Source organism: Tamandua tetradactyla, chromosome 7, assembly GCF_023851605.1.
Source record: "Tamandua tetradactyla isolate mTamTet1 chromosome 7, mTamTet1.pri, whole genome shotgun sequence".
NCBI lineage: Eukaryota > Metazoa > Chordata > Mammalia > Pilosa > Myrmecophagidae > Tamandua > Tamandua tetradactyla.
The window spans coordinates 26286911-26358999 of NC_135333.1; the positions used below are offsets into that span (position 1 = coordinate 26286911).

The following is a 72089-nucleotide window of genomic DNA, read 5'->3' on the forward strand; positions in this document are numbered from 1 at the left end:
AATAGCAAATGAGATAGACACAGGCAGTGCTTTTGAAGAAGGAAGGTGCAGGAGGCAAGGGCAAGAGGGTGAGGGAACAGGAAGAAGGCAGCCTGATTGCACTGGGTGAAATTTCACACTCAGACATCTTCAGCTGGATGTGGAGAGAAGACTTGAAGAAGAGTCCTCTCCTGTGTGGTAATGGAAAGGCATTGTATTAGAAACCCTGATCAAACAGCAACCATCCTTTACTCCTTTCTTTTCCTCACCCTTGCCACCCAGGACACCAGCAGGTTCTATAGGTACCACCTCTGAAATAACTCCTGAATTGCCTCACCTTTCTCCATCACCACCAACACATCCTGGACCAGCCCCATCAACTCACCCCTGGACCAATTCAATGGTCTCCTAATGGGTTTTCCTGTATTTATTCCTAGAGCTATAATACCCCACTCTCCTCACTTCAACCAGAGTGATCTTCCAAATAGCATGTGGTTGAGCATGTCACTGTTTTGTTTAAAACCTTTTTCTATCCTTACTGTGGCCCATAAGGACTAAATAATTTGACCCTTGCAAGGTCTCAGAACTTATATTTCCAGCCTTTCTTCACTTCCACACCTCTGGATATCCTGGTCTACTTGCTCCGGCATTCTAAACCCGTCCCACTTGATCTGCTTCCTCTTGGGGTTCATTCTGCCTGGATCATCCTGGCTGGCTGCTCATCATCACCTGGCTCTTTCTGGCCATTCAGGTTTCAGCTTGAATGCCACCTCTTCAGAGAGGCCACACTGACCACCTTGTGTATCAGAGCCCCTCGGCGACTGTCCCTCACATCTCCCTGTGCTATTGTTTTCATAGCACTCCTCATGATCTCAGGTTTTTTGTTTCCTCATTTCTGTATTTGCTTTTTATTTCTCTTTTTGCATTAGAACATAAGCTCTGGGAGGGCAGGGAGCTTGTCTTTCTTGTTCAATGCTTTAGCCGCAGGGCCTCGAACTGTACCCAACTCAAAGAAGCCCTTAATTAGTGTGCTGGTTTGAAATAATGTATATTCCCCAGAAAAGCCATGTTTTAATCCTAATCCCATTTTGTAAAGGCAACCATTTCTTCTAATCCCTATTCAGTATTGAATGTTTGAAACTGTAATTAGACCATCTCCCTGGAGATGTGATTTAATCAAGAGTCATTGTTAAACTGGATTAGGTGGAGGCGTGTCTCCACCCATCTGGGTGGGTCTGTTTTATTTGGTTTCTTGATTTTTTAATTAATAAATAAATTTTTAAAAAATGATGACCCAATCTGAAAAAAAAAAAAAAAAAGAGGAAACATTTTGTAGAGAGATTCAGAGAGAGCAGAGCAGAACGACATAGCCATGAGAAGCAGAGCTCACCAGCCAGTGCCCTTTGGAGATGAAGAGGGAAAATGCTTCCCGGGGAGCTTCATGAAATAAGAAGCCAGGAGAGGAAGCTAGCAGATGATGCTGTGTTTGCCATGTGCCCTTCCAAATGAGAGAGAAACCCTGACCGTGTTCACCATGTGCCTTTCCAAATGAGAGAGAAACTCTGACTGTGTTCGCCATGTGCCCTTCCCCTTGAGAGAGAAACCCTGATTTTCATTGGCCTTCCTGAACCAAGGTATCTTCCCCTAGATGCCTTAGATTGGACATTTCTTTAGACTTGTTTTAATTGCGACATTTTCTCAGCCTTAGAACTGTAAACTAGCAACTTATTAAATTCTTCTTTTTAAAAGCCGTTCTGTTTCTGGTACATTGCATTCCAGCAGTTAGCAAACTAGAACAGTTAGGAAATAGCTATTGAATGACTGAATGCTACTTACTTTAAAGTGGTCAATCTGTTAAAGAACTGAGCACATTCTATTCATTCATTCAATATATTTCTTGAGTACCTGCTACCTGTCAGACAATGTGCTAGAAGCTGCAGAAGGAGATGGGGAGATACAGGCTTTGCCATTAAGTAATTTTTACTATGGAGAGGGGAGAAAATATACCACTTGCTGGCAGGCAGAGATTTCGGCCTGATCGGTACAGAAGCAGAGCTCTGAGCTAAAAAGTCCTGCAGGGACAGATGGGGCGGGGTTACTTATAGCCTCTGCAGGCATGGAACAGACTTGGCAGAGATAGTATATGAGTTGGATTTTGAAGGGCAAGTAGGAGATCATTAGCTGCAGAGAGGGATGAAGGAGATATGACACCTGGTCAAAAATAAACTTTCCAGAAGTAGAAACAACATAGGAAGGTTGAAGAAGGAAATATGGGTTTCATAAGGCTTTGGATCGAGAGGTATAGAAAGAAAGAAGAGGGAGAGAGAGAGAGAAGTTTGTTTGAAGGGGTGAGGAGGAGTGGATATGAACCACCATCCTTCGCTTTTATTCTCTTTCTTCAGCTGACATAGTCTGTTACTCTATTTTTCTTTCAACTAGTTAACTCTATGAACATTAAGCACCCTGATGTACCAGGCCCTAGGGATATACTAATGAATAAGACAGTTAATTCCTTACTCGTTGTGAGTTCCTAGTCCAGTGGAGGACCAATTTCTGAGCAGGCAGCCTTATGCTGGGGGATCCATTCAAGCCAATATTTGATCTGGGAGAGTGAGCTCTTTTGGGGACAGTAGCCATAGAATAGTGGTTAATTGCACAGGTTCTGGAATACAGCCAGACCTAAGTTCAAATCTGGCCTCTGAGGCTAACTAGACATGTGAAACCAGCTTTTCCTCATAGCTGTGTACCCTCAAGTGTTTATAATCTGATGGCACTGTATTGAGGGGATAAATTGAAGCAATGTAAACAAAACGCTTTGTGCAGTCCAGCATGTTGTAGCTGGTAGTACATGCCAGCTATTGTTTGGACCAGAGCCTCATTTGTTGAGCCCTTTCTATGGGCCAGGCCCTGTGCTAAGTGTTTTATTATTAATCTGCACAGCAGTCCATAACAGAAGTAATATCATTATTATCTATACTTTACAAGGATGCTGAACAGAGAAGTTATGTAACTTTCCCAAGGTCACACAGCTAGTAGGTCACTCCAGAGGTGAGTCACCCTAGAGTACTTCAGCCTGTACATTTCTCTCAAACAGTCACAAACACCTGCTACCCTCCTGAGTCAGGTCTACTTAACACCCAACTAACATGAACCACTCAAAGCAATGCCTCAGTCTCCTCACAAATTCCTGACCCCTTCTCCTAATTTTCCTACTGTTTAGTTGTGTTACTTTGGGCCTACTGCCTCTTCTGAGCCTATTTCTTTAGCTGTAAGGTGAAGGGGCTGGATGAAAGCCTCCCTGAGATTCTGTACCCCTGCATTGCAGGACAGGCTGTTTGAATGAGCAGTAGTGAGATGCCTGGGCATTTGAGATAGGTCCTCATAATCACCTTTGCAATTCATGGATTCATTGCTTGTTGTAGGGAAAGGGCTCTCTTTCAGCTCTTCTCTCCCCACTCCAACATCCAGCATCTGTGTATAGGAGCTGTTCCTAATGAGTTTAGGATTTCCTGGCAAAGTGGAAGTCACTGGGCTCCAAGGGGTCCTTGAGAACCAGCTTGAGGCAGAGGATGTACCATCTTGCATTCCAGAGAACAGCTAAAATTCCTTCTGGGCAGTGATGGAGAGAGAAATTTCCTCTCTGTGGCCTCTTTTACGAGCAAGGGGAGTGATGGAAGAAATGTCCTTTGCCCCCTTCTTGAATTAATCTCAGTTGGTGGGTCAGCTCTCTCTCACTCTGGGAATTCATCTCAGGGAGGTGGGATGTTCAAGAACCAACAACATGTGCTTGCCTGCCTTTGACTAGGTCGGAGGCTTGAGGTTCTAGGTCTGGCTCTTCTATTGCTGATTGTGTGGCTCTCACCAGCTACAGCTATCTGTCTATGTGATGGGGATAAACACTATTTATCATGAGGAATATAAATGCATAGGTGAAAGCTTCAGAGTAATAGCCCCGAAACTGAGTAGGTGCTCAATGCATGTGGGGCAAGTGAATGAGAAGACAGACATGGACATTTTCACGGAGTGGAGCCTTGTCCCAGGAAAGGCTGTTCTGACCCTGGACATCATGAAATCACATTGACCCATTCAAACTAAGGTAAGACAATCATTGAGCACTTGATTGTAAACTCCATGAAGGCAGCAAACTTTGCATGTTCTCATAGCCTGGCACAGAGCAGGTGCTCAAGAAATGTTTGCTGAATGAATGATTTGGCAGACTGGATTGAGGCATGGGATGGGGTGAGATGTGGGCGAGCTTATTGGTGTCTAAATTCACTTCCAGTTCTTCAACTTTTTGAGTCTTTAAATTTTTAGTCTGGAACTTTATATGGGGCCATAACTTTAACTTTTTTTTTTTTAGTCAGTGGTAGAAATCAGATTTTTTAAAGATAATTTCATTGGTCCATAGAGACAAGGAACTGACAAACAGAACCTTATCAAATATTAACTAAAAACTACCCCTTATCACTTATCCCTCCCCCTCCCCAATTAATTGCTCCTGGTAGTGCTGTTGATGTTTTCCTATTAATTATTGGCCATAGCATTCAGTTTAGTCCTCCCACCCCCATACTTCTCTATAATTGTCTCTTCTTCCAATATCAAATCTTTGAAATCATTCATTCAAGAACTTTTTTATAATTGTAGATATAACCCGTAGGATACATGGCACTATACATCTCTTTCAATCATATTCACCTTCAATATGGCAGTGTTACTTATAAACCCACTAATTAGTTACCATCACTTCTATCTGTTCCCTTGAGTTTAAATTCAACCTCATTGGGTAGCATTTCCTCTATCTCTAGCTTCTGTGTACCTCTAGGTCTGCTATATTTTACAGTGTAATCTCTGAGATTATAGAATTGTAATAGTGAAATCATACAGTATTTGTCCTTTTGTGTCTGATGTACTTCATTCAGCATTATATCCTCAAGGTTCAACCATGTGGTCATATGCATCAGGACATCTTCATCTTACTATTGCATAATATTCCATTGCATGTATGTATCACATTTTGTTTATCCACTCATCTGTTGATGGCCTCGTCTTTTGGCGATTGTGAACAGTGCCACTATGAGCATTGGTGTCCAAATGTCTGTTCATGTCACTGCTTTCAGCTTTTCTGGGTATATACTGAGTATTTCTAGGTCATAGGGCAACTCAATATTTAGTTTTCTGAGGAATAGCCAAACTGTTTTCCACAGTGTCTGCACCATTATGCATTCCCACCAACAGTGAATAAGTGTTCCAATTTCTTCAGAGTCTCTCCAACATTTGTAGTTTTCTGTTTAATAGCAACCGTTCTTATAAATGTGAAGTGATATCGCATTGTCTGCCTTAATTTGCATTTCCCTTATAGCTAAAGAAAATGAGCATCTCTTCATGTATTTTTTAGTCATTTGTATCTGCTCTTCAGAAAAGTGTCTATTCATATCCTCTACCCATTTTATAATTGAGTTGTTTGTTCCTTTGTTGTTGAGCTATAAAATTTCTTTATGTACTCAGGATATCAAGCCTTTATCCATATACGGTTTCCAAATATTTTCTCCCACTGAGTTGGCTACCTCTTCACCTTTTTGACAAAGTTTTTTGAGGCACAGATTTTAAGGGGTTCCCATTTATCTATTTTTTTTCTTTCACTGTTTGTGCTTTAGGTATAAAGTTTAAGAAGCTGCCTCCTATTACCAGATCTTGAAGATGTTCACCTATATTTTCATCTAGAAATTTTATAGTACTGGCTCTTACATTTAGCTATTTAATCCATTTTTAATTATTTTCTGTATAGGGGTTGAGGAAGGGGTCCTCTTTCATTCTTTTGGCTATTGTGATCCAATTCTCCCATACCCATTTATTGAAAAGACAATTCTGTCCCAGTTCAGTGGAATTGGGGGACTTATTGAAGATCAATTTTCCATATGTTTGGTGGTCTATCTCTGCAATCTCGATTTTTATTTCATTGATCAATACTTCTATCTCTGTGCCAGTACAATGCTGTTTGACCACTGTGGCTTTATAGTAAGCTTTAAAGTCAGGAAGAGTTAGTCCTCCTGCTTCTCTCTTCTTTTTGGGGATATCTTTAGTTCTTTGGGGTCTCTTTCCCTTCCATATAAATTTAATAACTAGCTTGTTCAAGTCTTCAAAGTAGGTTGTTGGAATTTTGACTGGGATTTCATTGAATCTGTAGATTCAATGGGTTGAATTGACATCTTAATGATATTTAACCTTCCTATGTATGAGCATGAAATGTTTTTCCATCTATTTAGGTCATTTTAAATTTCTTTTCGTAATGTTTTCTGTGTACAAGTCCTTGCCATCCCTGGTTAGACATATTCCTAGACACCTGATTCTTTTGGTTGCTATTTTGAATGGACTTTTTTCCTTAATTGTCTCCTCAGATAGGTCATGACTTATATATAGAAACATTACTGATTTTTGTACATTAATCTTGTTTCCCACCACTTTGCTGAATTTGTTTACTAACTCAAACAGCTTTGTCATAGATTTCTCAGGATTTTCCAAGTATAGGATCATGTCATCTGCAAATAATGAATGTTTCACTTCTTCCTTTCCTATTTGGATGCTTTTATTTCTTTCTCCTTTCTAATAACTCCTATTAGGACTTCTAGTACAATGTTGAATAATGGTTCTGACAATGGGCATCCTTGTCTCATTCCCGGTCTTAGGAGGTATGCTTTCAATTTCTCACCATAAAGTATGGTGCTGGCTATGGGTTTTTCATATATACCTTTTATGATATTGAGGAAATTTCTTTTGATTCATACATTTTGAAGTGTTTTTATTAGGAAAAAATGCTGCATTTCATTGAATGCTTTTTCAGAATCAATCACTATGATCATGTGATTTTTTCCTTTTGTTGTTAATGTGCTGTATTAAGTTGATTGATTCTCTTGTGTTGAACCACCACTGCATTTCTGGTATAAAGTCTACTTGGTCATGGTGTATAATTCTTTTAACGTGTCAGGATTCAGTTAGCTAGCATTTTGTTGAGAATTTTTGCATCAATGTTCACTGGGGAGATTGGTCTGTAGTTTTCCTTTCTTGTGGCATTTTTATCCGGTTTTGGTATGACAGTGATGTTAGTGTTGTAAAATGAGTAATGCGTTGTTCCTTTTCCTCAATTTTCTGGAACAGTTTGAGCAGGATCAGTGTTAGTTCTTTTTGGAATGTTTGATAAAATTCCCCTGTGAAGCCATCTGTTCTGGGTTTTTCTTGGTGGGAAGATTTTTGATGCTGATGGAATCTTTTTACTTGTAGTTGGTTTGTTGAGATCTTCTATTTCTTCTTGAGTTGGTATAGGTAATTTGTGTGTTTCTAGGAATTTGTTCAATACATCTAATTTTTCTAGTTTGTTGGCATATAATTGTTCATAGTATGTTCCTACGATTTTTAAAATTTCTTCATGATCTGTGGTAACAACCCCCCTCTCATTTCTGATTTTGTTTATTTACATCCTCTCTTTTTTCTTTGTTAGTCTAGCTAGGGGCCCATTGATTTTATTGTTTTTCTCAAAAAAACAGCTTTTGGTTTTGTTTGTTCTTTCTATTGTTTTATTGCTTTCCAGTTTGTTTATTTCTGTTTTAATCTTTGTTATTTCTCTTCTTTTGTTTGCTTTTGGGTTAGTTTCCTGTTCTTTCTCTAAATTCTCCAGGTGAGCAGTTAAGTCCTCCATTTTTGCTCCATCTCTCTCTCTTTTTTTAATATAGGTATTTTGGGCAATAGATTTCCCTCTCAGCGCTGCTTTTGCTGCATCCCATAAATTCTGATATGTTTTATTTTCATTATTATTTGTCTTCAGATATTTACCAATTTTCTCTGGCAATTTCTTGTTTCACTCATTGATTATTTAAGAGTGTGTTGTTTAGACTCCATATATTTGTGAAAGCTCTCATTCCTTGGTGATCATTAATTTCCAGCTTCATTCCATCATGGTCAGAGAAAGTGCTTTGGATAATTTCCATCTTACTAATTTTTTTTTTAGAATACAAATTATATGGTATATTTTAGATATTTACATTCATGCTTAACAAACTAACATTTAACACACTCATAATCTCATAGAACTTCCATATTCATAGCATGATTACATATAAATTTTTTAAAATATTAGTTTCTAGTACACAGTCTGGGCAGTGTGGTTCATAAGGGGATACAGGCTTGAAACGTGTGATAGATAACCTCTGGTTTCAATATTGTTGGTGTTTCTTGGTGGGTCTCTTCACTTTTGAAGACAGTATTTAAAAGGTAAATTTGTGGCCCCATGAGAAGAGTTAACAACCTACTAAGTCTCCTTGGTAGGACAGACCACTTTCTGTTGCTGTATAAGCCTTATTTCTTTTTTAAGAAACAGTGGTTTAATTTCAGCTTCCTTTTCTCTTTCTTTAAAGGCTATGAAGTTTTTGTCTTCCTGTTTTGGTTTGCTCAAGCTGCCAGAATACAGTATCTCAAAATGGACTGGCTTTCACAATGGGATTTTTGTTGTTATTGCTTTTGTTTTTCACTTGAGATTTTAATAATGTACATAAATAGCAACATAAGAACATGGAGTTCTAAGGCTTGTACTTTATCTCTAGGTTAAAAGGTTCCTGATTAGTCCACTTGTAACATGGCAACACCCAAGATAACAGAGAGGGCTAGTGTTCTAGTTTGCAGGCTGCTGGAAGGCAATATACCAGAAATGGAATGGCTTTTAAAAAGGGGAATTTAATAAGTTGCTAGTTTACAGTTCTAAGGCTGAGAAAATGTCCCAATTAAAAGAAGTCTATAGAAATGTCCAATCTAAGGCATCCAGGGAAAGATACCCAGGTTCAAGAAGGCTGATGGCATTCAGGGTTTCTCTCTCGGCTGGAAGGGCACATGGCTAAGTCTGCTAGCTTTCTCTTCTGGCGTCTAGTTTCATGAAGCTCCCCGGGAGATGTTTCCCTTCTTCATCTCCAAAAGTCGTTGGCTGGTGGACTTTTAAAGGATTAATGGGTAGAGACACAGCTCCGTGGAAGCTATCTAATCAAAGGTTAGATCCACAACTGGGTGGATCACATTTCCAGGGGAACAATCAAAATGCTCCCAGCCAGCAATATTGAGTGAGGATTAAAGGACATGGCTTTTCTAAAGTACATAAATCCTTTAAAACCAGCACAGCTAGTATAAGTTTTCATGAAGAAGAAAGCCAATGTATTACAGTTAGTACTGACTCCTCTGGCATTTTTTATGTAAAAATACTGATTTACTGTATGGTGTTTCCAATGTTTACCTATAACTGATTAAAATGGGTAAAGCAAGAAGTATCCTATTTATTTCCAGGTGAATTCCTTACATTTCCTGGCTTTGAAAGTTCTCCTTCCACAAATTTTTCATGACTACATATCCTCACAAACTCCAGTCATATAATTTTTCCCCACTGACCTGGGCAAATATGATAGCTTGTGGATAACAGATTGAGGCAGCTAATCCCATGAAACCAGGTGGATAGACCAGCTTCTTTATTTTTAAGCTTCTAGCTAAAAGGAGTCCAACAAGTCTAGCAAAACCAATTACACTGAGTCTTGGAAAAAAATCCAGAAGGTACATTTTGGAGATATTCATAATTGCCTACCCCCTGTTGAACAATACTCTGCATCCTGGGCTTAGTTTGGGAGTACATTTCTTCATCAATCATCACGGAACTTTTGTGAATTAAATCCTTTTTTGGTGATGCATAGACTTTGTAGGTGGACAGACTCAGACCAATAGGTCCCAGCAACCTCAGAATGACCTTGAACCCATTGCTGGCAGCAGTGAGTCCCGGTCCTGGTGGAAGGGTCACTCCGGACTTGGCTAAGCCCACTACAGCAAGGCAGCTACAGTGGCCAGTCAGAGCTGGCTTTCCCCAACTGCAGATGGGCTGGGTGTGGGTGACAGCAGTACAGCCAACTTGATCAGCCAGGACTTAGTCCTATAATGGGGGTTTGTTGACTTACAATTTACAGTTCTAAGGCTGTGAAAATGTCCAAGTTGGCATCATGAGGAAGATACCTTTTCTGAAGAAAGGCTGCTGGCATCCAGGGTTCCTCTGTCAGATAGCAAGGCACATGGCTGGTGTCTGCTGGTCCTTCACTCCTGGGTTTCCTTGATTTCAGCTCCTTGTCCCACTGGCCTCCTCTTTGAGCTTCTGTGAGTCCTTTCTTAGCATCTCTGGGGCTTTTCTTCCAATCATATTAATTTTATAAAGACTTATTTTGTGTCCCAACATATGATGTATCCTGGAGAACATTCCATGTGCACTAGAGAAGAATATATACCCTGGTGTTTGGGGGTGTAATGATCTATATATGTATATTAGGTCTAATTCATTTGTCATCTTATTTAGATTCCCTATTTCCTTGGTGACCCTCTGTATGGTTATTTTATCTATAGTGGGGGTGGTGTATTGGAGTCTTCCACTATTATTGCTTAAACGTCTACAGCTCCCTCCAGGTTTGTCAATGTTTATATATACTTTATAATACAGCTCATATACTTTGGAGCTCCTTGACTGGGAGCATAAATATTTATGATTGTTATTTCTTCTTGGTGAATTGTTACTTTTATTAATATGTTGTGTCCTTCTTTGTCTCTTACGATTTCTTTACATTTCAAGTCTATTTTATCTGATATCAGTATAGCTACTTCTGCTCTCTTTAGTTACTGTTTGCAAAGAACATCATTTTATATCTTTTCACTTTCAATGTATTTGTATTCTTCAGTCTAAGATGAGTCTCAGCATAGAGATGGATTATATTTTTAATCCCTTCTACCAATCTGTATCTTTTAATTGATTAATTTAGTCTATTAATATTCAAAGCTATTACTGTAAAAGCAGCTCTTGAATCTATCATCTTATGCTTTAGTTTTTATTTGTCAGATCTATATATTATTTTCCCTCAATCTCTTTTTGTCTTTTAAATTACCCTTACTAGTGCCCTTCAACTCTGTCCCCTCCTCCAGACCTCCCTTCTTATGAGTGTGTGTATGCATGTTTGTTAATATTTTTTTTAGCTGACAGGTCTCCCTTTAGTATTTCTTATAGAGCAGATCTCGTGTTGACTAATTCTCTCAGTCTTTGAAAATTTTAATCTCTCCCTCAATTTTAAAGGGCAACTTGGCTGGATAAAGAATTCTTGGCTGGAAGCCAAGATCTTAAAGGATCTTAAATATATTATACCACTGCCTGCTTACCTCCATAGTGCCTGTTGAGTAGTCTGAACTCAGTCGTACATATTTTTTCTTGTATGTAGCAGATTGCTTTTCTCATGCTGCTTTTAGGACTTTCTGCTTCTTTTCAGCATTTGACATTTTGATTAGTATGTGTCCTGGAGTTGGCCTATTTGGATTTATTCTACTTGGGGATCATTGGGCCTCTGATTTGCGTATTTATGTCCTTACAAAGGTTGGGAAGGTTTACCCCATTTTATCTTCAACTAACTTTTCCAGACCTTTACTCTTCTCTTTCCCTTCTGGGACACCAATGATTCTTATATTTGTGCACCTTTTGTTGTCCATCATTTCCTAAGATCCAGTTCCATTTTTTCCATCTTTCTTGCTATTTTTTTCTTTTGTGCCATCTAATTCAATTGTTCTATCCTCTAGCTCACTTATTTTTCCTTCTGTTTCTTCAAATCTGCATCATGTGTATCTAGTACATTCCTAATTTTGTATAGGAATTATATCTTTCCTCTCTGTGAGATCAGCTATTTTTCTATTTAATCTTTTGAATTTTTTCTTTATGCATTTCTAGTGTCTTACTAATATCCTTTATTTCTTTATAAATATCCTTGAGTAGTTGTTCTGTATTCTGTTTCTCCTCTAGTGTTTTGATTTGGTCCTTTGGATGAGCCATTTCTGTCTGGATCTTCACTTGCTGCATGATTTTCTGTTGTGTTTGGGGCATTTAATTATCTTAATAAGGTTATTTTGCAGGTTAGTTTCCTTCACTCATCTAAAGTTTTGTGTTTGCTTGATTCTGCATTGAAGTTTTGTACTTGGTTTTCAGTAATTCCTGCCAAACCAAGGCCCAGATCTGAATTCTAAGTTGAATTCAGTTGAGGGCCTATTAAAAACTAGGCTAGGGGTGGGCCATGGTGGCTCAGCAGGCAGACAGGTTCAATCCCCAGTGCCTGCCCATGCGGAAACAAAAAAAAAAGCCCTAGAGATCACTTTCTCCCTGGTGGAGGAACTGCACTAGACTGCACCTCCCATTCTTCAGTTATTTATTCTTTCTGGGTTCCACCGCATTGGCTCCCTATGAGTCCTCAACTCTATCCAGCCCCTTTGAACTTTTTTAACATGGGCAAGCACTGGGAATCAAACCCAGGTCTCCTGCATGGCAGGTGAGAAATCTGCCACTGAGTCACTGTGGCCCGCCCTGAAGGCTATTCATTTTCAAAATCACTCAAATTTAAGCAGCATTAAAAGCTTTTGATTTGTTTATTTATTAGTGCGTTATCATAATATACTAACATTGTAAAAAAATACAAAAATGCAGAATAACATAAATCAGTGAGAATCAGCCATCATCCCACCATCCAGAGACAGCATTATTAATATTTGTATGTATAATATTTACTGGCATTTACCATATGTTGTGTTTTATATGCATTATTTTATGCAATCCTGCAACCAATCTAGTAGCTAACTATTATTCTTATTCCCTTTTTACAAATCACAAAGTTGAGCCACAAAGAAATTAGATGAATTTCCTAAGGACACACAGCTAATAAGTGTTAAAGTTTTGGATTAAATTTAGGCAATCTGGCTTTAGGGTACATATTTTTAAAAAGGACACTATACTAGTGAGTTTATGCATGCATGCACATTTTATACATGGTTTGCTAGAGATTGCATTACCCACCCTAAGCACCAGTGCAATGGGAAGGCTTCTTGTTGAGTTTTCATGAAACGCACTAAAATACCCCATGAAATCCTTATATTTGGGGTAGTCCCATCTATTATTCTATTTCAATTGTATTCCCTCTTAGATTTCAACCTGAAGAACCAGACTCCATGTCGAGTTGACTCAAGGGGTTAAGACATGGGTAAGGCACTTATTTTCTCACTTTGCTGTTTTTTGTTGGTAATAAGAAGTTGATAATATTTTATTAATATAGAGAATCATAGGAAAGGAGTAAAGGAAAATTTGTTTATTTCAGAGCTATTATGTGACTGCCACTTGACATATGCTATTTCACAGTGCCTGATGCAGATGGGCATTATTATTCTTATTTTTCAGATTAGGAGAGGCGGAGTCACATGTTCAAGGGCACCCAGCTAGCAAATGGCAGGCTAGATTTGAATCCAGATGGGTCTACTTCAAAGTTCATTTTCCTCCACCTTACCATGCTATATTGGATAATTTCATTAATTATACTTGAAAGGGTAACTGTCACATAATTTTGTCAGAAGATTTATTAACCATCTGAAGAGAATGTTCTGTGCCCTTTCTTATGGCATCAGTGTGAGATATACATGTATAATGTAAGTTGATTGATATATGGGTCACTCACTTTGTATCACACAGCTGTCCTTGAAAAGCTAGTGCAAGTTAAAGTTTTGGAAACAGAATAACTTTGAGACACTTATCAGGAAATGCAATATAAAGCAGGAATCCTATTGTATTCCTTTGTAATTTGTAATATGGCCACTCTATCCACTTCTATTTTGTGAAAAATCTGTCTTTCTTAAAGGGAGTGCCCTACTGTGATGATATGTGATGCTACATAGATAATCACATGTAATTGATGTGCTAATCTGCTTTGATTTAAAAAAAACATTGCTCCCAATTTGTTAGAACATCATAATGGTACCATTTATAGATCTTCTATTATGTGATAGCTAATTTTGAAAGATATAAGACACCCAACATAGGTCTTTTGAATGAAGTTAGTGAATAAATACGATGTGACAGGCAATGTTTTAGACACTAAAGATGCCGGGATAATTAAGACCCAGTTCTTGTCTTTAAAAGTCTCAAGGTCTAGTGAGGGAGATGAACAGACATATGCAATAGTGTGACCAACACATCTAAGGAAATGTTCTTTTATTGTTTCTACTGTTTCTGGAGCTGCTTCTGACTCTCCATCTTCATAAGTGAGGGAGGCGTGGAACAAAGACTCACCCATACTCTCCAAGTGGCCAAGAATGGGGACCGGATTTGAAGATATTACTGTAGAAAAGGAGAGGAAATGAACAAATTTTATCTAGGGTATCTGGAGGAAGTGTCTGCGCTTATTTCAAAGGGTGAAATAGTAAGAGTTCACCAGTGGTGAAAATTCATTCTAAGCAGTAGGAAGAACATGCATATAGAGGCAGCCAACACATGTAATGTTTGGCTAAATATTGACATTTTGACTGTATTGGAATATAGCAGGTCGCTTGAAGATTTTCAAGAGCCAGGGTTGCATATGTAAGCAACCCAAGGGTCCTAAGGAGCTACTGGGTATCTTTAAAAGGATGAAAAGAATTAAAAATTCCGAGCGCATTCTGAAACAAATTTCTTCAAATAGAATTTTTTTTTTCATAATTCTGCAATAACCAGTCTGTAGAATCTGGCATTTAAAGACATAAATGTTTCTGAAATACCCTACCACAGTGAAGTATCTGAAAATGTTTCTTAATTGTTAGGAAAAACTATTTCTGTATGTGCTTGGAACAAGTTTTTTTAAACACCACCCTTCAAACAGACCATCTTGTCTGGCCCCAAGTGGCTGAGGATGGTGGTGTTAAGTGGTTTAAGCGAGACGCAGTTGTCTCTCTCTCTTGCACATCACGCCTCCACTTCAAGGCAGATTTTTTTCTTGTTTTTATTATTTTTTTTCTGTGAGTACCCTAAAAGATTACTATGGATGTACAGTCCAACACATTGGAAAATTCTCAGATGATCGGCCAAGCTGCCTCCATATAACCAGCCTGGCAAAGGTTATTGAAAATCCTTTGGCCAAAATGCATGTTAGTCCATCCAATTTAATTGGTTCCATGCACATTTACAGAAGACATGGCCTCTCCAGTCTGCCTCAAGCAAATACATGTACCGAAACAGTTTCCTGTACAAAGCAGACGTCTGCAAATGAGACGAGAAGAGACAGACAGGCCATGTTCATTTTACAATAGCTTGCAAAATGGAAATATATTGGATTCTGTCTGTGCTGTCACTTTCCCTCTATGCAATCCTCCTGCCCCCTTCCCCCAGCTTTCACTGAACTTGCCCTTCCTTGAATGCCCATATTAATTAGAGCTGGTAGTGTGCAATTTGGCTTTTGGGAATCTGTTGTTTTGAATGCCTCTCTAATTGTCATTGTCATTGTTCCAGCACTTGTAGCACCAGTAGTGCAGGAACGCTATAATTAAGGCATCCAGAACTGCTTATAGCTCCTAGGACATGACGTGCTCTCTCATTCTTCTGGGGCTCTGCCCCTGCTGCTCCTGCTACCTGGTATGCTCAATCCTTCCTTTTGTTACCAGCCTGACATCTTCTATCCTTCAAAACTTGGCTTAGATGCAAACTCCTCAAGAAATTCTTCCACTTCCCTCCATATCAGTTGAGTTCCCTTCCTGCAAACACCCCTTATCACAGCACACATCAATTGTAGCATGATGCAGTGTTTGCTTCTCATTAGACTGTGAGCAGCTTGAGGGTAAAGGCTGGTCCTTCTCTCTGTATCTTTAGTGTCCATAGGCTGTTGCAAGTGCTCAATAAATAATTTAATGAACTTAGGGGAAGATGCCTAACAGATGAGATAATTGCCCACTCCACAAATGTGAGTTGCCAGACAAATCTCAGCTTATACTACAGACCCCATGAAAGCACCTTTCGTTAGGCCTTCCTTATTAATCTAATCCTCTAACTAGGATAAGGTTAAAGTGCTAGCTGTTAGATCTGTCTAGAGGTAGCTAGACCCAAGGTATTCAATGTAGTCCTTGTTTTATCATATTTTTTTCATTCATAAATTTGTGTCAAAGCTTATCCCTGACCTCTAGGAAGACAGATCAGTGTTGGATAGGAGAATTCTTCCATTCATCTGTTCCATACAGTTGGCAGCTTTTTGTTTTTTTCACTCTTTCACCAACAATCCCACATCAGGAATGGTGACAGACAGGGAGGAAATTCATATATACTAGATGGGAAAAAGAAAAACACAAGCATGAATAGTTGTACTTTGTTCATTTCTTTGTCCTTGAACCAGGAGTGCTACCTGACATTTAGTAGCCTTTCAAATATTTGTTGAGTGGATGAATGAAGAAACATTTTCCACTGTATTTTATTCCTTAACTTTTGCATTTCCTCCTCCATAAATATTAAGATTTGCCTAGAAATACCTTTTACCCCATTCTAAATAAGGGAGGAGGATCAGTCACGGAGAAGAACCATGTCTTTTAAACCTGGAAGCATTTTGCTTTGTGGATGGCACATTTACAAAGCAAATAGCTTAGGCACCTCCTATATTTGGGACTAACTACTTGTTCACCCAGCTCTATACCATGGTCCTAACTCTTTTTGGGCCCTTAGATTTCTAGATTACTACCAATGTTCTCTCCCTCCATCCTTACACACCAGAAGGCTCCAAAGAGTCCATCCAAGAGGTGCGCTCCTAGAACCCCACTAGACAGACCACCACTCCCATCACTATGCTTTGACTCCCTCCCTCAGTGTTCTCTTAGGCTGTCCTTAGGAGGCAGCCTCTTCTCCTTAAGTCTCCTTAGGAGACTAACTAGTTAAGGAGAAGACTCCATCAGACTTCTTTTGTGTGAGAGTGCTCCATCTAGGGGAAGATGGCCACTCAGTAGAGTTCCTTGTCATGCACAATTGTCAACCTGCTCAAATTCACCAACTCTAGGGGTAGATTTTGAAGCCTGCCTAATGCAGGCAGTGCTTCAGCCAACTGGGAAGAAGAAATCCCCTCTACTATCCATCAGGGGACTCTCAGTCAGAGAGTAACACATCTGTGTTAATCTGTGCCTGTGTGAGTGTGTGTGTCTCCTCCTGTAAGTTCTCTATGAGGTATGCCAGTGCTTCCCTATGATCTGTACCAGTTCTTCTATAGGGTCTACCCAGGGCTTCTCTATGAGCTAACCCAGTGGTTGGAATCTCCTGGGAGCTCTTGCAAAGTATCAGTGATGCCTCAAACCACTTGAATCAGAATCTCTGGGGAAGTAGGCCAGGGATCGGTATATAAAACAAAAAAATCATCTAGTCTAGTGCTGCTCAAAGTGTGGTCCATGGTCCAGTGGTCAGTATCACCTGGAAGCTTAGAAAAGAAAATTCATGGACCCCAACCCATATCTACTGATTCAGGGTGAGGGGGTGGGGGGAGAAGGAAGTGAACCATTAAAGGTTTGTAGGCTACCTTAACCTGCCCAGTTCCACTCCGCTTTTACTCTTTGAACGTAAGGTAAGGTGCCAAGCTTCCTGTTGATGAGAAAGGGAGTAGGTTTCCTGTAGCTGACTATTTTTCTTATCTCAAATTCCTTAGAATGCAAGCCCTGCACCTTTGGTTCCTTTCTTAGAGGCCCTGCTACCTCCTTCTGGTATTACATGGTTGCTTATTCAAGTCTATTATATCACACAGTATCAACTAGTTTGGATCCTCCAATTTTTCTTTAAATTTCCCTGCATATTAAGCAACGTTCCCCAAAGCCTCACTACCTCCTTGCCCCCAATCTCAAAGCAGAGAATAATAGGTAGTTTAATTTCCCTCCTGAATGTGGAGAAATAAAGGGAAAAACCAGAAGCATCATTCATGCTGGCATTTTAGGCCTGCACTAGGGATTCCCAGTGATGATCCCACAGTTTCCTTCGCTGAGGGGAAAGTGAGCCCAAGTTGGGATCAGTTGGAACTCTCTGACTGAGAGTCCCCTGATGGATAGTAGAGGGGATTTCTTCATTCCAGTTGGCTGAAGCACTGCCTGCATTAGGCAGGCTTCAAAATCTACCCCTAGAGTTTGTGAATTTGAGCAGGTTGATAATTGTGCATGACAAGGAACTCTACTGAGTGGCCAGCACTTTCTTTACCTTGCCTTCCCTTCTTGCACAGGGTCTGTCTTTCAGCTTTGGGGGCAGTAGCTTCAGGCTGACTTGGTTCTAACTCTTGTCTGGAGAACTATAATCAGCTTGTGGGGCAGGTGCATGCTGTACAAGATTCTTAAGAATCCTGAAAAAGAGCCCATGGATAAAAGAGTTCCACATCTATTCATACCACATTTATTGTGAAACATAAAAGTAGCTTCTTTATTTCTCCAAAACAGTTCTGATTGTCCATTTGAATATCTACCAATGGATTGGGTCCAACCCAGTAATCAAAATCCAGTGTTTTAAACTCATTCTTTAGCATTCGTTCATTCATTCATTCATTTTTCAGAGTGCTGCCCTTCCCCTGTTTCTCTACAAGTTGGAATCTGAGTGAAAGGGAGAGAGTCTTATATGAGCTTAACGAGGTGGTGGGGTGGAGGGAGACAGGGTCTCTGACTTCATTTCAAATCCTCTGAATCTTTCTGACTATTGTGGTAGAGTGGCTTTTCAGAGTATTTCCTTGGACATGCACACCTTTGAAGCTCGCCTCGTTTGATACCATCTTTTTATTTATACGAACTTTAAAGTTTAGAACAATGTTAAATTCACAAAATTATTGTAAAGATAGTACAAAGAGTTCCTGTTTCCATATTCAGTTTTCCCTGCTACAAACATCTTACTGTGGTACATTTGACATAATTATTTAATCACTAGTGATACACTATTATTAACTAAAGTACATATTTTATTCAGATTGCTCAGTTTTTCCTAATGGGCTTTTTCTGTTCCAAGATCTCATCCAGGGTACTGCCTTGCATTTAGTTATTAGATCTCCTGAGGCTCCTTTTAGCTGTGACAGTGTCTCAGACTCCTTGTTATTTTTTTGACCTGGATGGTTTTGCAGAGTATGGTCAGGTGTTTTGTAAAAGGTTCCCAAATGGGTTTTGTCTGGTGTTTTTCCCAGGGGTAAACTGGGATGATGATTTGGGAAAGGAAGACCATGGAGGCAAAGTGCTATTCTTACCATATCAAAATTACTATCAGTATGACATCCTGTTGTTGTTGACCTTTGTCACCTGGCTCAAGACAGTGTTTGTCAAGTTTTTCCACCATAGTTACTTGCTTTCCTCCTTTTCTATTTTTTGGAAGAAAGTTATTATGTACTGCCTACACTTAAGGAGTGAAGAGTTATGTTCCACCTCCTTAAGGGTAGAATCTCTACATAACTTATTTGAAATTTTTCTGCACAGGAGATTTGTCTCTTCTTTGCCATTTATTTATTCAAACATTTCTTTATATTCATAGGGATTCATGGATATTTATTTTATACTTTGGGTTTTAATTGAATAGTATTTTCTTTTGTTCAAATTATTTCAGTTTTGGCCAATGGGAGGTCTTTCAATTGACTCCTGTGTTTTGACATACCCCATCATTGTGGGTTTCCTTTTTTCTTTTGGTGCCATCTGTTTTTATGGATTGCTATGTACGCTGACACTGCTAGAGTCTGTGGTCATGGTTATCATTTGCTTCTAAGACCACTTTGTTCCTCCCCTAGATATTTACTGTTCTGCCTATTCCCTTGGCATTTCCATGTCCCCTCACAGGAGCATCTAGGTGTTCCTGAGCCATTGACAGAGGTACAGACTCCATCACCTCCATCCACCCATTCCCTTGATCATGTTGGCACCTTGCCTCTAGACCACTGAAGGGTGACATTGAGCTGAAGATAGGAGTTTGGGGCAACTGTAGCATCTTCCACCACATTCTTCTTCCACTCTTTAGTGAAACTCCTCAAATAAGTTAGCATTTGTTTTCTCACTTCCCACACATTTCCCATCTTACTGTTATCTGTCTTCACCACTGTACGAAAATATCTCATGAGACGCTCTCCCAAGATCTGCATACTACTAAGTCCAATGAACACTTTTCAATATTGGCATCGCTCGGTTTCACAGCAGGGTTTTAAAATTTTCTTTTGCATGGGTAGGCACCAGGAATTGAACCTGGGTCTCTGGCATGGCAGGTAAGAACTCTGTCAGTGAGCCACCATTGCACTGTCCATGGCAGGTTTTTAACACTGTAGAAAACACTTTCCCTTTTCCCTTGCTCAGGAGGCTCCACACTAACTTGCTGTTTCTCCCACCCCTCAGGAAGCTCCACCTCAGTCCAATTCACTGTCACATCCTTTTGTACTCAGGCTTGAACTGTCCTCAAGGTATAATTCTAGATATTTCTTTTTTTTTTTTTATTAATTAAAAAAAGAATTAACAAAACAATTAGAAATCATTCCATTCTACATGTACAATCAGTAATTCTTAATAACATCACATAGTTGCATATTCATCATTTCTTAGTACATTTGCATCGATTTAGAAAAAGAAATAAAAAGACAACAGAATAAGAATTAAAACATTAATAGAAAGAAAAAAAAAAACAAAAAACCTATACCTCACATGCCGCTTCATTCAGTGTTTTAACATAATTGCATTACAATTGGGTAGTACTGTGCTGTCCATTTCTGAGTTTTTATATCCTGTCCCGTTGTACAGTCTGTATCCCTTCAGCTCCAATTACCCCTTCTCTTTTTTTTTTTTTTAATTAATGGAAAAAAAGAAATTAACCCAACATTTAGAAATCATACCATTCTACATATGCAATCAGTAATTCTTAACATCATCACATAGATGCATGATCATCATTTCTTAGTACATTTGCATCGGTTTAGAAAAACTAGCAACATAACCGAAAAAGATATAGAATGTTAATATAGAGACAAAAATAAAAGTAATAATAGTAAAGTCAAAACAAAACAAAACAAAAACCTATAGCTCAGATGCAGCTTCATTCAGTGTTTTAACAAGATTACTTTACAATTAGGCATTATTGTGCTGTCCATTTTTGAGTTTTTGTATCTAGTCCTGTTGCACAGTCTGTATCTCTTCAACTCCAATTGCCCATTATCTTACCCTGTTTCTACCTCCTGCTGGACTCTGTTACCAATGACATATTCCAAATTTATTCTCGAATGTCTGTTCACATCAGTGGGACCATACAGTATTTGTCCTTTAGTTTTTGGCTAGACTCACTCAGCATAATGTTCTCTAGGTCCATCCATGTTATTACATGCTTCATAAGTTTATCCTGTCTTAAAGCTGCATAGTATTCCATTGTATGTATATACCACAGTTTGTTTAGCCACTCTTCTGTTGATGGAGATTTCGGCTGTTTCCATCTCTTTGCAATTGTAAATAACACTGCTATAAACATTGGTGTGCAAATGTCCGTTTGTGTCTTTGCCCTTAAGTCCTTTGAGTAGATTCCCAGCAATGGTATTGCTGGGTCGTATGGCAATTCTATATTCAGCTTTTTTTTTTTTTTTTTTTTTTTTTTTAAAGGAAAGACAGAGAGAAGGAAGGAAGGATAGAAGGAAGGAAGGAAGGAAGAAAGGGAAACATTTTTAAACATTTTCTTGTTTTTATTGTATTCTGTTTCTCCGTTTTTGTTACATGGGCTGGGGCCGGGAATCGAACCGAGGTCCTCCGGCATAGCAGGCAAGCACTTTGCCCGCTGAGCCACCGCGGCCCGCCTATATTCAGCTTTTTGAGGAACCGCCAAACTGCTTTCCACAGTGGTTGCACCATTTGACATTCCCACCAACAGTGGATAAGTGTGCCTCTTTCTCCACATCCTCTCCAGCACTTGTCATTTTCTGTTTTGTTGATAATGGCCATTCTGGTGGGTGTGAGATGATATCTCATTGTGGTTTTGATTTGCATTTCTCTAATGGCCAGGGACATTGAGCATCTCTTCCTGTGCCTTTTGGCCATTTGTATTTCCTCTTCTGATAGGTGTCTGTTCAAGTCTTTTTCCCATTTTGTAATTGGGTTGGCTGTCTTTTTGTTGTTGAGTTGAACAATCTCTTTATAAATTCTGGATACTAGACCTTTATCTGATATATCATTTCCAAATATTGTCTCCCATTGTGTAGGCTGTCTTTCTACGTTCTTGATGAAGTTCTTTGATGCACAAAAGTGTTTAATTTTGAGGAGCTCCCATTTATTTATTTCCTTCTTCAGTGTTCTTGCTTTAGGTTTAAGGTCCATAAAACCGCCTCCAGTTGTAAGATCCATAAGATATCTCCCAACATTTTCCTCTAACTGTTTTATGGTCTTAGACCTAATGTTTAGATCTTTGATCCATTTTGAGTTAACTTTTGTGTAGGGTGTAAGAGATGGGTCTTCTTTCATTCTTTTGCATTCTCTAGGCACCATTTATTGAAGAGACTGTTCTGTCCCAGGTGAGTTGGCTTGACTGCCTTATCAAAGATCAAATGTCCATAGATGAGAGGGTCTACATCTGAGCACTCTATTCGATTCCATTGGTCGATATATCTATCTTTATGCCAATACCATGCTGTTTTGACCACTGTGGCTTCATAATATGCCTTAAAGTCCGGCATCGCTAGACCTCCAGCTTTGTTTTTTTTCCTCAAGATGTTTTTAGTAATTTGGGGCACCCTGCCCTTCCAGATAAATTTGCTTATTGGTTTTCTATTTCTGAAAAATAAGTTGTTGGGATTTTGATTGGTATTGCATTGAATCTGTAAATCAATTTAGGTAGGATTGACATCTTAACTATATTTAGTCTTCCAATCCATGAACACGGTATGCCCTTCCATCTATTTAGGTCTTCTGTGATTTCTTTTAACAGTTTTTTGTAGTTTTCTTTATATAGATTTTTTGTCTCTTTAGTTAAATTTATTCCTAGGTATTTTATTCTTTTAGTTGCAATTGTAAATGGGATTCGTTTCTTGATTTCCCCCTCATCTTGTTCATTACTAGTGTATAGAAATGCTACAGATTTTTGAATGTTGATCTTGTAACCTGCTACTTTGCTGTACTCATTTATTAGCTCTAGTAGTTTTGTTGTGGATTTTTCTGGGTTTTCGACGTATAGTATCATATCGTCTGCAAACAGTGATAGTTTTACTTCTTCCTTTCCAATTTTGATGCCTTGTATTTCTTTTTCTTGTCTAATTGCTCTGGCTAGAACCTCCAACACAATGTTGAATAACAGTGGTGATAGTGGACATCCTTGTCTTGTTCCTGATCTTAGGGGGAAAGTTTTTAATTTTTCCCCATTGAGGATGATATTAGCTGTGGGTTTTTCATATATTCCCTCTATCATTTTAAGGAAGTTCCCTTGTATTCCTATCTTTTGAAGTGTTTTCAACAGGAAAGGATGTTGAATCTTGTCAAATGCCTTCTCTGCCTCAATTGAGATGATCATGTGATTTTTCTGCTTTGATTTGTTGATATGGTGTATTACATTAATTGATTTTCTTATGTTGAACCATCCTTGCATACCTGGGATGAATCCTACTTGGTCATGATATATAATTCTTTTAATGTGTTGTTGGATACGATTTGCTAGAATTTTATTGAGGATTTTTGCATCTATATTCATTAGAGAGATTGGTCTGTAGTTTTCTTTTTTTGTAATATCTTTGCCTGATTTTGGTATGAGGGTGATGTTGGCTTCATAGAATGAATTAGGTAGTTTTCCCTCCACTTCGATTATGTTGAAGAGTTTGAGGAGAATTGGTACTAATTCTTTCTGGAACGTTTGGTAGAATTCACATGTGAAGCCATCTGGTCCTGGACTTTTCTTTTTAGGAAGCTTTTGAATGACTAATTCAATTTCTTTACTTGTGATTGGTTTGTTGAGGTCATCTATGTCTTCTTGAGTCAAAGTTGGTTGTTCATGTCTTTCCAGGAACCCGTCCATTTCATCTAAATTGTTGTATTTATTAGCATAAAGTTGTTCATAGTATCCTGTTATTACCTCCTTTATTTCTGTGAGGTCAGTAGTTATGTCTCCTCTTCCATTTCTGATCTTATTTATTTGCATCCTCTCTCTTCTTCTTTTTTTCAATCTTGATAAGGGCCCATCAATCTTATTGATTTTCTCATAGAACCAACTTCTGGTCTTATTGATTTTCTCTATTGTTTTCATGTTTTCAATTTCATTTATTTCTGCTCTGATCTTTGTTATTTCTTTCCTTTTGCTTGCTTTGGGATTAGTTTGCTGTTCTTTCTCCAGTTCTTCCAAGTGAACAGTTAATTCCTGCATTTTTGCCTTTTCTTCTTTTCTGATAAAGGCATTTAGGGCAATAAATTTCCCTCTTAGCACTGCCTTTGCTGCATCCCATAAGTTTTGATATGTTGTGTTTTCATTTTCATTTGCCTCGAGGTATTTACTAATTTCTCTTGCAATTTCTTCTTTGACCCACTCGTTGTTTAAGAGTGTGTTGTTGAGCCTCCACGTATTTGTGAATTTTCTGGCATTCTGCCTATCATTGATTTCCAACTTCATTCCTTTATGATCCGAGAAAGTGTTGTGTATGATTTCAATATTTTTAAATTTGTTAAGACTTGCTTTGTGACCCAGCATATGGTCTATCTTTGAGAATGATCCATGAGCACTTGAGAAAAAGGTGTATCCTTCTGTTGTGGGATTTAATGGCCTATAAATGTCTGTTAAGTCTAGCTCCTTTATTGCAATTATCAGATTCTCTATTTCTTTATTGATCCTCTGTCTAGATGTTCTGTCCATTGATGAGAGTGGGGAATTGAAGTCTCCAACTATTATGGTATTTGTGTCTATTTCCTTTTTCAGTGTTTGCAGTGTATTCCTCACGTATTTTGGGGCTCTGGTTCGGTGCGTAAATATTTATGATTGTTATGTCTTCTTGTTTAATTGTTCCTTTTATTAGTATATAGTGTCCTTCTTTGTCTCTTTTAACTGTTTTACATTTGAAGTCTAACTTGTTGGATATTAGTATAACCACTCCTGCTATTTTCTGGTTGTTATTTGCATGAAATATCTTTTCCCAACCTTTCACTTTCAACCTATATTTATCTTTGGGTCTAAGATGTGTTTCCTGTAGACAGCATATAGAAGGATCCTGTTTTTTAATCCATTCTGCCATTCTATGTCTTTTGATTGGGGAATTCAGTCCATTAACATTTAGTGTTATTATTGTTTGGATAATATTTTCCTCTACCATTTTGCCTTTTGTATTATATATATCATATCTGACTTTCTTTCTTTCTACAATCTTCTCCATACCTCTCTCTTCTGTCTTTTTGTATCTGACTCTAGTGCTCCCTTTAGTATTTCTTGCAGAGCTGGTCTCTTGGTCACAAATTCTCTCAGTGACTTTTTGTCTGAGAATGTTTTAATTTCTCCCTCATTTTTGAAGGACAATTTTGCTGGATATAGGAGTCTTGGTTGGCAGTTTTTCTCTTTTAGTAATTTAAATATATCATCCCACTGTCTTCTAGCCTCCATGGTTTCTGCTGAGAAATCTACACACAGTCTTATTGGGTTTCCCTTGTATGTGATGGATTGTTTTTCTCTTGCTGCTTTCAAGATCCTCTCTTTCTCTTTGACCTCTGACATTCTAACTAGTAAGTGTCTTGGAGAACGCCTATTTGGGTCTAATCTCTTTGGGGTGCGCTGCACTTCTTGGATCTGTAATTTTAGGTCTTTCATAAGAGTTGGGAAATTTTCAGTGAAAATTTCTTCCATTAGTTTTTCTCCTCCTTTTCCCTTCTCTTCTCCTTCTGGGACACCCACAACACGTATATTTGTGCAGTTCATATTGTCCTTGAGTTCCCTGATACCCTGTTCAAATTTTTCCATCCTTTTCCCGATAGTTTCTGTTTGTTTTTGGAATTCAGATGTTCCATCCTCCAAATTACTAATTCTATCTTCTGTCTCTTTGAATCTATCATTGTAGGTATCCATTGTTTTTTCTATCTTTTCTACTTTGTCCTTCACTTCCATAAGTTCTGCGATTTGTTTTTTCAGTTTTTCTATTTCTTCTTTATGTTCAGCCCATGTCTTCTTCATGTCTTCCCTCAATTTATCGATTTCGTTTTTGAAGAGGTTTTCCATTTCTGTTCGTATATTCAGCATTAGTTGTCTCAGCTCCTGTATCTCATTTGAACTATTGGTTTGTTCCTTTGACTGGGCCATATTTTCAATTATTTGAGTGTGATCCGTTATCTTCTGTTGACGTCTGCGCATTTAGACAGATTTCCCTGGGTATTGGATCCAAAAGTTTGGAAGATTTTCCTGTGAAATCTCTGGGTTCTGTTTTTCTTATCCTGCCCAGTAGGTGGCGCTCGTGGCACACGTTTGTCTGCGGGTCCCACCAGTAAAAGGTGCTGTGGGACCTTTAACTTTGGAAAACTCTCGCTGTCCAGGAGGTTCGCTAGCCGAAGCGGCTTGGAAGAGTTCGAGCCTGCCCGGCGTCCGAACGCGGGGAGGGTTGCTGGCCGCCGCAGCCCAGGAAAGTGCCCGTCCGAATTTCCTAGTCGCCGGGCGACAAGCGTGATGGGAGGGCACCAGCAGCAGCGGCCCGCCCGGGAGAGTGCACGTTCCTGAGGAGTCACGGGTTTGGAAGGGGCCTCCCCCACCCGTCACTGTTCTCCGCGGCCTTGGGATTTCCGATCCAATTCTCTCAGTTGGTCCGGGGGGGCCGCGCGTGGTGTGGGCGCCAGCCGCCGCGGTTTCAGGGGACCGCCTCTCCGATTCTCCCAGCCGGCCCGGGAAGGGGGAAGGGAGTGACTCCGGCCGCTTGCCGCCCCACCCGGTGAAGCCTGCGCGCCTCGGCGATCTCACCCGAGCGGCTTCTCTCAGCCAGCCAGCCGTTCCAGGATGGGTTACGCTGTCTTTTTTATCTCTGTTGTGGCTTTGGGCGCTGTTCTGTATCGTTTCTACTCCCCTAGTAGCTGTCCTAGAGAAGAAACTAAGATCCGCGCATCTTACTAAGCCGCCATCTTCTCCAGCATCGAGCGATATTTCTTTTTTATCACTCTACTCTCCCAGGCCAGCTTGTTCATATCCACATAATAATTCAGTCTTCGGTACAATTGTACAAAAAAATAGTTGGTGTGGATTTCTTTTGGAAACAGAGGGATAATGTGAGCTTTTTACCAAGGAAATTTGGGTTTAGAACAGACGTCATATGTGGGGAAGCAGGAACCCAAATGACAAGGAATTAGCAGAAATTCCCAGTTTTTTAGTGCTTTCCTAGACCATGACACTGGGAATTTGAGGCAATCATATCAAGATATAAAGAAGTGGGAATTTGACTGCTGCCACACCCTGCTCCACCCCAATTAAAATGTAAGCTCTAAGGGTTATGATGGTGTCTTTGCTGTTAACTGTTATAGTGTCAAGATCTAGAATAAAATCTTATACACATAGGTGCTCCGTAGATAATTGTTGAAAGAAAGAAGGTAAAATTCTTATAAAAGAAAATTTGGACTTAGTATAATCATGAATGAATACAATGAGAAAGAAAAATTATGGATATCTTCAGAAGCCCACTTGCATCCACTGGAAGATGTCTGAAGAATTCAGCTCAGATGAACTCCCAAAATGGAGAACAAGTTCAGAAGAAAAACATGCATGTGTAAAGTCCACAGGGATAGATATCTTACATATCCTAATATCTAAAATATCCAGATGCCCTGGACAAGATAAAAGCCATCACTGTTTTTTATTAACAACATCTGGAGCAAGATAAAGGAAAAAGAGAAGCCCATTACTTGAGAAAAAATGGTGCTAGTTTAAAATCTTAGAAACAAACTACAGAACCTTTTAATTCTGAGTTGGCTCCAACCCCAGCATGGAGAATAAGATTTATTACGGGCATCTAATGATTTCTCCTTTAAATTTGCATCTACTACCTCCCTCTTGTTTTGGTAATAGTATTTGATTTGCCTTTGGGGAACCATCCATCCCCACTCTCAGGCCATGAGGTTCTGAGGTGACCTCAGCTCAAATCTAACTCATCAGTCACAGTGAATGCTTTGGAATCAGATTTATGATACAGTTTAGGCCAATGAGAATCAGGCCTGGAGTTTTGCTGGAATGTCAGAGAAGAAAGGGCCTCTTTCTGCTAAAGCTGTGAAACTCATAGGATGAATTCTGGACTGCCTGGGGACTAACTTGCCACTATCAGACAGAGCCCATGTAAGACTGAAATCAGTAGAGGGTGAAACAGCCAAAAGATGGAGACAGATTTCTGACCCTGCTATTGAAATACCTTGGACTTTTAATTTTTTATTAATCAATAAAGCACTTTTTTTTTTTTTGCTAGTTTGGATTTTAATTTGGGTTTCTCTAACATTTAAATGAAAGTGGTTCTGCCTAATTCAGGATATGAACTGGTAAGGGGGAACAAGCAGCACGAAGGAAGAAATGCAGCCCCACACACAAAAGTCACAGCTGGAATTGGTGAGGACCAAGTATGACAGGAATTGCTCTAAAATGAGTTGACAACTGCTTCCTGGCAGAGTGGTTCCCAGGTGCTCGAGGGAGTATTAGCAGACTCAGAGCCAAAGTTGGTGATCTCAGGGAAAAGACCAAGAGTAGAAGAGGAAGGAAATAACAGACAGGGGCATTTTTCATCCCAGTTTATAATAAAGTGAATCCCTGAAACTATAAAGCATTAAATGTAACTTCAATTCCATCAAGCCTCAGGATTATGTTAAATACATGGTTTGTAAGCTTTTAGGAAAGACAAATAACTTAGTGCTAACATGAATTCAGGTTTGGTAAACTAACAGCTTTTTTTTTTCTGGGATTGGCTGTTAATGAAATATAACAGATCTAATAAAATAATGTTACTAGCATTGGAAATGTTGTGGGTGGAATTATGTCTCCCCAAAAGAGAGGTTGAAGTCCTCACCCCCAGTACCTCAGAATGTGACCTTATTTGGATACAGGGTTGTTGCAGAGGGATTCGATAAATTAAAATAGGTGAGCCCTTAATCTAATATGACTGATGTCCTGATAAGAAAGGGAAAAGAAAGGCAGACATGGGAGGACAGAAAGGTAGGTGACAGCAGAAGCAGAGATTGGAGTGATGCAGCTATAAGCCAAAGAACGCCAAGAATGCCACAGATTGCTGGCAGCCACCAGGAAGAGGCAAGAAAGGATTCTCCCGTGCAGGTTTCTGACACCTTGATTTCAGACTTCTAGCCTCGAGAACTGTGAGACAATGCATTTCTGTGCATTGGTAATTTGTTACAGCAGTCCTAGGAGGCTAGTACAAATGATGATGACCATGACGATAAAATATTCTATGAGGACAGGTTTCTAATCCATCTTACTCACAGCTCTGTCCTGATGCCTAGAGCAATGGCCAACATGTAAGTTGATCATTACATATTTCTTGAATAAATTAATAACAATAGCTCACATTTATTGAGCACCATGTATCAAATATATGGAAATAAAATTTACTAAAATTACAGATAATAATGTCACCACTTACAAAGTATTTCCTGTGTGCCAAATACCCTTCCAAAGCATTTTACATTTATCACATTTTCTATTGCAGTGATCAACTATTGGACTCCAGGGTCCATGTTCCTAAACACCACATTATTCCACATTGTATACCATAATAGTTAGCAATTACTGAAATGCATCAATAGCTCTTCAGTGATGAGTGGCTGGCTAAATTCTGCAATATTTCTCAGTAACTCACAGCCTCTTAAATTTCCTTCAGTACTTTATACCTACTTTTATTATCCACCCTTCCCTTTCTTGAGATCTACCAACTTTTCTGCCCTAGTGCAGAACCTTGGTCTGTAGTTTCTGATCTTCCACAGGTTGCTGCCTGAGACATCATAGAATCCCATGGGATCAACTGTCCTTTTTCACTCAATGTGATTTTTTGACCAACTGCACAACAGGAAAGTGTAAAGCAAAAATCGGTCATTCATTCAACAAACTGATTTGCTGAGTGGCTGCTATGTGCTAGACCTTACACACACTGAGATGAATAGTTGGTGTAGACCTGTGGGTGAACTGCGCAGTGGTGGAGTGATATAGCATTGGGTAGAGTATATCTCTGCTTCCTGGCCTGGCAAATTATGTCTCCTCTCTAAGCTTTAGACCCTTCTGGGTGAGTAAAGGTGATATTAATGCCTTCTACAGAGAGTTGTTATGAGGATCATTAAGTAAGCAGATATATATAAAGTGTTTAGCATCCTGCTGGGCATACAGTAAGTGCTCAACACTTACTGTATCATACACTTAGTGACCTATTATGTTGTGGTTTCTGAATTCAAGAACTTCTCAGAGTCATCAGGTAAACAGTGTGTGAAGTGGTCAAGATGGTGCTGTCACATAGTAGGAGTGGGTTCATGAATAGTCAGTTCTCTTCTGATATCTCATTCATTACATCCACGGTATGTGCAAGTTGCTGACATACAGCGGTGAGTAAGAAGTGATCACTGCCTTCCACAAGTTTGTAGTCACAAGGACTTCTACATAAAAAGGGATCTACAATCATGAGACAAGGTTTTAGCAGAGGTCTGTACAGTGAATACACAGTTATGACAAACTCAACTTGGTGATTGGTGAAGCCTTTATTTAAACAGAGAAAGAGGAAGGACAGAGTCAGTAAAATGTGTGGTATGCAGGGAAGCAATGAGTTGTTTCAAGTAGCTGGAGTATGGTGCACAGAATTTGGTTGAGTGAGTGGGAAGAGATGAAGCTGGAAACATAAATTGGAGCATGATCAATGAGAACATTTTATGAAAGCTCTAAGTAGGCAGATACCATCAAAGTTTTTTAAGTGGTGAAGTAATGTGCCCAACTTTTGCTTTAGCAAAATCAATGCGAATAGTGTATAGGTTAGATTAGAAAGAGCAGGGTTGAGATTAGACACAGGGGGAGTAGCCAGAGGGTTATTGGAATTGTCTAGATAAACAGTGAAGAAGGACTTAATAGTGGCCATGGAGATGGTGACGTGAGGATGAACACAAGGTGCATGTAAAAATCTGGGTTGGCAGTGGGTACAGTGTGAGGAAGAGGAAGGCATCAAGCAAATAGGAAAATTGATAGTGGAGACAAGAACCAAAACAGAGAACACAGGAGGAGAAATAGCATTGGGGAGGGGAGTGATTAATTCAGTTTTGAATTATTGTGTCTGAGGTGTTTGTGGTGCATCAAGGTGAAGCTGACTATTCAACCTTTTAATTTGATTCTGGAGCCCTGGAGAACTGGAGATAAAACCAGGCCCTGGTTGGCACACATTTGGTTCTTGAATTCTTGGGTGTGATTGGCTCTGTTAAGGGAGAGTCTAGAGAGAATATAGGAAAAGAAGGCTAAGGATAGAGCTTTGGAGGATTCCAGGAATCTGAGTTTAAGCATGTATGTCCCCATGATCAGGAATATTGCTAGGAACCACTCTTTCTTTCAAAAGAAATTAAAGCCCTGTTGGATGTCCCTGATCCTGTCTAGCTCAGTGTATTGTTCAGTGCTCAATATGGAGGAATCCCTCTTTCTACCTGTGTTGTGAATGAAAATGTCATTGTTGTTGGAGAGCAAGAGACCAAGGGGAATCCTAGTGACAGCTCTCAAAGGTTGGAAGGGCTGAGTTGACACAGCAAAAGGTTTAGTGGCTCGAAAAGTCAATATCATAATGTGGATGTTACAAAGAAATTTCAGCTGTCACATCAATGAACTTTCATAATAATGAAAATAAAGAATGGAGCAGTAGGTCATGAGCTTGATGTCCCTGGAGATGATTAAGGCTGAAGCTGATGGTCATCCTTCAGGGGTGCTTTAGAAAGGATTCCCTGTGGTCTGAGGGTTTATGGTAAGCCCCTCTGATACACTTTCTGCTCTGAATTGGGGAAAAGACTTCTACATTGGGGTTCATTCACATACCTTCAAATACCAGGTTGGTGACTTTTTAACTGTGTGATCTTGGCGGAGGTTCAGGTTCCTCATCAATAGTATCGGTTTATAATGCCCACTATAAAGGTTAGGATTGGATTTTGCTGCTTATAACAGAAAACCCCAGATACCAGTGGCTTGAATAAAACAGTGATGTTCTTCTTCCCCCAAAAATAGTCTGAAGGTGGGAAGCCCAGGACTAGAATAGGCATTCTCTCCAATTCTCTGCCCCGCCATCCCAGCACATGATCTCCATCTTTGCGCTTTCCTCATGACTCATGCTGCTTGCTGGGGTCCCCACCACGATGGGCATGTTCTAGGTTGTAGGAACTGTATATGTGTGGGTGGGGAGAAGGTGAATACAGATTTACAGTCCACCTGAATTGGGCCCTTCTGCTTTTACCTAATGACAGCCTCATCTCATGGCCATAGCTAACTGCTAGGAAGGCTGAATCCCAATTAGAATTCTGTCACAAAGAATGAATACTGCTTGGCTGTGGTCAGTGGCTGGCCCCATCTCCATGCCCTTACCCACCTGGCAGGGTTCTATAAGGGTGAAAGAGATAATATATGTAAAATGCTTGGTTATAGTAGAAGCCCAATAAATTACTATATCATATTTTTAGTAATTTGTAAGGAGATGGAATTTCAATATGGGTGTAGAAGAAGACTAAATTAGGCTAGCATCTTCCTGAGCGGTCTTCCTATAGGTAAGGCAGAAAATGAATTTTAACTTTCATTAATTAGAAATAATAGGGAAAAATTATAAACAGAATAGAGGAAGAAAGGAAAGTAATTTGTTGCATGTAAGTGACATGCCAGACACTGCTAAGTGCTTTATCATTGTTATCTCATTTAATTCTCACAATCAGCTTATAAGACAAATGCTATATTTAGTCCTAGTTTGCAAATGAAGAAAGTGAGATCTTGAAAAGCTAACTGACTTTTCTGTCGTCAGATAACTACTAAATGTTTGATATAGCATTTATCTTTGAGGATGTTAGCCTTCAAAGCTTGTGGTTCTAACTACTGGGCTAAATTACCAACCATCCATCCATTCACCCATCCATTCACACGGCACACATTTACTGAGTTTCTGCTCTCTGCCAAGCATTGCCACTGAGTGTATAACGGCAAACACTTCTGTGTCTCTTTCAATAAATTTGCATCCTAGTGGTGAAATAGAAAATGAGTAGATCCACATGTGAATAAAACATTTGCAGAGAGTGATGAGTGCTATGAAGGAAATAGGACAAATAGAGGGCAACTTGGGGTGGGGGCCTTTTGGATAGAGTAATCCAGGAAGGCTCCTTTGAGGAGAATACACCTGAGATGAAAAACTAATGATTAAAAGGAACAAAACAAACAACGAATTTTAGAGAGAGGTGTGTCCAGGGAGGGAATGAGCCTGGTATGCTTGAGGAAGGAAAAGAAGCCCTGTGGGGCTTGAGTATGGGAAAGAGCTTGAGTTTGGCTTGAGGAAGATAACCTGAGGGTGAAATTCCTCTGGAGATCTAGAGTAGGCTTTTCTAGGGGTGTGGAGCTGGGCTGAGGCTGGAGAAATGGTTCAGGAGAGTCCATTGAATAAGAAAAGTGCTGTTTATTCTTTATTTCTATTTATTAGTTTTTCTCTTCTCTCTCTTTTTTTTTTTGTTCCAGTTTTTGGTCATTACCAACTCATATGACAAAGAGAGTTATGTTTTATTTAGTGTAGGAGTCTGCCCTGCTTACATTTGGCCCCATCTGATTCACCTCATTAGTGAGAGAAGAGCATGTATGCTCCATGGTGGCCTTTTCCTTTTGCCAAGTTGAACAAGCATCTGCAGCTGCTTTTGGAGTATGAGAGAATGAAGGAAAGAGGTCAGTAGTCACCATTGACAATTCAGCATATTGTAAGCATGTCCCTAACCCAGAAGAAAGTGGAAGTGGGCAGGAGGGTGCAAACCCACAGCAGAATCAGTTGATATTGAAATCTTCTCAGTGAGGGCTGTAAAGGGTACAAGCTCAGCAGGCGGTTTCTCCAACATCTGAATAGTGAGGGATGCTTAGGAAGTTGAAGACATGTGTGGTCAAGCTTTAGCATAGCACACCAGATTTAGACAATAGGGCACTACCAAGGAGAGCCTGGGACCAGGGTGTGTAGTGGGAGAGGTGGTGTGGCCCGGGAAAGGAGCCCAAAGTTATCCTCAGAAGACCTGCATTCTGCCCACATTGTGCAGTCTTGGGTCATGATGATTGAAAGGTTGCCAAAGATGATTGTGAAGGAAGAGCGGGCAAGATTTGGGGATGTGGGAGGCATCCTGTCTGGATGCCTGAGTGGGTGATGGGACATAAGTAAACCAGCCAGGAAGAAGAGCTGGTCTTAAACAGGTTGGTTTAGTGGTACCAAGGGAATAGCCAGGTGGCAGTATGGGTTTTAGAAACCAAGTGAGGCTTACAAGTGCAGCTTTAAGAATTTGATAGTGGAAATTTCAGGTCAACACTGAAGCTTTTGCAGTCTAGTGGACCAGAGGGGAATTTTACAGCAGGCCCTAAAGTGATGACCTACTAGTTAAACCTTAGGTCAGCTCTGGAAACTGTCTAAACAGGGCTAGGCTCTGGTGATGAGAGCTGCTACTTTGGGGTTGGAAATGCTGAGACCTTGGGTGAGCTTAGCTCTGCAGCATTGCAGGAAAGCCACGTGCTCCTCCGTGTGTGTCCTCCTCTGCTGCTGACCCACTGACCTTCTCACAGTCCATTTTTCTTAAGTGCTAAATGATGGAAGACAGACAATTAAGACGGAGCCCAAGTGCTTCATCTGATGTTAGTTTCTTTAATTGTGTTTCCTACACATTCTTTATAAATAGATTTAAGCAAGACACACTTCTTTAAATTGTTCATTTCTGTTGCTATGGAAACTTTTATTCCCCCCCTTCAGCTTAGCCATAAAGGGGAAGTTAGCACCTGTTTCTCCAGGCAGGTGAGTTATCTACTAATCCTTATATTCTAAGAAGTTCTTTGTGAGTGCGTCAGAATAACCTGCTGATTACATCTCTTTAAGAGAAACATCAGGTGAGGGGTCAGGATTTCTAGAAGACGTGATCCATTCTTAATAACCCTTAAATTGATGAACGACTCATTGCACAGATTGATATACTGTTGGAACAGGAGAGGAATCTCTAAAGAGATAACATACATAATAATAATTAAAAATCATCTTACAGTGAGCAAATACATTAATTAGTCTCTCAGAAGCCCTAAATTAAATCATGTGTTCAAAAATATTTAGTTATGTACTGAGCTGAGGCAGAGATCATCATCCCCAGAACGTTGCTTGGGCCTGTTGCTCAGTAAATATTTCTGTATGAATGAATAAAGCAGCCCTCTCCTCCAGGGTAATGGGGGATGTGGACATTGAACTGATTTTAATGCTCTATGTTGTATATTCACATCTGAGCATGTACAAAGTGTTTGGGAGCATTCAAAGAGTGACATCTCTACCTCCTCCAATTTTTGCAAAGGTGCCAAAATTAAAGGCAGAGTATTAGAAGGACAGAAACTTGCCAATGTCACATGGCTATTTAGTGGCAGAACCAAATCTAGGACCCAGTTTTCCTGAATCCTTGTCTGATAGCTTTTTCCTACATCACGTGGGCTCTAAAACAGGGCTTCTCAAACCTTACTGGGCATAGGATTCACCTGGGGGTCTTGCTGAACTGCTGACTGTGATTCAAAAGGGCTGGGCTGGGAGGCTGAGAATCTACATTTCTAACAAGTGCCCAGGTGATACTGATGCTGCTGGTCTGAAGAGTGCAGTTCTAAAACTAGTCTAAATCACTAGTTCTTAACCTTTGGAGACACTGAGCCTCTTCAATCTGAGGACAGCTATGGACTCTGTGTCATTTAAGGTTATTTCATTGAAATCAAGACAAATTTTGACTAATACAGATACACACATGTTAGAATCTATATGTTAAGCATGTTATATATGTTAGAGATACATTTTAGTGATCTATAATAAATATATATATCAAGGATACAGGATGGCACAAACATTGGAAAATGGATCCTCTAGTCATTGGAAAGGAAGGGACCAAAGCAATTCCAGGGTCTGGTCAGCAGAACTAGCGCAGCAGAATAACTATCAGGGTGAATTATTCCAATTTCAGATCTGTGTGGCTCCACTGAAGACACAATTTCCAGGAAAGAGAGCCTCCTTGACTAAGCTGAGGTTGAATCCTGAAACCCTCAGCCAAGGGAAGTTCACTGACTTTGAAGGAGAATTGTACACATACTGCATTTATTGTGGCAGAATAGTTTACCAAATGTGAATTGGAGAAACTTTACTGGAAGAAGGAGGAATTCATGCTGTGCTGTCAGAAGAAAAAGAGGCCCAATGAAGACTGTCTTTCCAGAAAAATGGCCATAAATTGACATCCAACTATTTGGAAAGACCACTTCTCACCATCTCCATTGCCTCCTGCTTGGTCCTGACCATGGTTTCTCATGTGGATCACTGCATCAGCTTCCTAAAGTGTCCTCCTGCATCGTTTGCCTCCTAACAGTCTATTCTCCATACAGCTACTTGAGAAAACCATTTAAAACCTAAGTCTGTGTGGAATTGTAACCCATACCAAATTCTGAAATCTGTTCTAAAACTAAATGTTGTGCTGTGTTTTGAAATGTATTGCTTTTTTGTATATATGTTATTTTTCACAAAAAAGGAAAAAAAGTTGATTGTGACAATTAAAAAAATATTTATTCCTTCTAGCCTCCATTATTCTGAGAAGCCAAAAAGAAAAATCTGAGAGGATGGTATGGTAGCCCATGATAAACTCTGGGATCTGTCCTGTAACTACTTGTTGAGTAGTTACAGGAGTAACTATTTTCAAAAAGTGCTTTGAAAATTATCGCTTTTTTCTTTCTTTGCTTTGTATATATGTTATATTATACAATTTCAAAAACTTAAAAAACACATTACTCCTCAAAAGAAAAAAAACTAAAAAACCCAAATCTGATCATAATTATACCTTTGTTCACAACACTCCAATGGACTCCCATCATCCTTATAATTAAATCCAAATCCAAAGTCCATACATTGGTCAACAAGATGCTACATGCCTGCCCCAAACTCTGCCCTGCCCCTCACTTATTCTCTCCTCTCCTCACATTCTCCCCACTTCCCCCTGCAGTCTTGCCACATGGGACCCCTTGCCATTTCCTAATCATGCCAAGTATTTTCTCAAACCAGGGCCTTTGAATCTACTGTCCCGGTAGCCTGTGCTGCTATTGCCCCAGAGAGCACTATTCATTCCCTTACTTTCTTCAGAGTTTTGCTCATTCCACCATTTCAGAGAAAGCTTCCATGCTCATGCTACCTGAAAAAGCTATCTTCCAGTCTGGTCACTCTAACCTCTTACCTTTATTTTTAAAAAAACATATGTAATTTCATTTCATGTTTCTTCTCTGCCTAGAGTGTAAGCTGCCAGCACTAGTAAGTATTCAACAGCTATTTGTTAAAAGAATGAATGATCAAACACTTGTTTAATCATACACATACACATATACTTTTACATATGATTTCAGAGGATTTAAAGCCCCTCTGAAGCTTGTGGGTCTATGCACACTGGGTTAAAAACCTCTGCTGTGGCCCAGGTACCCACAACTTTGAGTGAAAGTGGTTCCCTTGATTTAGGAAATTGTACTAACTTTCTTCACTTTCCCAGGCTGGCTTTTCAGAGTGGGGCAATGCCAATTCCTGTTCTAACTTCGGATGACAAAATGGAAATAACAGAAGTTTAACAGTAAAAATGGTAATTAACACCTGTATATGGCATATAATGTAATATGTTAAATAAAAGGGACCCAAAACATGATTTGGGAAATACAGGGGGTAGAACAAAATTTAAACCCGGTTCAACAATTTGAGCAGTCATTATCTGCTAATCTTTTAGGAGGAATAACAAGAAAAGAACAACAAAATATCCATCCTCATGGATCTTACATTCAAGAGGGGCTAAGATGACAACAAAATAAAAATAGTAATTAGAGTATGTTAGAAGATGATAAGGGCTATGGAGAAAATAAAATCAGTGAAGGCAAAGCCATTGGGAGGGTTTACAATCATAAATAGAATTTTCAAGAACAATCTCTATCAGAATAAAGAGTTGTAGGACGTGTGGGAGGATATAACGATATCTGGAAGAAGAGTATAACTTGTAGAGGGAGCAATAAGTGCAAAGGCCCTGGGGCAGGAGTTTACATAGGGTTTTTGAGTAATATCAAGGAGGTACATGTGGAAAGATGGTGTGAGTAAAAAGCAAGGAGAAGGAAATATGATTAGACCAGAAAATGTAGGGCCTTGTGGGCCTTTGTAAGGACTTTGGCTTTTATTTCGAGAAAGCTTTGGGATTCTGTGAGCAAAGGAGTGATATAATCTTACTTATGTTTTAACAGGGGAAGAATAAATTTCAGGGGCAAATAGGGAAGCAGAGAGATAAAAGTAAGATCAATTACCATCATCAAACAAGTGAAACCCACCTTTATATTTTCATCTGCCATCATGGGTCTCACCTATAGCCAATATTATGGATACTCAGAAAACTTCATTACTATCTATAAATAAGGTTATTTTGATGAAAGACTTACCATCCCCTCTAGGTATGCTCCATACCTCCCAACAGAGGAAATCAAGGTATGTGTTTGCTTCTTTGAGGTGGACAGTTCCCTGGAGAGATATCTCAACTGGCAGATGTAGAATCATCCTTCTGTGGGTGTATGGCTGGCAAGGAGCCAGGTGATAGGGAAAAAAATTAAAAAGGGAGTTTAAATGAGGAGTCACCACACAAGGTGAAATTAGATAAATTCAGTCCATTTCTGACTGGTCTTATGTCATGAGACTCAAAATGCTCTGAGGGCCAATCGAAATACTCTTTCAGAAATGAGCCAGTTATGGATGGATCTGCTCTTCTATTATTTAAAGAAATGGATCCATTCAGAGAGTAACATACATAATACTAAGAGCCCTCTTGGTAGATAAATGCACTCATTTTTTCACAGAAAACCTGGGCTTTAATGATAGAGAAAGGGATCAGCAGAGTTTTTAATGAAAAGATATCTTAGATATCACATAGTCACCTATTTTACTAATCTGAAAACAGGCTCAGAGAGGGCAAGCAAATTCCCCAGGGTGGGCTAATTACTGTAGTGAACAACCTCCAAATGTTAGTGGCTTAATGCAATAAAGTTTTACTTCTCATTCCAATCACAGTCCAATGAGGGTAGTGAGGAACTCTGCTCCACAGAATCCCTCAGGAACCCAGGCTCTTCCCTCCCTTCCACATGTCCTCAGAGATGGCCCTTAGCTGCATGAAGAGCAGAAGGGTCATAATGCAGAGGCTTTAATGGACTGGGCTTAGGAGTGGCACGCATCATTCCTGTTTCTATTTTGATGGCCAGAACTTACTCTCATGGCTGCAAATGAGAATGTTGTCCAGCTGTGTACCCCAGAAGAAGAGAACATGAACATTGGTAGATACTGGCCAAATCAGCCAGGACCTCCTAGTTAATAAGAAGCAGAACTGGGGCTGAGGAATGCAGCCAGGCAATGGGGGAAATGCCTAAGTAATCTTATATGTGTTTTGTTCCTTCCTTCCCTCCCTCCCACCCTTCTTTCTTCCCTTCCTTTCATGTCTCTAGAACCATACTCAAGCTTGGAGGGTTGTGGAGGAGAAGATGCTCAGGATATCTCCCTAAATATGATTACCCAGGCAAAGAACCCCAAACTATCTCTCTTGTTCTCCTCAAGGTTTTGATGTGTCTGCATCATTTTGTAGGGCAGCCTCAGATCTTCATCGATGGGAAGAAGGCAGAAATTGTTGAACTTGGTTTTGCAGAGTTTGAGTGATAGAGAGCTTCAGGCTAAGTAATGGATTGGATTAAGCAGTGTATTCTTTTTTTTATCAGCACAAATGAGAGCCATAGGCCAGTATAGACTATCTGTGTCTGTTGAGTTTGATCTTAGTGCTAAATGTGGGGTGAGCAGAGGATGCCTTTGGGTGGCTAACAGAAAGCTGCCTGAAGGAGAGAGATTATTGCTATTTTGGTTCCAGCCGGAAAAATAAAAAGTAGCTGAGAAACACTTAAGGAAAAACATAACTTCTAGGAAGAACGATATTTGGAAAAATGACTACTGGAGCAAAACTTCATTCTGGAAAATGTTCAATGGAAACATAATGCCTAGCAGAAATACACACTGGAAAAAAGTACACATTAGGAAGAATTCTCTCTAAAAAATGCTTACGGGAAAAATATTCTTTGGGAAATGCGCTTGCTATGAAAATGCTCACTATGAAAATATTCACTGGGAAAAGGATCCATTGGGAAAAAAAAGTTACAAAAACGTGTGTTGGGGTGGAGAACCTCTGGAGAAATAACCTTTCGAGGAAAAAATGTTTGCCAGGAAAATTTTCACTATGAGAGATGCTTACTAAAAAAACGTGTGCATGCAGGAGAACATTTACTGGAAAAATCACACTTTGTATGAAAATGACCCATACAAATGTATCTTGACAAATGCCCACTGGGATAATATGCATAAGAAAATTACAAACATCCAGAAAATGGTCTTTATATATATTTACCATGAAAAATAGGAAACTGTAATTTATTTTGGAGGCATCATGTGACTTTTCTAAGAACTTCATGCCTATTAACTCACTTATTCCTCATAAGAACTCTATGTGGTGGGTATTATTCAATGCCCTATTTTACATATGAGGAAACTGAGACACAGAGTTAAGTAACACAGGAATAGGTCCCGGCTTTGAACTCAAGCAATGATTCATTCAATCAGCGTTTATGGAGTACTTGCTATGTGCCAAGCACTGCGTTAAGCAATGAGGTCTAACAAGGAAGGAAGCATAAAGTCCAGCTTTAAGATATTCATGTGGGTGACAGATTCACAAGCCACAATAAAGTTAGATTGAAATGAGGATCTGTGCATTTGTCTCTACCTTGGAAACAGAGGCAACACATTTCTAACAGCCGTTAGTTCTTCTGTGTGCTTATGATAGAAACTACTGTCCTCCCGAGCCTACAATAAACCATAGCTCTGTGGGGAATAACAGTCACTGGGAAAACATAACACCCAGGAGAACATTCACTAGGAGAAATGACACATTGGAAAAACATAAGCCAAGGGAAAAATATTCATCAAAACTTATACCTCTTGGGGTACTTATTTGGAGCCCTGTCTGGTGGGGAGTACTATCTCTATTGTCCCCCTGAGTCTTTGAACTTGACCTCATGAGTTCAGTTGATACAGCCAACTCACACAATGACCTGACTGGAGAAGTAGGCTGCAGGAGCCTTGTTGCAAAAGGAGAATCAGAATTTGATGGGAGTTCTATGCTTTCTTGATTTTTAAAAACTTTATGATCTAACCCCACAAATGGGTCCCTGTTGAGGGTACTGCTGCATCTTCCATGCTTAGAAAAGCAAATGCTCAATAAATACTTCCCAAAGAAGGAAACTTGACCATTGTTATGGCAGAGAGGTAAACTGCATGGATGCTGGAGGGAAATGACTTAATTCAAAACCCAACCTTGTCATCTCCTGGGTACGTAGCCTTAGCTAAGTTACTGGTTAGTTCTGAGCCTCGATTTCTTCATCTGTTTAATGTGAATAATCATGTCTTTCTCCTGTGGCTGTCAAGAGGATTAAATGGGGTCATGTCTGTCAAGAAATCAGTATAGTGCTGGACACATGGTAGAAGGTCAAGAAATAGTCAGAACTGCCCCTCATTTCGTGATATTTATAGTCAGGTGGGTCACTCCTCAGCCTCCTCTTTCCAAATAGGAAGCAGGGGCCCAGAAAGGCTGATTGTTAAGTCCAACATCTGCAACTCGCGTTATTTTTTCCTTTTCTGTTGTCTCTAGAGAACATGTTTGCTGTAGGGCTCTATCTACTTCTGTAATAAAACATAAATTATTAAAACCATGAAATATTGATGTGCTATTTTATAAAACAGAGAGACTTTAATATATTGATTGTGAATTGAGGAAGCCTTAATGAGTTTCAGGAGGAGAAATAATTGGGAAAAGATGGGGGCTTGATGTCCTTCTTTACCCCTGAATGAAGGATGGTTATGAGGATAAGTTTTTCATGCCCCGTTTCATGTTACTCTCATCTTGCATTTTTATCATAGTACATTTAAAACCTATGCTTCCATGACCATTGACTACCACCCAAAGAGAGAGAAAGGAGGGGGATTGCTTGTTAAGAAGCAAAAAAAGTGGATATTCTAGTAGACCAAGGTGGTAGTGTGAGAAGCTCCAGAGTGCCATTTCTGCACAGTATCTTTGAGCAACTAAAAAAAAAACTGGCAGAGCCATCTTCCACAAAACTCTGGAAAATAGTCATAAGTGTTGTAGTAACTGGATAATATTTGTCCTTTTGTGTCTGTCTTATTTTATTAAACATGATGTCTTCAAGGTCCATCCAACTTTTCATACATAAAAAACCTCATTCCTTTTTATGGCCTAATTAATATTTCATTGTATGTATATACAACATTTTGTTTATCCATTCATTTGTTGATTGACGTTTGGGTGGCTTATTTTGACAATTGTGAATTATGCTGCTATGAACATCAATTGTGCAAATATCTCTTCAAATCCCTGATTTCAATTCTTTTGGGTATATATCTAGGCTTGGGATTGCTGGGACATATGGTAATTCTATACCTAACTTTCTGAGGAACTGCCAAAATATTTTCCACAGCAGTTGCAGCATTTTACATTCCTACCAAAAATGAACACGTGTTTCTGTTTCTCCACATCCTCTCCAACACTGTCATTTTCCCTTTTCATTTTGTTTTTAGTGTTTTTATCAAGAAGTACTGGATTTTGTCCAAATGCTTTCCTGCATCAATTCAGTTGAGCATGTGTTTTTTTCCTTTGTTCTATTAATGTGCTCTATTACATTACTTGATTTTCTTATGTTGAACCACACTTGGCATGCATGGAAAAAATCCTGTTTCATCATGGTTTACAATTTTTAATGTACTGTTGGATTTGGTTTGCAAGTATTTTGTTCAGGATTCTTGTATATATATTCATAAGCATCTGCAACTTTCTTTCTTCCTTCCTTCCTTCCTTCCTTCCGTCCTTCCCTCCTTCCCTCCTTCCCTCCTTCCCTCCTTCCCTCCTTCCCTCCTTCCCTCCTTCCCTCCTTCCCTCCTTCCCTCCTTCCTTCCTTCCTTCCTTTCTTTCTTACTTTCATTCTTTTTTTTGTGGTCTCTCTATCTGGCTTTGGTATTAGGGTGACATTGGCTCCATAGAATGAATTAGGAAGTTTCTTCCTCCTCTTCAATTCTTTTTTTATTTTTGCATGGGCGGGCACCAGGAATCGAACCTGGGTCTCCAGGATGGCAGACAAGAACTCTGCCTGCTGAGCCACCATAGCCTGGCCTCCTCTTTAATTCTTGAAAAGAGTTTGAGCAAGATTGGTATTCTTCTTGAAATATTTGGCAAAATTCACCAGTGAAGCCATCTGGTCCTGGGCTTTTCTTTGTTGATTACTGATTGAATCTCTTTGCTTGATATTGGGATATTGAGATCTATTTTTTCTTCAGTTGATTTGGTGATTTGTGTGTTCCTAGGAATTTGTCCATTTTATCTAGGTTATTTTATTTTTTGGTATACTGTTGTTCATAGTATACTCTTATAGTCCTTTTCTATTTCAGTGGTGTTTCATTTCTGATTTAAAATATTTTAAATCCTCTCTTTTGTTCTTTGTCGGTCTAGTTAAAGGTTCATTGATTATGTACAGTGTATGTGTATGCAATTAAAGTCAAGTTGATATCAAACTAAATATGATTTTCATATATTTACAATGTTAAAATTTAACACCATGGTAACCACAAGAAAAATATGTCAAGATACAAATGAGAAGGCATTCAATATGTACAACACAAAATCAATATAAAAGTAGACTTTAATGAAAAATTGAGGGACCAAAAAGGTGCACTACTTACAAAGACTAAATATCAAAATGACAGAAGAAAGTCCTGTATTATCAGTAGTGACTTTAAATGTAAATGGTTTGAACTCTCTATTCAAAAGCCAGAGATTTGCAGAATGGATGAAAATGCATGACCGAATTATATGCTGCTTGCAAGAGACACCTTAAATTCAAAGACATAAGGGATTCAAGGTGAAAGGATAGAAAGAATATACCATGCAAGTAGTAACTTGAAGAGATCTGGGGTAGCTATACTAATATCAGATAAAACAGACTGCAAGTCTATTTAAAAACAGTTACAAGACACAGATAGTTACAAAGACTCATTATTTACTGATAAAAGGGCCAATTAACATAACACATGTGAATATATATGTTCCTAGCAGCAGAGTCCCAAAATAAATGAAGCAAATATTGACAGATTTGAAGGGAGGAATAAGCAATTCTGCATTAATAGTAGGAGACTTCAATACATTTCTTTCAATAATGACTAGGACATCTAAACAGAAGATCAATAAGAAGATAGGAGACTTGGATGATACTATAAGCCAACAAGACCTATGAGACACATACTTCACCCAGTAGAAGCAGAATGCACATTCTTCTCCAGCACACATGGATTATTGTCCAGACTGTACACTATGTTAGGTCACAAAAGAAGTCTCCATACATTTAAAAATATTGAAATTTTACATTATATTTTCTCTGACAACAATGAAATGAAGACAGAAGCCAATAACAAAAGGGAAAATTGGAAAATTCCAAATATGCGGAAATTAAACAACATACTCTGAAACAACCAGTGGGTCAGAGAAGAATTCACAAGTGAAATTCGAAAATATCTTGAGGTAAATGAAAATGAAAAAACACTATACCAAAGCTTATGGGATGCAGGAAAGGCAGTGCTCAGAGTGAAATTTATAGCTCTAAATGTTTACGTTAAAGAAGGAAAAAGTGGGTGCGAGGGTAGTTCGGTGGTAGAATTCTCATCTGCCATGCAGGAGACCCAGGTTTGATTCGCTGCACATGTACTTCCCCAAAAACAAACAAACAAACAAAAATTCAACAAATGGTGCTTCAATAATGGGATACTCACATGAAAAAGAATGAAATGTGACCCCTGCCATACAGCATCCAAAAAAAGAAAGCTCTCAAATGAGAGACCTAACCTTGCACCTGGAGAATCTAGAAAAAGAAAGGCAATTTAAATCCAAAGGAAGCAGAATAAAGGAAATAACAAGAATTAGAACGGAAGTAAAGGAAATAGAGAATAAAAAATGATGGAGATAATTAACAAGACCAAAAGTTGGTTCTTTGAAAACATCAATAAAGTTAATAAACCTTAAACTAGATTGACAAAGAACAAAAAAGAGAATGCAAATATCTAAAATCAGAAATGAAAGGGGGGGATTACTACTAATCCCACTGAAATAAAAAAGGACTCTAAGAGGATACTATGGACAATAGTATATCAACAAATAAAATAACCTAGATGAAATGGACAGATTTTCTAGAAACATGCAAACCACCAAGACCGACTCAAGAAGAAATAGATGATCTCAACATACCAATAACAAGCAAAGAGATTGACTCAGTAATCCTAAACCTTCCAACCAGATGGCTTCCTGGTGAATTTTGCCAAATATTTCAAGAAGAATTAACACCAATACTGTTCAAACTCTTCCAAAGAATTAAAGAGGAGGGAAAAACTTCCTAACTCACTCTATGGGGTCAATATTACCCTAATACCAAAGCCAGGTAGAAAAGCCACACACAAAAAGAAAATTGCAGACCAGTATCCCTTATGAATATTAGATACAAGAATCCTGAACAAAATACTTGCAAACCAAATCCAACAATACGTTAAAAATTATAAACCATGATCAAATGAGATTTATTTCAGGTGCTCAAGGGTGGTTCCACATAAGAAAATCAATTAATATAGTATACCACATTAATAGAACAAAGGAAAAAAATACATTATCATCTCAATTGATGCATAAAAAAATTTTGACAAGATCCAGCACTTTGAGTGTGATAGGGCTTTGTATGTGGATTTCTTTGGATTTATTCTTTTGGGGCTTCACTGAGCATCTTCAATCTATAGGTTTCTGTCTTTTGTCAAACTTGAGAACTTTTCAGCCATTAGTGCTTCAAATATTTTTTCAACATTGTACTCTTCTCTTTTACATTCAGATGACATGACTATTAACTTTTTATTTTTAAATAGTCCCACAAGTCTCCAAGTTTTCTCCTTTCTTAAAAATCTTTTTTCTCTCTATTTTTCAAATTCGATAATGGATAATTTCTATTAATATATCTTTAAGTTCGCTAATATTTCCTATATAATCTCTAGGCTAGAGTTGAGCTCATCCAATGAGTTTTTTTATTTGTTATGTTTTTCAATTTCTATTTGGTTCTTTGGTATATTTTCTATTTATGTGAGGAAACATTATTTTTTGTTCCAAGGCTTTTTATGATTGCTTGTTGGAACATTTGTATAATGAATGCTATAAAGCCTTTGTCAGATAATTTCAATGTCCGTATCAATCTGGCATTGGCATTGGTTGATTGTTTTTCCCTGTGGGGGTTAAGAGTTTCTGGTTCTTGGAATGCTGAGTAATTTTGGATTGGATTCTGGACATTTTGAATAGTATATTATAAAACTGCGGGCCTTATTTAACTCCTATGGACAATGTTGGTACCTTTTTTCTTTTTGCATGGGCAGGCACTAGGAATTGAACCCAGGTCTCTGGCACAGCAGGCGAAAATTCTGCCTGCTAAAGCACTGTGGTCCACCCTATTAATACCTTTTTTTTAACCGGTCAGTCAATCTGATTAGATTCAGGTGACAAGTTCTAACCGGCCTTCTGTGCACTATGGTTCCTGTATCAGTTCAGTTTTCAAACCATTGAGTGGTGTTTAGATTCATCCCAAGCATCAGTTCAGGGCCCGGCTGTGGCCCGTCTGTGGCCCATCTGTCCTTGGGTTCTCAATGTCTTAGGTAGGCTGATTTGGTGTGTGCACCGCAGCCCACAAACCACTTCACGCAGTCACTTTGCTGATGAGCTCCTCCGTGTCTCTTACCTCCTGGCACTTTTGGTGTGGCTGGGGCTTTACTTTTCTGTCCTTTGGCAGAAGACTAGGACTTTACTACTTTGCTCTGCCATGTGTTTCTGTGAATGTGCCTGCATCCCAAGCCGAGCTGCAGGAAAACAAAGAAAGGAAAGCAAGATGATAAAAATGGGGGAAACTGGGCTGGGTGTGGGTCATATGGGACTCTCTCTACTATCTTCACAATTTTTCATTAAATTTAAAACTACTGTAAAATAAAACATTTATTTTTTAAAAAAGCAACTGGTATCTGCTCCACTCTCTTGGGACCACAGCTGCACTGAGCAGAGAGCCAGTTCCTCTCCCTCAGAGTTTTGGCTCCTGTGGCTTCCTGCTACTGCCATCACAAGATTGCTTAGAGAGAAGGGAAAAATGGGAATTTCCACACTCCATCTGAATGTTGGGAGGTTCCTTTCCTACAGCTTGAGTGGAAACTAGGGAGATTCTTCAGGACTTCTCCCAGCTCATATTGACGTTTAATTCTGGGGTTCAGACGGCCTTGCATTCAGACTAAAGGATACTGGAAGGAAAGTAAGGATCAACTTGCTTCTGGTTCTACAATGCAAATTTTCATTTCCCCCAATTCCCTAAATAGCTGCTCCACGCATTGTGAATTCAGTGGGAAGGGGGGTGGAGTGTGTTTTCTCTATTTTTTTCCTTTACTTTTACTTCTTTTTAAAATTTTTGTACTATGAGAGATAACATGGATAAGAAAGTACATAAAATGTAAATGTATAGTTAAGTGAGTATAAGTTGACACCCATGAATCAACCATCCAGGTAGAGAAATGATATATCATTGATATCCCCAAAGCCTCACTTACAGCTCATACTTTTTCCTTCTAGAATTAAACAGTATCCTGACATTATGGTAACCATTTGTCAATACCCTTTATTCATCATCTGTACCACAGTGTGGTTTAGTTATGTCTTCCTTGAACTTATGTAAATTGAATCAACTTTTATTCTTCATGTTTGGCTTCTCTTGCTTAGCATTGTTTATGAGTTTAATCCATGTTGTATAATTTTAGTTAGTTCATTTTCATTTTTGTATTCCATTGTATAAATATGCAGCAATATATTTATCTATCCAAATGTTGATGGGCATTTGAGTTGTTTACAATTTGAGGCTATTATGAACAAAGTTTTGGTAACATTGTTTTAAATTTCTCTCGGAGCATATGCATGGGTTTCTCTGGGATATATACCTGGGAGTGGAATTGCTGGGTCAATAGAGTGCATCTTCAGCTTTAACACTGGCAAACTGTTTCCCAAGTGTTTCAATTTACACTCTCAGCAGCAATATATGAGAATCCCTGTGGCCCCATGGGGCTGTTTCGTAGTCATGTTTGTACCTATCAAGCATGACACAAATGATGCTCAATATGTATTTGTTAAGCCATTGAACTGACAGCTGGCTATGACTGTGCTATCTGAGGCTGAGATTAAATCCTTTTGTTCAAATTTTGAAAAGCCTTGGGTTATGCTCCACTTTCATTAGAAAGGAATTGAGGACATGTCACAATAATTATCTCCAGTGAAAAATGTGCTAAAGAAAGCTAATGATGATTTGTGAAGGGGAACAGAGAGACTCAGTCCTTTGAAGACCAAAATGGCTTATCAAAGGCCAACATCTCTTTATTTTAGAATTGGTGGGAGGCTGTGGGAAAGGGGGTAGAAGTAATTTAAAAGAGGGATTATGTCAAGATTCACAGGATAGGGAAGAAAGGAACAACGGAATAAATTCCATGGTTGAGGAGTAGTGTATGAGTCATTTGTTGTTATGTGTGAAGAATTACAATTCACTCTGTGAAAGTTAAGGCATTCAGCACTAGATGGGAAGAATTCTAAGTATGCAGTGTTAGAACAGACACCATCACTCCCTTTCTGAATTCCAATTTTGACTTCTTCCCATAAACTAATCTAAACTATCAGACCTGAAAACTTTCAAAATCTGGGATACAGGGAACACTCACACTCAATACTTAGGGATGATTTCATGGTCCTACAAGGATAAATGACAAAATCCATCTGAGTCTGGTACAGATGGAAAAAATTGGCATAGGACATAGGATATTCTGAGTTAAATGAGAAGTACTGTATAGCACTCCTGAAGAGATCAGTTTTTGAGAAGCAAGACAAAATGTATTGAATGTGACAACTGGAATGGACTTAATAATGAAAGCAAACATTGATTATTATTACAATTATTTTAAATGCCAAGCTCTGTCTGGGTGCCATGCATGGATTTTCTCAGTTAATCCTCACAAAAACACTACACGATGGAAATTTTATCTCTATTTTACGAAGTAGGAAATTAAGGCCAAGAGAAGTCAAGTAACATGGTCAAGGACCCAGAGACAGTAAGGGTTGGAACTGAGAACCAAATACAGGAAAAGTTACCCCAGAGCTATATTCTGTGTTTGTTTTTAATTTACATGCTATAACACTCAATTTATGTTGTTGTAGAGTTCTATGAGTATTATCACATGCATAGATTTGTATAATCACCACCACAGTCAGGTTACAGAGCAGTTCCATCATTCCCCAAATCTCTCTCATGCTGTTTCTTTGTAGCCACCCTTCCCACCCCTGCCAAAGCCCTTCTCAACCACTATAGTTTGTTCCAATTTACACTGTCATTTAAATGCAATCATACATTGTGTAACCTTTTAAAATTGGCTGCTTTCATTCAGCATAATGCCTTTGAGATTCACCCAAGACGTTTAAATTATCAATCACTTGTTCTTATAATTGCTGACTAGTATTCCATAGAATCAGTATACCAGGTTGTTTTCCATTCACTTGCTGAAGGACAGTTGTGTTGTTTCCAACTTTGGGTGATTATGAGTAGTGATGTTTTAAGCATTCATGTACAGGTTTCTGGGTGAATGTGCTTTACTTGCTGTAGGGAACATATTTACAACTTTATAGGAAATTGTCAAGATATCTTCCAAAATGCACCATTTTACATTCCCACCAGTAATGCATGAAAAATCCATTTGCTCCATTTCCTCACTACCACACTGCAGTGTCAAATTAGAAAAAAAAGAAACAAAAACTTTTGTTTTAAACATTCTGATGGGTGAATAGTGGTTTCTTATGATTTTAATTTATATTCCCTTAATGGCTAATGAAGTTGAGCATCCTTTTTAATTAGAGAAGTTGTGGACAATCATGTATAAAATACAGGATTCCCATGTATCATCCTATTATTAACACCTTGCATTGTGATAAAACATTTGCTCCAATTGATAAAGTACATTTTTATCGTTGTAATACTAATCATAGTGTATAGTCCATACTTTTACTCAGGGTTTGCTGTTTGTGTAGTGTAGTTTCATGTGTTTTTTTTTTAATGATCATATATACACCTAACAGTCCCCCTTTTAACCACATTCAGATATATAGTTTGGTGCTGTTAATTACATTCACAGTATTGTGCTACCATCACTGCCACCCATTACCAAAATAGTATCATCATTCCAATTAAGAACCCTGTACTTTTTAAGCCTTAACTGCCCATTCCTTATCCCCAACCCTTCCAGTGGTGAACTATATTCTAGATTCTAACTCTTTGAGTTTGCGTATTCTAATTATTTCCTATCAGTGAAATCATACAATATTAGTCCTTGTGTTTAGTTTATTTTACATAGCATGATGTCTTCAAGGTTCATCCATTTTGTTGCATATATCAGAATATGAACTATGACCACGTGATCAGTTCCAGAAATGAGGACTGTAATGCTGTTTAGTTCATGTTATACTATTTAAGTTGTAAGATATCAAATTTAAGAATGAATATTACCCAAGGACTTGCACCCTATTCTGGAGAGATTTAATGTGTTTCCAGTTATATGCAGGACAGTTGAGTATTGTTAGGTGAAAGAAAAAAATGTGTGTTTTATTGTTTTTTATTTTGAAATTAGGTATGGTTTAAGGTGATATGTATAGCTGCCAAGTTGACAAGGGTCAGGTTCATGTATCAGCTTGGCCTAGTGGTGGTACCTGTTTGTCTGGTTGGGCAAGTGCTGGCCTGTCTGTTGTGATGAGGACATTTCATAGAATTAAATCATGATCACATCAGCTCTATCCACAGCTGATTCCATTTGTAATTAGCCAAGGGGAGTGTCTTCTGCAATGAGTCATGCTTAATCAATGGAAGCCTTTTAAGGAGGATTCAGAAGAAATAGGCTCTCTTCTTGCTTCAGCCAGGGAGCTTCTCCTGTGGAGTTCATCCAAACCCTCCATCGGAATCATTGGCTTCACAAACTGCCCTGCGAAGGCAGGGACTCTGCATTCCCATGGTTACCCGAGACTCTGCATTCCCATGGTTACCTGAGACACTTTTATAAACTTTATATTTGCGAGTGTTTCCTGTTGATTCTGTTTCTCTAGAGAACCCTAACTAATATATTAGGTGATATGGTAGTTCTATAATTAACTTTCTGAGGAACCACAAAACTATCTTCCACAGTGACTAAACATTTTACATTCCCACCAGCAATGAATGAATGTTCCTAGTTCTCTGCATCCTCTCTAACTTTGGTAATTTTCTGTTTGCTTTTTTTTTTTAATAATAGCCATTCTAGTGGGAGTGAAATAGTATCTCATGGTTATGATTTGCCTTTCTCTTATGACTTAGGATATTGAGCTTATTCATATGCTTTTAGCCATTTGTATATTTTCTTTTTTTAGGTTCACTAAATTTATTTTAAAAATCATAAAACGTTTCTTACAAAAGAGCATTACATTCTGAACACTGCTCTGAATAGATGCCAGGGACATGGACTATTTTTACTCTTCCTCTCTGTCCCACCCCCCACCCCCAAATGTTACAGTGACCACAAAGCAAGGTGTTCACAATAAGTACATGGGGGGGGGGAATCTCATTTTTGTTTTTTTCACCACCAACAATGAACAAAAAATAAAATTCACTCACTCTGCTGCTGTTTCAAAATTTCAATGTTAGTTTTTGCACACCCTTTTCCCCACCCCCCCACCCTGTTTGTAAGGAACTAAAAACATTACATCTGGTGAACAGCAAAGATTTCACTACACCTCAAATGCAGAACACCTATGAAGCAGAGGAATGTTGGCTTTTTAAACAGAAGCAGATAAAAAAAAAAAAAAAAAGATGCAGGACTCCTTCAGTTCTTCACTAGTCTTAGAAAAACTTTCCAGAATACTGCTTCACACTATAAAAAAGAAAAAATATCTTGCATTAGAATCCTTCAACATCTGCATACTGCTTCACACTGTTCTGCAGCAAATACTGTGCATTCTGTATCTGGTCCTGTGTTCCTGTAATGGTAATGATTCGATCTTCAGATCCTTCTAAGGGCTCATCAATTTTGATTGAAGCTCCAGACTCATGACGGATTTGTTTAATGCGTTGACCACCTTTCCCAATAATAGATCCAGCCAAATCTTTGGGAATAGTTACTTGTGTAGTAATAATAGGTCCACCGAGATCACCATATGAGCCACGACCCCCTGCATAGGAATAATCATATCCAGAGCCACCCTGTGGTTCATAAGCCATCTGCCATTCTGATGGGCTCCATGTATCTATTGCAGAGTCCCAAGTTTCATCAGCACTGAAACCAACCATTCCATCATAACGGTCTCCAGGTCTTCCTCTTCTGTCGTAAGCCATTAGATCTCCTCCTCTAGGTGGTGGTGGTGGTGGAAGAGGAAGATTCCGAGCTCTGCTGCCGCCCCGGCCACCTCTTCCAGGAGGAGGAGGAGGAGGTCCTCGACGAGGGCTCATATCATCATAATCTCTTCTAGATGGAGGCATTGGACGCCCACCCTGACCAGGAGGCATTCTGTCAAAACCACCTCTTCCCCGCATGGGAAATCCCACAGGACGTCCACGGCGGTCATCAAACATCATCGTAAAACCACCGTAATCATAGGTTTCATCGTAAAAATTGGGATCATAAGGCTGTGCACGTCCTTTGATGGGAGACTCAGATATAAGATCAAGGATGATCTTTATGCACTCTACAACCCTATCAGGCTTTCCTCCAATAAGGACAACCCTGTCAGTGGAATGAGGACAGCATTCCTGGAAAAGCTTGATTGTTGTCTGAGTGTTCTCTCGAAGTTCTTTGATTTTAGCACCTTTGACCCCAATAATTCCTCCTGCCAGACTCTGATGAATCAACAGTCTCAACTCGCAGTCAAAGTCGCTTCCTTTATAGTGCTGGTAATTTAAGCATTCCACAGCATCAGATTCGAGCGGGAGCTGGCTGGTTGCAGTGGGTGATGGCAACTGCAGGCCCTCTTCCAAGGTAGGGATGATTTTCTTCAGAATTTCTCCAATTGTTTCAATATCAGCACTGATACTCAATATGCGCTCGGGGCCACTGCTGTCTGGGACTGAAACACTGGCATTGTAGTCTGTACGGAGAGCCTTAATATTCTTGCCTCTTTTTCCAATCACTGCCCCAGCATTCTTGCTCTGAAGCAGAATGCGAAGCTCAACCATCTCATCAGTGTTTCTAGATCTTTTAAATGCTTGTTCCTCTTCCATATCTTCTGCAGGGCGTTTACCAAATTCACCATTGGTTTCCGTGTTGGGGAAGGTTTCCTCTGGCTGTTCAGTTTCCATTTTCTTGTATTAAATGGACACACTGATCAGTTATTATATATCCTTGCAGAGCAGAACTGAAGCGTTCTGGGCGGGACCAACTGACACCCTAGTGGCTGCTGTAGCCTATAGGCTGTGAAAGAGTAGTGGGCCGGAAAGACGTCGAAGTCGGTGCGGCAAGAAACAGGATAATGGCGTCCGCGGTGCTTTCGCTTGGAGCGCCCTCCTCCTTTCTCCCTCCCCCTCTCTGTATATTTTCTTTGGAAAGATGTCTGTTCAAGTCTTTTGCCCTTTTTAAAATTGGGTTGTCTTTTTTTTGTTTTTAAGTGAAGGGTTTCTTTATATATTTTGGATATTAAACACTTATTGAATATGTGGTTTCCAAATATTTTTTCCCATTGATGTAGAGTGTCATTTTACTTCCAGATAAAGTCTTTTGAAGCAGAAAAGTTTTTAAATTTGAGGAGGTCCCATTTATCTATTTTTTTTCTTTTGTTGCTTGTGCTTTGGATGTAAAATCTAAGAAATTATTGCCTAACACAAGGTTCTGTGCTTCCCTATGTTTACTGCTAGGAATCGGATAGTTCTGGATCTTATATTTAGGTCTTTGGTCCATTTTGAGTTGATTTTTGTATAAGGTGTAAAGTAGGGGGTCCTCCTTGTACTTGTTACCATTTATATCTCTGTACATTGTAGGTCCAAAACCATAGATTTATCATTATATTATATTCTTATGCATTATAGCACCTGTAGGGTATAAGAATTGGAATTATATACCAAAACAAAAACAAAATAATACAGTAGTACTGGCATTATAACTACCTATGCACCTAAACCTTTACTAGAGTTCTTTATTTCTTCATGATGTTTTGAACCATGGTCTAGTTCCTTTCCTTTCAGTCTGAAGAATTCCCGTTGCCATTGCTTGGAGGGCAGTTCTATCAGTGACGAACTCCCTCAGCATTTGTTTATCTGGGAATATTCTAATCTCTGCCTCACTTTTGAAAGAAAGTCTCATCTAATAGAAAATTCTTGGTTGGTACTTGTTTTCTTTTAGCACTTTAACTATTTTCACCCACTACCTTCTTGCATCCATAGTTTCTGATGAGAAATTAACACTCAATCTAATTGAGAGTGCTTTGTACATAACACTGTTTTTCACTTGCAGCTTTCAGAGCTCTCCCCTTGTCCTTTGAATATGACAGTTTCATCAATACATAATGGGGGTATATTTCTTCAGGTTTATCCTGTTTGGAGTTCTCGGGGCTTCTTGGATGTGCACATTAATGTGTTTTGCTAAGTTTAGGAAGTTCTCTATCATTATATTTTTGAATATTCCCTCTGCCCCATTCTCTCTTTCTTCTGGTTAGGTTCTGATATAAACTTGGCCATGTTTTATATCAAGGGTACATAGAAGTAAACAGCTTGGAGAGTTGTGATAGTTATGTCAACTTGGCCTGGTGATGATGCCTAGTTGTCTGCTCAGGCAAGGACTAGCCTGACCATTTCTGCAAGGATATTTCATGGCTGATTAATAAACTAGAAGGCTGGTTTATTAAATCATCAGTCAGTTGATTGCAGCTGTGACTGATTGTATCTGTGATCAGCTAAGGCATGTCTCCCCAAATGTGATAATCCAATCAGTTGAAGACTTTTCAGGAAGAAGGGAGATTCTTTTGATGCTTCTTCAGCCAGAGTGTCTGTGGAGTCTGTTGAGAAGTTCATCAGAGCTGCCAGCTTCACAGCCTGCCCTACAGATTTTGGTCTTTTCCATTCCCATGGTTGTGTGAGACACCTTTATAAATCTCATATTTACAGTTATCTCCTGTAGGTTCTCTTTCTCTAGGTAATTAAAACTAAAACAACTTGGTACTGAAAGTGGTTCTTAAGAATCAGAATCCTAAAAGTGGGTTTTTACAATTGCTTTTCTACTCTGACTAAACTCAGAGGCACTAATGACTGTTTGTAGTAATCAAGGTTGCACTGACAGTCCGTGGGGTGAGTTGGCAAAAGAGGTACTCAAAATATTATCATCAGATTCTGCTAATTGTATACTTATACAAGCAAGGACCTGGGTAAGAATGTTTTTGACACCTCTATGGAGTTTTGTGGAATTAAGAGGTTTACTGTTGTCAGCTGGTGGTGTTAGATACTCTAGGTACAGTGATGAGGGAAAAGGAATTAGCTGAAGGCTACAAACTTACACCTTAAGTGCCATATGAATGATGTAAAAGTTTTCTTGTATTCTTTGGAAGAAAACCTTATTTCCTGTGGTCACAGACTTCAGATCTCTAAAAACCAGACACAGAGCCTTCTTGTGCAAGTAGCACATTTGCAATATAAACTGAACTCTCAACCTTGCAGGGTGGCTGCTTTTAAAGTAAAGCCTTTGATGGGAAAGGAATGGGAACCTGAAATGTGCGATGGTGACATATGGCTTGATAATGATGGCGATGAGGAGATGGGACCCCTGGAATCTGCTGAGGCTTTGCTAGATAGATCTGTAATGGACTGCCCTGAGGAAAGGGTTTCGTGATCTCCAGTCTGCTTTGAAGAAACAACTGCCAGACCTCTAGTCTCCTCAGAGGAGTCTGCCATCCAACTTCCACCTAATGAGATTAATCGTTCAGTGCCTGCTAACCCAGTAACCACACCCCTTGGGGAAACAGCCCTCACTCCTCCATTTGGAGCATCTAATCCTGTTACATCAGATGAAACTGCAGTGGAATGCCCTGAAGTAATTCTTTTGAAAGAAACTTCTATTTCTTTTGATGACCTACCCCCACCACTCCTCTTTTCTTCAAGACTAAATAGACTGAAGTCCCAACAGACCCCTGAAAGGTGAGATAGAAAGTGTAAACCATGAGGAGGTATTCTACACTCCAGCAAAACACATGAGTTTTCCAATCTATATAGATAGAAATCAGGGGGGTATGGGTAGGAAAAGATATTAAGGGTGTGGGGTAATGGTGGAAGGAATGTAAAGTTGGATCAAGCTGAATTTATTGATATGGGCCCACTCAGCAGAGATTCTGCATTCAGTGTATAGCTTGAGGGGTTAGAAAGGTTATTAACAGTTTGTTTGGATGGTTGGCTGAAACATGGATCCAAAGGTGGCCAACATTACCTGAGGTCAAAATGCCATAATTACTCTGATATAATGTAGATGAAGGGATCCAGAGGCTTAGAGAGATGGGAATGTTAGAGTGGATTTATCATGGAAGACCTGCTCACACACCCCAGGAATGTCCAGAGGACACACCTTTCACCAGAACCTTGAGAAATCAATTCGTGAGACTAGCTGTATCATCCCTGAAGGTAGTTACCCTTTTCTAGAGGTCAGATATTACTATGGAAAGTGCTGTCATTGAGCTGGAATTCTTAAACAGAATGGAGATGATCAGATTCCAAGTTGGCAGAAATTATGTGGTGACAGTTAATCACCATGGACAAAGAGGGCATGGCCACTGTAATGTACAGCAGACTCAAAGCAGCAGTCAAAATACTCTGACTCACAGAGACTTATAGCATTGGCTAGTAGATCATGGGGTATCTAGAAATAAAATGGAAGGGCAGTCTATTAAATTCTTGTTTAAGCTGTATAAGTAGGAGAATTCTAGGTCAAGTAAATCAAAGTCTAACTTAACTTATAAAAAACGAGATTGTGGCCCCTTAATCAAGTACCAGACTTGAGACAGTTTACAGACTCAGACTCCCTCTAATGAGGGGAGGGCCAGGTACCCTTGGGGAAGAACCCTTTTATACTTTACACTGTTAACCTTCCTCCAAGCCTCCCCAAGGAGACTGATGGCCTTTTACCAGGGTGACTGTGCACTGGGGAAAAGGAAATTATCAGATATTTTGAGGATTATTTGACACTGGCTCAGAAGTGATGCTAATTCCAGGAGACCCAAAACATCGCTCTGGTCCACCAGTCAGAGTAGAGGCTTATGGAGATTAGGTGATCAATGAAGTTTTATCTCAGGTCCATCTCATGAAAGGTCCAGTGGGTCCCCAGGCCCATTCTGTGGTCATTTTCCCAGTTCCAGAATGCCTAATTGGAATTGACATACTCAGCAACTGACAGAATCCCCATACTGGTTCTCTGACTCAAGGAGTGAGGGCTATTATGGAAGGAAAGGCCAAGTGAAAGTCACTAGAACTGCTCTACCCAGAAAAATAGTGAATCAGGAGCTATATTTTATTCCTGGAGGAATTGCAGAGATTAGTGCCACTCTTGAGGACTTGAAGGATACAGGGGTGGTGACTCCCACCATATACCCATTCAGTTCTCCTATTTGGCTTGTATAGAAAACAGATGTGCTTGGAGGATGACAGTGGATTATTGTAAACTTATCCATGTGGTGACTCCTAGTGCAGCTGCTGATCCAGATGTGGTATCATTGCTTCAGTAAATTAACATATTGTCTCATACCCAATATGCAGCTTTTGTTCTGGCAAATGCTTTTTTCTCAATAGCTGTCAGTAAGGACCACCAGAAACAGTTTGCATTCAGCTGGCAAGGCCAGCACTATACCTTCAATGTCATGCCTCAGGAGTATATCAGCTCTCCAGCCCTATGTCACAATCTTGTCCACAGGTAGCTTGATTATTTCTCCCTCCCACAAGATATCACATTGGTCCATTATAATGATAATATTATGCTAATAGGACCTAGTGAGCAAGAAGTAGCAAGTACTCTAGACCAAATGGTAATTTGCATGTCAAGGGATGGAAGATAAATACAATAATAATAAAGTGGCCTTCCACCTCAGTGAAATTTCTAGGTGCCCAGTGGTATGGGACATGTCAAGACATCCCTTCTAAGGTGAAGAATAAGCTGTTACATGTGGCCAATCCTATGGCCAAGAAAGAGGCACAGTGCTAGTTGACCTGTTTGGATTTTGGAGACAACATATTCCTCACGTGGGTGTGCTACCCCAGCCCATTTACCAACTGAGCAGAAAAGCTGCTAGTTTGGAGTAGGGACCAGAACAAGAGGAGGCTGTGCAATATGTCTAGGCTGCTGTGCAAGTGGTATTGTCACTTGGGCCATATTACCCAGCAGTTCCTGTGGCACTGGAAGTGACAGTGGCAAATAGGGGTGCTATCTGGAGCCTTTGGCAGGGTCCTGTAGGTGAATCACAATGCAGACCCTTAGGATTTTGGAGCAAAACTTTACTATCTGCTGCAGATAACTACTCTTCTTTTGAGAAACAGCTTTTAGCCTGTGGAGAGCCGCCTCCCGGGTCAGGCCTAGTGGACACGCTGCAGCCTGCTCTAGAGTTCCCCCCGCCCATCGAGTGAGCCAAGATGGTGCCCACATCCTGCTTCCGCATATGACGCACACACCCGCCAACCGCATCTACCAATCACCCCTGTATACGTGGTGTTAGCCTATTGGATTTTGATTATGCATATAAGGCGTTACCCGGACGGGGTAAGCGGAGACGACCCACAGGGAGCCGTACCTGACGGCCGCATAGAGGTTGTTCCCCCGCGGGGTATCTTGTCCCGCGTGGAACCTGTAACAGAGAATGCAAGCTTAACTCCAGTAAAGGTCTGTGCTCACAACCGTTGCGTGCCTCGAACCCGTGTTTGCTGCTCGAGTCGTTTTGCCTGCGTCTGTCTCTTTCTCCCCTCCTGTTCCCTTCGCCGGCCGGGGATCAGAAGCCGAACGAGACGGCGCCGGACAAGTGGTGGCCCGTACGGGGAACTCTGCTGTCTTTCCCCGAGCTGGTGAGGACGTGTTTCTTGAGCTCGCAGCGGACTTCTCGCGCCTGATCACCGCGAGGAGGTGAGTGCTTCTTATTACGTGAGAGTTAAGGCCCGCGGGCTTTCAGGTAGCCCCGGGGACTCGGAAGAGCTCTCCGAGTGATTAAAGTACAGTGCCGACTGCAAGCATGGGGCAGTCAGGAAGTTCACCTTTGTTAGCTCCCTTAAAGACCCTTTTGAAGCAGTGGGGTATCTCGGTTAAGGAGAGTTCCCTCCTGCGGTTCCTTGACGATATTGCTGCTTTTGCCCCTTGGTTCGCCCATTCCGGTAGCCTCAGTTTGCCTTCTTGGATAAGACTTGGTAACGACATAGATCGGGTGCGCCGGACGGGCCTATGCATGGACCCGATCCTGGTCCCTATCTGGGAAACCGTCCGTGCTTGTCTTGAGGCAGAAGCTGCTACGGGCCTCAGTCCGTTCCCTGCCCTGCTAGAGGCACGGCACGCGCTTCAGGAAACTCGGTCGGCTTCGTCTGCAGACGGCTCCTGTAAGAGTGAGCCGCCACCTCGCAAGCCGCCAGAGTCAAGCACTAGTTCAGACACCTCTGACTCAGAGTCAGATGGTGATGAGACCGAGGGTGCAGACGCGCCTCCGCTGATCGATTGGGGGAGGCCCCCTGTCTCACCCACGCAGCCTTCTGCCCCGCCAGCGCCTGCTGCAGGGGCGCGGTGGCTTCCGGTGAATGGTTTTGGTGATCTCGCCAAAAACCCTCACCACGGGCTCCCTCTGGTGGCCGAATCAGGTAATTACAGTGGCCCTCCTTTGCGAGACCCGGAACCCCCTACAGGCTGGTCTAGGGAGGGGCAGTTACAGCTGTGCCCCCCGCCTGCGTACGCAGGCCCTCAGGGTCCCACGTCATCAAACAATAGAGGGAGGCATTTCTGGAATTGGATTCCTTTTTCAACCTTTAGACCTTTTGGTATGACAGGTGGTTACCAACCGCTTGAATCAAAGTCAGACTCAGAAATGTACCCAGTTATTATCAATCCCCAAGGTAATAATCAACATGAGCCATATGATTACAAAGTTTTAAAGGAGCTGAGGATGGCCGTTTTCCAATATGGCCCCAGTGCCCCTTTTACCCTGAATATTGTTTCTGATTCCTTGTACGTCGTAAATTCTGTAAAAGTTTTAGAGACAGTAGGCATTATAAAGTACTCCTCCTCAGTAAGACCATTTTTTCTCAAACTTCAAGAGACAATACTTGCTAGACATCACCCCTTTTACATAACTCATATTAGGGCCCATACAGGCCTGCCTGGCCCCATGACACAGGGAAATCACATAGTAGATGTAGCCTCTCGAGAGCCACACATTTTCCCTGTGCAGACGCCGTATCAGCAAGCCCAAAAGTTCCATGCCAAATTTCACATCAATGCAGGTACCCTAGCTAGGCGGTTTAATATACCACGTGCGACAGCTAGAGATATAGTCCGAGCGTGCGGAAATTGTGCAGAACAGCGGACAGTCCCTTCGGTTGGGGTTAACCCTAAGGGTCTCATCCCGGGAGACATTTGGCAAATGGATGTCACCCATCACTCAGAATATGGTAAAGTTAAATACCTGCATGTGTCAGTGGATACTTGTTCTCAAGTTTTATTTGCCTCTGCCGAATCAGGAGAAAGAGTCCACCAAGTAATTGCACACTGCCTTGCCGCTTGGGCAGCTTGGGGTAAGCCGAAAATATTAAAGACAGATAACGGACCTGCTTACACCAGCAAAACCTTTCAGAAATTTTGTGAAAATATGGAAGTGCAATTAAAACATGGTATCCCCTACAACCCTCAAGGGCAAGGAATTATTGAAAGAGCACACAGGTCTCTTAAAGACTTGCTCAAAAAACAGAAAGGGGGAATAGGCCACGGCCTGTCCCCGAAGGCTCAACTGTCTGTAGCCTTATTTACATATAATTTTTTAAATGAAAATTCACTAGGAATGACACCTGCTCTTCAGCACACTACTCCGAGTCCTCCACATAGAGGTCTAGTCCGTTGGAAGGATGTCCTGTCAGGACAATGGCAAGGCCCTGACCCAGTGCTCAGCTGGGCCAGAGGCTCTGTTTGTGTTTTTCCCCAGGAACCAGGACGTCAACCTGTGTGGGTTCCGGAAAGACTGGTGAGAACCGTGACGTCGCCCGAGGACGCCAAGGAACTGTTGCCCAGAAAATTGATAAGCCTCCAACCAGAGCCACCAGATCCGGTCTCCAACTCTGCTGATGATGGCGACGAACGACAAGATGACAACAGGAGCGCTAGTCACCCTTCTATCGTATAGAAAGGGGACCAGCTTTAAAACCTCCCTACCTTTACTAACCTCTCCCAACAGGTGGATTCAGACCTTCGAGTGCTTGGGGATATCAAGTTGACCCCCGTTGACTTCGACCTTTCCAAACTGGGCGAGACTGTACAAAGTCTGTGGAACCGAGTCACCTCATGGTTCTCTTGGCCCAATTTGACTACTTGGATCCTCGTGGCAGTGGGACTATTAGTGGGCTTAGTCACTGTTAAATGTTTGTTAGAACGCTTGTTCCAGACACAGCAGCAATTACGTGTCACTACCATGTTGGCTATGTCACTCGCCCCTGATGCTCCTGGCAACGACCGTCCCGCTACCCAGTCCTTCCCCTCACCGTATGACCCGTCCCGGCCACTCAGGGCGGGGCGCTCGAAAACAGGATCTGCTGCAAAGCCCATGGCCGTGTCCCGGGTGTAAAAGGCGGCACCAGAAGTCATAATTTTTGTCTAAAGGATGATCTCTACGGCGGAGTCACGGTCCTGGCCAGACTAGACTCCGGCCATTGCACAGAGACACCTAATGACGCTCTCGGCTCTGGTTGCCGCTCTCCTGCCCCCCTACATAACCCAGTTGCGAGGCGAAGCACTGCAGGGAGAGTCACGTTGTTTCCAGTTCACGGGCTCTCCGGTCTCTATATGAGGAGGCATTCTGGTTGGTGCCTAGCAAGCCTAGTCCAGACTCCCCAAAGCACCAAAACATGTAGTGGGCCTGAGTGGCCCACGGGAGCTCACTCATCAATGGAGACACTGGGTCAAAATAAATAAAAAAGGGGGAGATGTGGAGAGCCGCCTCCCGGGTCAGGCCTAGTGGACACGCTGCAGCCTGCTCTAGAGTTCCCCCCGCCCATCGAGTGAGCCAAGATGGTGCCCACATCCTGCTTCCGCATATGACGCACACACCCGCCAACCGCATCTACCAATCACCCCTGTATACGTGGTGTTAGCCTATTGGATTTTGATTATGCATATAAGGCGTTACCCGGACGGGGTAAGCGGAGACGACCCGCAGGGAGCCGTACCTGACGGCCGCATAGAGGTTGCTCCCCCGTGGGGTATTTTAGCCCACGCGGAACCTGTTACAGAGAATGCAAGCTTAGCTCCAGTAAAGGTCTGTGCTCACAACCGCCGCGTGTCTCGGACCCGTGTTTATCACTCGAGTCGGTTTGTCTGCGTCTGTCTCTCTCTCCTCTGTCCCCTTCGCCGGCCGGGGGGCCAGACGCTGAACGAGACGGCTGCGGACATTAGCCTGTTACTAAGCTTTAGTAGAGACTGAACACTTAACCATGGGCCACCAAGTTACCATTAGACCTGAGTTGCCTATCATAAGCTGGGTGTTGTCTGGCTTGCCAAACCATAAAGCTGGGCATGCACAACAGCACTCCATCATAAAATGGAAATGGTATATTAGAGATTGGGCTTGAGTAGGTCCTGAAAACACCAGTAAGTTGCATGAGGAAATGGCCCAAATACCCATGGGCCCTACTCTTGCCACGTTACCTTCTCTTTCCCAGACTAGAGCTATGGCCTTTTGGGGAGTTCCTTACAATCAGTTGACTGAAGTAGAGAAAATTCAGGCCTGGTTTACAGGGTTCTGCAGAATATGCAGGGATCACCAGAAGTAAACTGTTGTAGCACTACAACCACATTCTGGGATGTCCTTAAAGGACAGTGGTGAGGGGAAATCCTTCCAGTGGGCTGAACTTTGTGAAGGGCACCTGGGTGTTCATTTTTCTTGGAAGAAGAACTGGCCAGAGATGTATTTGTATGCTGACTCATGGGCTGTTACTAATGGTTTGGCTGGATGGTCAGGGACTTGGAAGGCACATGATTAGAAAATTGGTGACAAAGAGGTCTAGGGACGAGGTATGTTGAATTGACCTTTCTAAGTGGTCAAAGAATATGAAGATATTTATGTCCCATGTAAATGCTCTCCAGAGGGTGACTTCAGCAGAGGAAGGTTTTTTTTTTTTTTTTATTTTTTAGTATGGGTAGGCACTGGGAATTGAACCCAGGTCTGCAGCATGGCAGGCGAGTACTCTGTCAGTGAGCCACCATTGCCCACCCCAGAAGAAGGTTTTAATAATCAAGAGGATAAGATGATCCATTCTGTGGATACAAGTCGTCCTCTTTCCTCAGCCATTCCTGCCATTGCCCATTGGGCTCATAACCAAAGTGGTCGTGGTGGTAGGGATGGAAGTTATGCATGGGCTCAGCAAAATGAACTTCCATTCATCAGCACTGACCTGGCTACAGCCACAGCTGAGTGCCCAATCTGTCAGCAGCAGAGACCCACACTCAGCCCCCTGTATGGTACTACCATTCCCTAAGGTGATCTACTGGCTACCTGGTGGTAGGTTGATTATGTTGGGCCACTTCTGTCATGGAAGGAGCAACAATTTGTTCTGACTTGAATAGACACATACTTCAGATATGGGTTTGCCTTTCCTGAATTCAATGCTTCTGCAAAAACTACCCTCTATGGACTTACAGAATGCCTTATCCACTGTCATGGTACTCCACACAGCACTGCTCCTGATAAAGGAACCCACTTCACAGCAAATGAAGTGCAGGAATGGGCACATGCTCATGGAATTCTCTGGTCTTACCATATTCCCCATCATCCAGAGGCAGGTGGGTTGAGAGAATGATGGAAGGGCCTTTTGAAGACCCAATTATAGTGCCAACTAGAGGCAATACCTTGTAGGGCTGGGACAGTGTTCTCCAGGAGGCTGTGTATGCCCTGTATCAGTATCCACTCAATGGTTCTGTTTCTCACATAGCCAGGATTCAAGGTCTAGGAAACAAGGGGTGGAAATAGGAGTGGCACCACTCACTATCACCCCTAGTGACCCACTAGGAAAATTTTTGCTTCTTGTCCCTGAAACCTTAAGCTCTGCTAATCTGTTTTTCCTTAGTTCCAAGAGGAAGAGTGGTCTTTCCAGGCAACACAGCAATTATTCCACTGAACTGGAAATTTAAATATGCCACCTAACCACTTTGTGCTTCTCATTCCACTGAATCAACAGGCATGAAAGGAGATAACTGTTCTGTCTGAGATGATTGATCCTGCTATCAAGGGGATATAGAATTGTAACTACACAACAGAGGTAAAGAAGAGTTTTCCTGGAATACAGGAGAACTCCTAGGATGTCTCTTAGTACTACCATGCCCTGTGATTAAAGTCAATGGACTGCTGCAACAACTCAATCTAGGCAGGACTACCAATGGCCCAGAAACTTCAGGAGTGAAGATTTGGGTGACCTCACCTGGCAAAGAACCACAACCACCTGAAGTGCTTGCTGAGGGTGAAGGGAACATGAATGGGGAGTAGAAGAAGGTAGTAATAAATATGAACCACAACCACAGGACCAGTTATAGGAATGAGGACTGTGATTGTTATCGATATTTCCTCCTTGTTTTACTAAGAGTACGTTTGTATTTTTACATAACCAGATATCTTGTTTTCTTCTTATCATATGACATAATTTGTTTGTTCATATTATAGTATTTAAGTCATAGGATATGAATTTTAAGAATGAATATTATGTAAGGATTTACACCATATTCTGGAGAGATGTAGTACGTTTCCGGTAGTATGCAGGATAGTTGAGTATTGTTAGGCAAAACATGCCTGTTTTTGTATTCTGTTTGAAAATTAAGTATGTTTCAAGGTGATGTGTATAGCTGCCTAGTTGACAAGGGGTGGAGTGTGATGATTAGGTTGGTGTCAACTTGGCCAAGTGATTATATCTAGTTGTCTGGTCAGGAAAGCACTGGCCTGACAATTGCTGCAAGGATATTTTGTGGCTGGTTGACAAATGGAAGGCTGGTGTGCTAAATCTTCAATTGGTTGATTGCATCTGTGGCTGATTACATCTGCAATCAACTCAGGTGATTCTCCCATAACAAGATAATCCAATCAGTTCAAAGCTTTTAAGGAAGAAAAGAGGTTCTTTCATTGCTTCTTCAGCCACTGAGCCTCTCCTGTGGAGTTCATTCAGACCCTTCACCAGAGTCACCAGCTTCACAGCCTGCCCTACAGATTTTGGATTGTTCCATTCCCATGGTTGTGTGAGACACCTTTATAAATCTCACATTTATAGATATATGCTGCTGGTTCTCTTTCTCCAGAGAACCCTGACTAACACAATTGATATGCTTGATGGTGTCTCAGAGATTTCTTAGGCTATTTTCACTTTTTATAGTTCTTTTTCCTTTCTTTTCCTCAGCTTGACTCATTTCAATTGTCTTGTCTTCGAGTTCACTTATTCTTTCTTCTGTGAGCTCCAGTGCACTGTTGAAACCCTGCTGGGATTTTTTCATTTCAGTTATTTTGCTCTTCAACTCCAGTACTGTTTAGTTGCCTTTTAAAATTTCTACCTCTTAACTAATATTCTCATATTCTTTTTTTTTTTTTCTGATAGCCTTTAGTTCTTTACCTATATTTTCCTTCATCTCCTTGAACATTTTTGAGATCAGTTTTAAAAGTCTTTGTTAGGTATGTCCATTGTTTGGTCTTCTTCATTGGTCATTTTCTGAAATTTTTATCCTCTTCTTTTGGATGGGCCATTATTTCATTTTTCGTTGTCCTATCTATACTCTTGCTGCATGATAAACATTTTAATATTTTAAAGTGTTAACTCTGAGCTTCATTCCCTGTTTCTTGATTTTGTAATCAGCTGATGATATGACAAATTTGTTCTTGAGTGTCAGCTGTCCTATCAGGAAAGTCTACCCAAGGCAAATGCAAAGTTCATGGTCTGCCCTGTCTTTTCTGGACCTGTCTCTTGTCCTTGGTTTTTGCATGTAGTTGCTTTGGCATTCCCCTGTAAACAGGAGAGTGAATGCTCCCTCTATTTCCTGAAGTCAGACCTTTTCCCTATTCTGGATGTTTAAAGTAAGTAATCCTTTGCCCCAGACTGTCTGCCTCAATAGTTTCTTACAGTGCTTTCATTGTTGTTTTAAGCTACTTTTGCCTAGAGGGCAAATTTGGGGAGGAGTGGCAGGGGAGGGAAGGAACAGTCAGAGAGGAGTTTCTCAAGTCACTCTTTCAAGGTTGGAACTAGACCAGGGAAATATGGTGGAGGCAAAAACTGGTTCCAAAACTGTACTTTCTTGACCTGACCAAAAAATGCAGCCATGGACCCCCAGCCCTACCCCCACAGTTCTGGGGAAGCCTAGTATCTTTGTCTTCTCAACCGTATCTGTCCATCACAGTTAGGAACAATGGCTGCTTCCAGAGCAGGTCCCACAATTACCTGAAGATGCGAATTAATAGCTGTGATCAGTTATCTGTTAGGCCCACTCCTGATATTTAGGTAGATTTTTGTGTCTCTTTATGTCCCCAGTAAGCTAGCCAGGTGCTGTACCCCGTGGCAGCCTGCTGTGAGAGTGGGGGATCGACGTGGGTAACCACCATGTGGAGAGATAAATTTGCTAGTCTTAGGTTACTTTACCAGCCTCTTCTTCCCACTCTTCCCTGGAGCTGTACAGTGTTCTACCGAGCTCTAGAGGTTTAAAATAGTTGTTTCAGTCAGTTCTTGCCTATTTAATAGTTGTTCTCTTGGATAGATTTAATCCTGGAGCTTCCTATTCAGTCATCTTCCCATAGTCCCCTGCATTCCTTTTTTTTAAAATTAATTTTTAAATTAAAAAAAATATGACAAGAAAGAAACACAAACATTCTTAACGTATGATTGTTCCATTCTACATATATAATTGGTAATTCACAATATCATCACATAGTTGTATATTCATCATCATGAACATTTCTTAGAACATTTGCATCAATTCAGAAAAAATAAAAAGACAACAGAAAAAGAAATAAAATGAAAACAGAAAAAATAATTATACATACCATACCCCTTATCCCTTCCTTTCATTGATCACTAGCATTTCAAACTAAATTTATTTTAACATCTGTTGCCCCTATTATTTATTTGTATTCCATATGTTCTACTTGTCTGTTGACAAGTTAGATAAAAGAAGCATCAGACACAAGGTTTTCACAATCACACAGTCACATTGTGAAAGCTGTATCATTATTCAATCATCATCAAAAAACATGGCTACTGGAACACAGCTCTACATTTTTACCCAGTTCCCTACAGCCTCTCCATTTCATCTTGAATAACAAGGTGATATCTACTTAATGCATAAGAATAACCTCCCAGATAATCTCTCAACTGTTTGGAATCTCTCAGCCATTGACACTTTGTCTCATTTCTCTCTTCCCTCTTTTGATCCAGAAGGTTTTCTCAATCCCTTGATGCTGAGTCTCAGCGCATTCTAGGATTTCTGTCTCACATTGCCAGGAAGGTCATGTGCTTATTTGCTGTCCTATTATCTTCTTTGCTAATGTGTCCATTTAAATCTTTTGCTCATTAAAAAAAAAAGTTTTTTCTTACTCTTGAGGTTTATAATTTTTTCTTTGTATATTCTAAATACAAAGTTTTTGTTTGTTAGATATGAGATTTACAAATATTTTCTTCCAGTTTCCTTTTATTTTCTTAACATTATCTTCTCTAGATCAAAAGTTTTCAATTTTAATGAAGTATAATTTATTAATTTCTTGTTTTGTGGGTCATGCTTTTTGTGTAATGTCTAAGAACTTTTAGCTAATAAAGGTTGTAGTAACCTTTATATAACTCCTATAAGTTTTGCATAATTTTGCTTTCCATTTAGATTTATTACACTTATTGATCTCTTATCCATCATATGAAGTCTGAAATATAGGTTGATGTTCATTTTCTTGCATATGTATATCCAATTGTTTCAACACCATTTGCTGAAGAGACTATACTTCCTCTACTTGAATTGTATTTTGCAAATTTGTAAAAAAATCATTTGACGATATTTGTGTGCGTCAGTTTCTAAATTCTCTATTTAAGGTATCAACGAAGATTTTGTTAAGGGCCAAATAGTAAAATATTTTAGGTTGTGGGCCATGCAGTTTCTGTGGCACAAAAATAGCCATAGATAATACATATGAGAATGGGTAGGGCTGAGCTGGACATGGGAGTTGATGAAAAGGGAAGAGTTGAAGGTGATATGAAGACTTCTACCTTGGGAATCCGAAGTTAAAATTTGAGTTTCAGTTGCTACAATTCAGGATAGGAAGTAGTTATCTGTGTTAGATGCCCATTTGACAGTTTTATAGGCCAGTGGTTTTCAATATTAAGGGTGTATCAGAATCACCTGGAAGGCTTGTTAAAAAAGGCTAAAACACTGATTGCTGAGCCCTACACCAGAGTGTCCGATTCCTTTGTTTGGGGAGTGGCTTTAAAATCTGCATTTTGACAAGTTCTCAGACCATGCTGATGCTGCTTGTCCTCCTTTTATTCCAGCCATTAATGCAGCAACTGGCTCTGCCCAGGTGAATGCATCCTGTGAGGTTTTCTGCTCCAGGGAAATGTACTGTGAGAAGTACTATATGATGTTTTCTGGATTTGCAGCAGAGGATTCTTGGGGGTGGGAGGCAGGGTGTGGATCTGCCTGGAACTCAGACATGCAAAATTGCCTGAAACTACAAAGCAATTAATTCCTCATGTGCAACTCTTGAACAACAGGGCCTATTAACTGGTGGAAAATGCTGATGAACATTCTATATGACATTATTAATGGTCCCAGGGTGATCAAACCCCAGTTACCCACTGTGGTGACTAACTTGATATTATGTATTGCCAAATTAAAAACAAATCTGCACTTGGTAAGGAGAACCTTTATTTGAGAGATTTATCGAAGTGGGGTGGGTGGACTATTGCAATAGGGAAAGAGTTCTGATTATAGATCAGGAAGCATCTTGAGAGTTAGGAAAAAGGGTTTTTTTCTCCTAAAGCAAGGGGTAAAAATTTTAGAAAGAACTGTGTGTGGGGAAGTGTGATGAAAGCATGACATGATTGTATAGTAGATCAGAGCATGCTGTACCCTGAGGCCTGCATATTTTCCAGGAGTGGATCTAAGGGAAGAGGCTCAGGCTGGGGGTGCCTAAGTTTAGGGGTGGGAGAGAAGGAGAGAATCTCCACCGAAGTTTGGTTAACAAGCATTTTGTTCTGATTGATCAGTGTGGACAGAACAGTTCAACTAATCATTTATGAGGCTAGGAATAGGAATTTGGAGGGTCTGTGTCTGACCTTGCTTAGATCAATCATGGAATATCTGTGAATCTTACCTAAATCGTATAGGGAAGTGGGATTCTTTGCAGTAAGCTGTTATCTGGAGCACAAATGTTGATCACAGGGTAAAATTTAACACTATTAGTATTGTATCCTTGAATTGCCTTCTCCTCCTTCCATGTTTCAGTATACACAGACTCCTACTACGGTTGGCTGGAACCACTTTCCAAAACAAACTATCTGCATGCAGTCCCTTGCCTCAGCGTCTGCTTTCCTGGGAGACCTCAGTCTAAGACATTTACTCTTGTTCTCTATCACCATCAATCAGCTGGCTAGTTGATATTTACCTGGCTAGAGAAACACGGAGTTCCCTAGACTCTGTGCATGGAGGCTGTGTATTGCTCATTTCGGTATCCACAGCACATACTTCAGGGACTGGCACATAGTGCTCACAAAATTATGAATAAGTGAGTCAGTTAGAATATTTTTAGACTAAGTGATAGTGGGTGGGGGAGATGGAGAAGGAGGGAATGGCATTGTATCAAGGGTCTGCTTGACACACGCAATGATGGAGTACAGAGTGGGAACAGTATCTAAGTACTAATGAAGGGTTTAGGCTATGGAGATCTCATTTGGAATCCAGACTCCCCTGCTGACTAGCCTTTTGTTCTGGGGCAAATTACCCTCTTAATTTCACACATACCATCTGTAAAATGGGAACAATTTTACTGAACTCACTGAATTGCATTGGAACTAAAGGGTAAGTATAACACCTCATACTTGCCCTGGCATGTGGTAGGTGTTTGAGAAATATGTTCATTTCTTCTGTCATTGGCCATCGAACCCTGAAGGGTATAGTGGCAGGAGGTTGGAATTTGGGGCCTCTGAGATTCACTCCACTTCTAAGATTGCAACAGACTATGACATTAACCAAGAACAAGTTTTCAACACTAATAATTATAAAAACAATGTCTATTATTAGTAGTTAATGTTAATATAGTTTTTGCTATATGCTAGGTATTTTCAAGGAGCTTTATCTATTAGCTCATTTGATGCTCAAAACCAGCCTGAGACTAGATTCCAATATACTCCCAACTTTACAAACAATGAAAGCAAGAAAGAAAGGGTAAGTGATTTGATGAAAATCACACAGCCAGTAATAGGTGGAGCCAGGATTTGAACATACCTGTATAGGTGACCATAGAAGCCATGAAACCCCTGAGTCTTGATTATCATGCCTCTTAGCATTTAGACTAATAGAACATATTACATTTCATATGGCAGTTTCTCATGTGTCATTTTATTTGAGCACTATAAGTGAGGAAGTGGAAGAATGTTATAATTATCTCCTTAGTTTTCCATCACTGGCATCTCCACTTGACCCCACTTGACCCCATCCCAGTCCATGATATTTAATCCCATGTTTAATGAGCCAGGTACTGAGCTATATAGAGGTAAAAAAGATATAGCTTTCACTCAAGGAGCTGTCTCAGCCCTTGAAGGGTGTGTAAGAGAACACATAAACAAAGGAATGCCATATGAATGTTGTAGATTTCATGCTGTGGGGGAGCACATAGAGGGGTGGTCAGCTTTACCTGGGAGGTTTGGTGGGGGTGGGGCAGTTCCCAGATGAGACTACCACTGGTTTGTGTTTTCCATACCACTCCTTTCCCTCTTCTACTCTCTACAGTGCTGTCTGTCATAGAGATTTGCTCTCTGAGCTGTTTCATCTTCTCCCAAAGGAGAACAGATTAAAAAAAAATACAACCAGAGCATGTCAATATGTTAGAGGATAGAATGGGAATTATTGGTGTTTGCACAAAGCATTTGCCTCTTGTCCATACCTGGCTGTTTATTTGAAGAGTTCCCTGAAGAATGTCAGGTTCTGTTAGTATCTGCAAGGAACAAGATTGAGATGCCCAGGTATTGCTTGGCTCCTCTCATATTATTTGTGTACATGGGATATGCATAAATCCAATGGAAAGTCTTTTGTTTTAAATAGGTCTATTTGATGTGTCTAAATTGATGGATTATGTTGCTGGTTTCATATAGACAAAGATCTCTCCTCTCCACTTTTCACCCTGCTTACACATCCTGGGTCTTATTATTTCGTTTTCATGGAAGGCAGGGATAGGTGGACAAAAGGAAAAGCATGACTGAACCCTATTAGGGTTTGCAGGCTGCCAGAATGCAATATTCCATAAACAAAATGGCTTTAAAAAATGGGAATTTATTAAGTTGCAAGTTTACATGTTCTAAGGCCATGAAAATGTCCAAATTAAAGCAAAGCTGTAGAAATGTACAATCTAAGGCATCTAGGGAAAAATACCTTGGTATTTAGCAATTCCACCTAAACTGAGATACTCTGAAATGGCATTGGTCCCAGATGACTTTTGTTTGCCCTTGT

At 40.2% G+C, this 72089-nt stretch overlaps 2 pseudogenes; both read right to left on the bottom strand.

Annotated features, from left to right (window-relative positions):
* Positions 1 to 9283: 9283 nt before the first annotated feature.
* On the bottom strand, positions 9284 to 26874 carry LOC143690391 (MICOS complex subunit MIC26 pseudogene; annotated as a pseudogene).
* Positions 26875 to 51594: 24720 nt separating this feature from the next.
* Positions 51595 to 53741, bottom strand: LOC143690903 (heterogeneous nuclear ribonucleoprotein K pseudogene; annotated as a pseudogene).
* Positions 53742 to 72089: the final 18348 nt, after the last annotated feature.